Raw genomic sequence first — 72,089 nt, forward strand, 5'->3', positions numbered from 1 at the left:
ACTGTCACATGACATTGAAAAAAGTATTGGTAATTGGTATCGGTGAGTACTTAAAAAAAAGTATCAGTAATCTTACTTGGTCTTAAAAAAAAAAGGGTATCGGGACATCCCTAGACCAAAGCGACAAACTCTATTTAAAATAAAGTTTTGTTTTCCTTAATTGAAAAGCATAATAATAAATCAAAACTCCAAAATAGGAAATGTTATATGTTCAAAAAAGCACAGTACACCGTCTGCTACCCAGCTCCGCAATCTGTGTCAGATCTGATAAGGACGTTCTAAAAAAAGTCCGCCGCCATGTAGAAGCGTCATCTCCACATACTGTATACGAACGTGAAGTCACTCCGAAAACATTGTCCAAAATAGTACAATTTGGCTTTTCAACTGATCCCTATTAGAAATACACAGCAATTAGCCACAGCTGAAGGCAACCGCATAGCTTACATGCAAGCGGGTCCCAGAGGAAGCGCAATTATCTTCAACTGGAATATATTCTTGGCATGCGGCTCACTCCGTATACTGAGACGGCGACCCGAAAAATCCTTGAGGGTGTAGGTGAAGAAAGGCATACTCATATAGACATGTAACTTCATTCAAAGGACTGCTCGCTGAGGCCTTACACATGTCCATGAAGTCATTGTTTTGTACGGAAAAACTGGAATCCATTTGTCAAGTCCATTTTTTGTTTCACTTAATTTTTTCCCTTAGTTGATTATTTAACCCCTCGGAAGCGTGCCGTTCTGTTCCTATACGTGTCATTCCCATTTATCATCCTGTATCATATGATATACTGCCTTTTTCTAACACAGTGTTTCCCAACAAGTGTGTCTCCAGCTGTTGGAAAACTACAATTCCCAGCAGGCCCGAACAGCCGAAGGCTGTTCAAGCCTGCTGGGAGTTGTAGTTTTCCAACAAGTGGAGGCACACTTGCTGGGAATCACTGCTATAACACATTAGACCACATTAGACCACCTGTGGACCAATTGCACTAGTTGACCATGGTGCTTTACATATGAAAAGGGTTAAAATACATGACACAAATGTAGGTACAGTGAATGCGATCCACAGTCAATTGCAGACTGATATAGAGGGAGAGAGGGCCCTGCCTGTGGGTGCTTACAATTGACAAGGGGTGGGAAGAGAAGCTGGTGTTATTGAGAGCCCCCTCCATGGTGCACAGCTATCTACACTTCAGACGACAGGACCAGAGCTTGTCTGTTTGCCCAGAAGTGCACACACAGAGCTTCCCTACCCTTACTCCTCTGGCAAATACATAGCACATACTACTCTGTGCTAAAACATGTCATAGTGCGGGAGAATGTGGACTGAACAGGTTGGCACTGTGCTGGGCCTAATGTTTACAAGTCGCTATTTTTAGTGCAATGGCAGGAGGGTTATTGTAGGTCATATTTCTTTAAGAAATGGTTCTTCAGGATGCTTTTAAAAGTCTTCATGGAGGGTAAAAGTCAGATGTATCAGAATAGCAAGTTCCATTGTATGGGGACGTATGGGAGAAGCCTTGGAGAGGGTTATGTGAGGTGTGGACTTGAGTAGATCTTAAGATGATGAGGGCATGTATCAGTAGGTTAGTTGAGTTAAAGTTGAGGAATGAGTGGATTTGAGAAATGTTTTTTTTAGGTGGCAGAAGTTGGTAAGGGTCTGGATGTGTGCTTTAACCCCTTAAGGACTCAGGAGTTTTCAGTTTTTGCACTTTCGTTTTTTCCTCCTTACCTTTTAAAAATCATAACCCTTTCAATTTTCCACCTAAAAATCCATATTATGGCTTATTTTTTGCGTCGTCAATTCTACTTTGCAGTGACATTAGTCATTTTACCCAAAAATGCACGGCAAAACAGAAAAAAAATCATTGGGCGACAAAATCGAAGAAAAAACGCCATTTTGTAACTTTTGGGGGCTTCCGTTTCTACGCAGTGCATATTTCTGTAAAAATGACACCTTATCATTATTCTGTAGGTCCATACGATTAAAATGATACCCTACTTATATAGGTTTGATTTTGTCGCACTTCTGGAAAAAATCATAACTACATGCAGGAAAATTTATACGTGTAAAAATGTCATCTTCTGACCCCTATAACTTTTTTATTTTTCCACGTACAGGGCGGTATGAGGACTCATTTTTTTTTACTTTTTTTTTTGCAGTGTTATAGGTCTCATAGGGACCTATAACACTGCACACACTGATCTCTCATCCTGATCACAGGCGTGTATTAACACGCCTGTGATCAGTGTTATCGGCGCTTGACTGCTCCTGCCTGGATCTCAGGCACGGAGCAGTCATTCGCCGATCGGACACCGAGGAGGCAGGTAAGGGCCCTCCCGGTGTCCTGAAAGCTGTTCGGGATGCCGCGATTTCACCGCGGCGGTCCCGAACAGCCCGACTGAGCAGCCGGGTCACTTTCACTTTCACTTTAGAAGCGGCGGTAAGCTTTGACCGCCGCTTCTAAAGGGTTAATACCACACATCACCGCGATCGACGATGTGTGGTATTAGCCACGGGTCCCGGCCGTTGATGAGCGCCGGGACCGACGCGATATGATGCGTTAAGGGGTTAAAGAGGTACTCCGGTGGAAAAACATTTTTTTTTATTTTTTAAATCAACTGATGCTAGAAAGTTAAACATATTTGTAAATTAATTCTATTAAAAAATCTTAATCCTTCTAGTACTTATTAGCTGCTGAATGCTACAGAGGAAATTCCTTTCTTTTTGGAACACTGATGACAGCACGACCACAGTGCTCTCTGCTGACATCTGTGTCCATTTTAGCAATCGTGCATAGCAGATGTGTGCTAAGGGCAGCATGGTGGCTTAGTGGTTAGCACTGCTGCCTTGCAGTGCTGGGGCCTTGGGTTCAAATCCCACTAAGGACAACAAAAAATAAAGACTTATTATTATTATTATAATAACGTCAGCAGAGAGCAGTGTGTACGTGATGTCATCAGAGAGCATTCCCAAAAGAAAATAATTTCCTCTGTAGTATTCAGCAGCTAATAAATACAGGAAGGATTGAGATTTTTTTAATAGAAGTAATTTACAAATATGTTTAACTTTCTGGCACTAGTTGATTTAAAAAAAGAAAAAAATTGTTTTTCCACCGGAGTACTCCTTTAAAAAAAGATGAGTCAACGGTTACCCCAAGGCAATGGACTTGTGGGACTGGGGAGAGAGTGGAGCCATTGACTGAATGATGCATCTGGTGCGTTTGGTAAGGAAGTTGAGTGGAGCAAGTTGGGGGAAAGATAATGAATTCTGTTTTGTCCAAGATGAGTTCTGAAAGTGGAAGAAGAAGGAAGATATGTCTGACAGACACTCTGGGATCCTGGGTAGAGGGGAGGTGACATCTGGACCAGAGATTGTCATCGGCATAAAAGTGGTACTTGCAGCCATGGGATTCTATGATCACTTCCAGGCCGTATTGTATTCTCCACATCAATTATGACACAGCTCAGGAGACAATAGTAAGTCATGTTGAGCATATCCCAAGAAATAGCATTCGGGCTAGTAAACATGTACCTGGAACCTGACCAAAACTTCATTTCTGACCAATAACTTTTCCCATTGGACATGATGTTCTGTATCAAGTACGTGTTTGTGTGAAGCAGGGGAGCTCAGACAAGGCCTGATAACATTTTAGAAGAAGCGAAAAGAACCCGGGCTAGGGAAGTATGGATTACACAGGAGATGCCCCTCAAGCTGCCAAGTTTACAAGTGTATCGCCCTGACCTTATAAAACTGCACGCCCTGCTATAAAACGGTACAAAAAATATTCATAGCGTGCTTGATGGTCTTGGCACTCGGTTGGCATCACAGTGCAGCATTTGCTCTACGTGATGTTTATTATGACAGAAATAGCTAAGCTGATAGGCTTAAGCTAACTGACTAATAGCAAGAAGTCTTATGAAATCTGATGAAATATGATCAAGATCAAGATAAGACTCCTTTAAGTTTCTTTTTTAGTTTTTTTTTTCAGCATCCTATTTTCTTAGTTTATCTAGGAGTACAGAGGTAGTAGTCCAAATCACGCCCAAGTCCTGGTACTTGAAGGGGGCTCAAAGACCCTTCTGCCCCGTTAGACACCAGTATTATTAATGGCACACAGTAGGTGAGGGATTCTGTCATAGATTTTAAGTTGTGCACAGGAACATTTTGACCCTGAAGTAGGTGTGCCCCAGAGGGTACTTGCTATGTCTCTAATGGCTACTGCATATTGCAAAATATCCCTCCCATCCTGTGAATTGGACTTCACAAGGGTTGAGATTTATACAAACTTTCTGCAAAAGTAGGCACTTTGGGGGTGTTCCCAGGTGTTTTGGACCTTCCCAGTGTTCCTTGGGGGTGGAGCTTAAATGTTTTAAAATTTCCATTATTTTTACTATAATAACATCAGCAGAGAGCAGTGTGTTCGTGATGTCATCAGAGAGCATTCCAAAAAGAAAAGAATTTCCTCTGTAGTATTCAGCAGCTAATAAACACAGGAAGGATTAAGATAGAAGTAATTTACAAATATGTTTAACTTTCTGGCACTAGTTGATTTAAAAAAGAAAAAAAATTGTTTTTCCACCGGAGTACCCCTTTAAGGCCTTTTCCATACACATTAGAATAAAGTCAACCAAACCAGCCTGTTTCGGAGGGACTGGTTAACTGTCTGTGGTAGGCCTCAGGTGTAGGGGTAGTGTAGTCAGGGTATTGCTTCAGTATATCAGGGGTTAAGGTTAACCCTATTGTTCGTGACGGCAGGCTGAGGGCTAGTATGCTGAGGTAATTCTCCGGTCTATCGCCGCCCTTCCCAGTAACGATAGGTGCATGCATAAAATGACTGAAGGTCCACAAGGTAGTTGAACTTGAACTTGGATAAACTTTACTTAAAGACTTGCGATACATCCAATGAACAGTAACAGTCTCATTAATACAGTCTCCATACACTTCAGTGACTGACTTGTTGCGGACCTTGACTTTTGATATAAGTCTCAGAATTTAGGGTAATTTGCAAAGATCCGTCCGGATTTAGGGGTTAGATACGGTCCGGTGATCTTGCAGAGTGCTTAGGGATTGATTACACTCACAGTTTTGTAGGGATCAGCTGACGCCGCAAGGCTCGGGCCTAACTCACTGATGACAGCAGCGCAGATCCTTCCCTGTCAACAGCCCACGAGGAAAGAGAGAGAGTAATGGCCGCCACTCCCTTATATGGGCAGGGACGTTTTAGATTGGTCCAAGTCAGCTGTCACTCACCGTTACATAACCTGATGGGTAAACACCTGACTTCCTCCAAAGGTCCTCGAACTACAAACCATAGAGTCTTTGGAATGCATCACGTGACCCGCAGGTCCTGCGACGCTAACTAGGTAAGTACACTTACTATATAAATATATATACATTAAATCTAAATAATTTAAATTATAAAAGGGGTGACAAGGGGCTAATTAAGGATGAGGACCCCACCTAAACCTAGGGACTCTGACTTTGGGGACCCCACCACAAGGCAACGGAGGCAATCCGGTGCCGGGACACCTAATGTCTAATGTATATGGTTGCCTTCCTACTTTGAAGGATCTGTAATGTTGTTATTTGTTTTTTAACTGGTCGATCATTTTGTTCTCGGAAAGGTTAAGCAGCCACCAGCGAGGTCTATCTACTCCTTATTTCTCCACTCAACACACATGCTTGGTCAAGCCAAATGTTTCTCTTGAGGGGTCGGAAGACATGGCTGTCGGCAATGAATGAATGGTCTTTTACAATGCTATGGGGTTTGAATTGGAAGCAATGTGGACAAGACCCCACGCACATCTAGAACCTTTAAGCGTTGGATTGGCCTGGCCAAAGTCCTAATATGAACCCAACTGAGAAGTTATTTGACTTGAAGTGAGCAATCCATACAAAGAGCATACCTACCTACATTTAAATGGGAAGGACACTTGATCCACCCAGGAATGCCCCCCAGAAAATCCCATAATAGCCTTTTTAGGACATGTTTTCAGAAGCCCCATTCTCTTTGAAGTCCAGTTTTAAAGACAAACATAAGGGACATAGCTCAATATATCTGGGTTATATGGTTACTTTATGTTTTCTTAACTTATAAAGATAATTTAAGGAAAATGTAACAAACTCATGATTAACAGAGATTCGCAGCAGTTACAATTACAAATGCCATTTTGATTATCTCATAGGGACCTTAGGCATGTTGTGTAATAGTCCCTGTATATTCAGTGAATATAGGCTATTTCAGGAATATAAAAATGCATCCCTTTCCCACATTGATTGTGTAGGCCCAAGAGAATAATACGCTTTCTCATGTCATGGTGCTTCTGTGAACTGTTTCATCCCTTCAGATGTAAAGTTTGATGTTTAAAGAGAATTCAGCACTCAGTATTATTGAAATATAGTAAGAAGGATACTACCCAAAGCCATATGTATTATAGAGGCAGCCGCTTTTACTGCCAAGTAATGGGGCCTCACCGACTGGAGCAGTGGAATCTGTCCAATGCTTGGGGGTGTTCTTCTCCAACTGATGGCAAGGAAAGGGGGTCAAACAAGTGGTCGTACAAAAAATATGAGGGAACAAATCTTTCCGGAGCTTATCGAGGGTTCCAGTTAAAGAGCTTTTGTTTCTCAACATTTTTGACAGCCAGGACCCAGTTTGCCAAAGCTGCGGCGCTAGCATGCGCAGAGATACAGAGCCAGAAGCAGACGGCTCTGTAGATTGTGTAGCTGCCATGCTGTGCCGACACTTCCACTCTACCAAAGCGCTGATTGGTGGGAGTGCCAGATATTGATGACCTATCCTGAGGATTTAGTCCAAAAAGTCTTTAAAGGGGTCCTCTGTAACTGCTCAGCATGCTCTGATAAGCATAACAAAACGGTTTGTTTAAAGCAGAAATTGTCTTTGTAACATAGAGTATCACTGATGGACAAGTGACACATGAGAGCTAATATAGCTACAACAATGGTGTGTCAGACAGCTACTACCTGTTTCGGAAATTAAAATAAATATCTAGAGCTCAAACAGAAGAGCCAAAGGTGCTCTCCTCTTCTGGGTGCTATGACCTTATACTTGCTGCTCAACCAATCACTGGCCACAGGGGTGTACTGCCTCAGCCAGTGATTGGCTAAGCAGCAATGTGATGTATTGGACCCCAGCACCCGGAAGAGACTAGGGATGGGGTGTATACGTCAATTATTACTCAGCCAATCACTGGCTGAGGTGGAACACCTCTATGGCCAGTGATTGGTTGAGTGACAATTGACATTTTAAGTCCCAGCACCTAAAAGAGGAGAGCACCAGAGATCAGAAACAGTATTACCTAAGGCAGCGGGGGAGTGTGGAAGGTATGTACTGCTTTGTTTTTTTTATATTGTAGCCAGCCTGGGTATTTAATAAACAAACAAACAAAAAAAAAGTGAAAATAGATACATATAAATATTTGTCATACTCACCTACCCCTGCTGTTGCCATATCAATGTCTTCAGTCCCCTGCTTAATGCCAACTACTGGTTGATGAGTTGTGAGGACTTGTCACAGGAACAAGGAGATAGTGATGAGTGGGAACAGGGAGGCATTGGAAAGGAAGGGGATTAGGGTAGGTGAGTAGGATTTATTATCTCCCCCCCCCCCCCTTACTCACAGCCATGTTTTTTTTTTATCTTCCTTCACAACTCTTTTAAAGAAAATTATAGCCAGTTGAAGGGTTTGTCTTATAAGTACGTCCTCTTCTTCAGGGGCTCATTAGGGTATATGGATGTCACTATGGGGAGAGTTGGGAGTTGTCTATATATCTAAAAGGGAGAGTGAATTAGTGCTATTAAGAGTAGTTTTTGCCATGGAGGACTCAGTATGACCGTGTCTCATACCGCTGTCCATTAATGTTCACAGAGTAATACTAATCCATACTGTGGTTGCCCAATATTAGTGTTGAGTGCAAATATTCGAAATGCTAATTTTTACCGGAAATATCAGCACTTTGCGATTTTGCAAATATTTTGAATATCTCTATATATATACGGAAAGCGCGAATATTTTGTATGTACAAATATGCAAATATTTGCGAATATCGGCACTTCCAGAGGATACTGATCCCTCCCTTCTTTTTGGTGAAAGATATAAACACGCATGCGCACTATGCAAATGTCATTACAAATTTTCGCATTAAAAAAAGGGAACAGAAATAGCGAATATGCAAATTTTTTGAACATAGGACAAATATTCGTCCATATATTCGCAAAATATCGTGAATTCGAATAAGGCCCCTGCTCATCAATACCCAATATTAGCTGATCACTTTTTTAGCAGTCCTGCCCAAATCTATCATCAGATCACTGGGTGGAGACTGATATTTGGTAAATAAGGACGTCCCAGCTGGATCATCTTACAGCCCGCTGGACACACATTTTTTTTAATCCTGCCCGCTGGACACACATTTTTTTTAATCCTGCCCGCTGGACACACATTTTTTTATCCTGCCCGCTGGACACACATTTTTTTATCCTGCCCGCTGGACACACATTTTTTTATCCTGCCCGCTGGACACACATTTTCCCTGCACCAGCCACTACTGGACATATGTAGTACTACATGGCTCTAATTCAAATCATTGGGCAACAATGCGTTGTTACAGCCAGTCATCCAGAATGAGAGACACTTTTTTTTTACAGCAGCTAAAATATGTGGGTCCAAAGAGGGGCGATGGCCCTCTATGTCAAGCTTAGTAGTACAATATAATGGGGCCCTCGAGAAACCCTTTTATTGATTAATGGGTGATTCAAAGAGAATTGTGTAAAGCGGGGCAGTGAAGACTTAAAGGGGTACGCCACTGGAAATTTTTTTTTTTTAAAGCCAGCGGTGCCAGAAAGTTAAACAGATTTGTAAATTACTTCTATTTAAAAATCTTAACCCTTCCAGTACTTGTCAGCTGCTGTATGTGCCAGAGAAAGTTCTTTTCTTTTTGAATTTCCTTTCTGTCTGACCACAGTGCTCTCTGCTGACACCTCTGTCCATGTCAGGAACTGTCCAGAGTAGGAACAAATCCCCATAGGAAATCTACCCTGCTCTGGACAGTTCCTAAAATGGACAGAGGTGTCAGCAGAGAGCACTATGGTCAGACAGAAAGGAAATTCAAAGGAAAGAACTTCCTCTAGAACATGCAGCAGCTGATAAGTACTGGAAGGGTTAAGATTTTTAAATAGAAGTAATTTGTTTAACTTTCTGGCACCAGTTGATTTAAAAAAAAAAAAATTTTAGGGGAGTACCCCTTTAAGAATATCTGAAGAATGAGGCCGGGCTGATGATCAAGCATCCTCTGTGGTTTCACTGTAGATAAGAAAATGGACAGGCCAGACAGCACACATATCAGTGTCTACATTTCTCTGCGAGATGAGCCGATACCACCGTGTTACAGTCTTCTCTAACCAGCTGTTATTTATAAGTGATCCCCCCAGAGACTTCAATCGTCTTGGCTTCTTATGAAACTCAAAACCTTCATAGAGTTATTGGAAAGATACAAGCAATTATGATAACATAAAATGGATTACAGGCTTTGATGTGACGGGTCAATGTGAAAGGATGCAGAGAGCGGAGTTTGTCATTTGGCACAACTCATCGTGATATCAATCTGTGGGCGTAAATGGTGCCAGACAAAGAGGTAATCACACGGGTACCCCTACAACCTCCACCCGCCATTGCCAGAAGAAAATCTCCATTTCCTTTGGAGTAATGATGAAATCCTTAAGATGCATTACTTAGAAATCTATGGTTAGTCTGAGAAATGCATAAACGATATGGTCTACATGGTGCATCATGAAAAACACCAATACAGCAGAATCTCCCAATAGTGGACACTTCTGTGGAAAAAAAACAAGTGCCCACAATTGGGAGGTGTCCATTATTGGGGGGAAAAAACCCTCAAAATACCTTTCTAATTGACCGAATACTGTCCTGTACTCCAGAGTGTAATTACATATAAAACATGATAAAAAGCTATATTACAAAGAAATAATTTTGCAGTGTAATAAGGCAAAAAACTAAAAAACAACAAACTACCATGTCATGCTTACTGCATTCCCTCTCCTCACTCTAACGCGGTGGCCGGCTGCCCAACACCCATTTAGCAGTCTAGTTCATTTTTACGTGCAGGTAAGTCCATTTAAAAGTAATATGGTGCAAGCTAGGGTCTGATAGAGCCAGAAAATAAGCCTGGTCGTCCACTATTGGTAAGGTAACGCGTCTGCACGGGTGTGTCCACTATTGGGAATGTCCACTATTTGGAGGGTGCAAATACAATAAAGGGGTACTTCTGTGGAAAACAATTTTCTTTTCAAATCAACTGGTTAACAAGATTTGTAAATTACTTCTATTTAAAAATCTTAATCCTTCCAGTACTTATCAGCTGCTGTATATTACAGAGGAGGTTCTTTTCTTTTTGAATTTCTTTCCAGTCTGACCACAGTGCTCTCTGCTGACACCTCTGTCCATGTCAGGAACTGTCCAGAGCAGGATAGGTTTGCTATGGGGATTTGCTCCTACTCTGGACAGTTCCTAAAATGGACAGATGTGTCAGCAGAGAGCACTGTGGTCAAACAGAAAGGAAGTTAAAAAAGAAAAGGACTTCCTCTCTTTAAAAAAAATGTTTCCCACCAGAGTACCCCTTTAAGTCTTATGGGACTATGCTGAGGAATAAACAACTATCAGCTATTGGGAGGTGCTAAGGGAGATTTTACTGTAATATATGACAACATCATTTAACAAATTAATTTGTTTTGCACTGACCAGCTCTGTTCTATTGCATCAAATGAAGCATAAAACATAGTAAATAAACTTGTCATACAATATTTTATTGTATAATAAGATTAGCATATTTATTTCCATAACACATAGAGCTGGCTGCTCCCCCCGGGGTCTTGTAGCCTCGCAGGCTGAGCAGTAGATCAGTCATAAAATCCTCAGTTGTTATTAAATCATTCTGACAATGAGTTCTTCACATCAGCAGCGGATGACTGAAGTGTCCTCTATGGGGAAACACTACAAGCCGCCATATAGCAGCTTCCTAAGAGGTGCAACACAATTTATATCAGCAATATATGTGTCTGTCAATAAACTAAAGAAATTAACTTTTCTCGAAGGTAGTTAAATTGTTGTGCACCCCTCCCCCCCCCCCCAAAAAAAAAAAACTGATTTGCTGTATTACAATGTAATCCCATATGAATACATAGCTACAGACTATAGTATACCTATTTTAGGATTTAAAGGGGTCATCCAGGAATAGAAAAACAAAGCAAATTTCTTTTTTTTTTTTTTAATTCTCCCTGACTGTCTCCAGGTTGGTTGTGGTTCTACAGCTCAGTTCCATTGAAGTGAATGGATCCAAGTTTTAATACCTCACCCAACCTGGGGACAGACAGGGAGTGGTTTTGAAAGAAATTAGCTAGGTTTTTCGATTCCTGGATAACCCGTTTAAAGGATTAGTGTAGTGAAAAAAAACTCCAAAGGATAGGGGATAAGTTATAGATCAGGGGGAGTCTGACCGCTTGGATCCCCCCGTAATCTCCTGAACGGGTCTGCATGAAACGGCCGCTTTGACCCCCGCAGGAAGCCACTGCCGACAAGCCCCATCCATGTATCTCTACGGGATACATTAAGGGGACATGTCTGCTGTCGCCCCCTTCCAGCAGACTGCTGGGGCCCCATTCAGGAGATCACAGGGGGGTCCAACCGCTTTGGATAGGGGATAAGTTATCTTTTACAACACTACTCCTTTAAGTTGTACCTTAGTGAGTGCCGTATTTACAGCTGGTGCTGCCCTAGGGACTTGAACTAAATACATCCTGTTAGGGTGATTCCACAAGCATCAGAATTTCATTCAGATCTGTCACAAATGCAGATTTTGTTGCAGTTCCACCTTGGATCTCGCCCCAATAAACAGAATGTGATGAATCAAATATCTACAACACAAAGAGCGGCTGCAAATCTGCAGGGAAAGCATGGTGGCACATGCATGGTGGCAGCAGCTTCATCATAAGTATTTCTCATATTTTTTTTACTCACTGAAATGCTGCCCCCTTCAATACTGCCACTCTAGGCACAGGCCACGGGTCCCTAATGGAACACACAGCCCAGGCTTTAATGTCCCATTCCACAAGACATTTTTTCCACCTACAGTATATCAGTCTCTTATAATACACCAAGTGGGACATTTATAAAAAAAACTGAGACCCTTGAGAAATGCTTGAGAATGGAGGTGTTCCCCAGAGTCAATAGTACCAACGCACTGTCCTCCCAGACAATAGAACCACACTGTATTGCTGCAGGTAAAAGTGCTGTATAAAGAGCCAGATAAACCCAATTTGTATTATTCCCCCTATGTCTTACCTAAATGGCGGTTTATGACATTCTAAGCTGTCAGCCAATAGAAGGCTAACAAGGCTTTGCCAGTAGAATGGAGCATTATTGTGAGTGGCCACAGAAGGCTAGAGGAGACAGCCATTTTAATGCTGTCTCCACCTCAATGGGCGGGATGGCAGACAAGGCAATAAGTCAGTGCATCATGGTGTCTTGTTGCTAGTACGCCACATGGGCTGGGTATTTTGCCCTGTGTCTTGAGTCTTAAAGGGGTACTCCTCCCCTAGGCACCTTTGGATAGGGGATAAGATGTCTGATCACTGGGGTTCTGCCGTTGGGGACCCCCGTGATCTCAGCTGCGGCACCCCAGACGTCAGGTGCACGGATGACTGGTGATGCAGGGCAGAGGCTCGTAACGTCACGGTCACGCCTGCTTGTGACGTCAGTGTTTCTTGTTTTAACATTTGTTGGATATCCTTTGTTTTTTAACGCACATGAAATTAAAGTGAAGTTTTATCATTTTTTTGCTTTGGAGCAGTTGGAGGCCCCTGCATTTTTGCCCTCTTCATTATTCAAGTCCGGGATATGGCCCGCTATTTGCTTGCTGTCACGATTCGGCTTCCAGGTAGTGGATCCTCTGTGTCAGCGAGGGATTGGCGTGGACCGTGCTAGTGGACCGGTTCTAAGAGGCTACTGGTTTTCACCAGAGCCCGCCGCAAAGCGGGATGGTCTTGCTGCGGCAGTAGCAACCAGGTCGTATCCACTAGCAACGGCTCTACCTCGCTGACTGCTGAGAAGGCGTGGGACAGAAGGACTAGGCAGAGGCAAGGTCAGACGTAGCAGAAGGTCGGGGGCAGGCGGCAAGGTTCGTAGTCAGGATGGGTAGCAGAAGTTCAGGTACACAGGCTTTGGACACACTAAACGCTTTCACTGGCACAAGGCAACAAGATCCGGCAAGGGAGTGCATGGGAGGAGGTCAGATAAAGGCAGGGAGCAGGTGGAAGCCAATTAGGCTAATTGGGCCAGGCACCAATCATTGGTGCACTGGCCCTTTAAGTCTCAGAGAGCTGGCGCGCACGCGCCCTAGAGAGCGGAGCCGCGCGCGCCAGCACATGACAGCAGGGGACCGGGACGGGTAAGTGACCTGGGATGCGATTCGCGAGCGGGCGCGTCCCGCTGTGCGAATCGCATCCCCAACGGCCAAGACAGTGCAGCGCTCCCGGTCAGCGGGACCGACCGGGGCGCTGCGGGGAGAGAGACGCCGTGAGCGCTCCGGGGAGGAGCGGGGACCCGGAGCGCTAGGCGTAACAGTACCCCCCCCCTTAGGTCTCCCCTTCTCTTTGTCCGGTAACTGCCTCCCCTGGGATGAGGACACCGGGAAAGAATGGAGGGTTTCCTCAACGGCAGGCAGTACAGCAGGAGTGGGAATGGGGAGGGAGGGCAGAGGGCGAGGCCTGGCACGGGGCAGTGTGACACCAGGACGGGGGCCATGGGGAGGCACAGAGGCTTGCCTGACAGGACTGGGAGGGGGGGAGAGGCACTTCCTGTGGCAGGCAGAGTCCCAGTTCCTGATCTCCCCGGTGGTCCAATCAATGGTGGGGGAATGAAGCCGGAGCCAAGGCAGACCGAGGAGGACCTCAGAGGTACAGTTGGGGAGAATGAAGAACTCAATCCTCTCGAGGTGGGGTCCAATAGACATGAGGAGGGGTTCTGTGCGGTAACGCACGGTGCAGTCCAATCTGGCTCCGTTGACCGCGGAAATGTAGAGCGGCTTGACGAGACGGGTCACCGGGATGCTGAATTTATTAACAAACGCCTCCAAAATAAAATTTCCAGAGGCACCGGAGTCCAAGCAGGCCACGGCTGAGAGGGAGGAGTTGGCTGAAGAAGAAATCCGCACGGGCACCGTGAGACGTGGAGGAGCAGACTTGGAACCAAGAGACGCCACACCCACGTGAGCTGGGTGCGTGCGTGCGTTTCCCAGGCGTGGAGGACGGATAGGGCAATCCACCAAGAAATGCTCGGTACTGGCACAGTAAAGACAGAGATTTTCTTCTCTACGGCGATTCCTCTCTTCCTGGGTCAGGCGAGACTTATCCACTTGCATGGCCTCCTCGGCGGGAGGCCCAGGCGTAGATTGCAACGGATACTGTGGGAGAGGTGCCCAGAGATCTAAGTCTTTTTCCTGGCGGAGCTCTTGGTGTCGCTCAGAAAAACGCATGTCAATGCGGGTAGCTAGATGGATGAGTTCTTGCAGGTTGGCAGGAATCTCTCGTGCGGCCAGCACATCCTTGATGCGACTGGATAGGCCTTTTTTAAAGGTCGCGCAGAGAGCCTCATTATTCCAGGATAGTTCAGAAGCAAAAGTACGGAATTGTATGGCGTACTCGCCAACGGAAGAATTACCCTGGACCAGGTTCAACAGGGCAGTCTCGGCAGAAGAAGCTCGGGCTGGCTCCTCGAAGACACTCCGGAGTTCAGCGAAGAAGGCCTGGACTGTGGCTGTGGCAGGATCATTGCGGTCCCAGAGCGGTGTGGCCCAAGACAAGGCCTTTCCTGAAAGAAGGCTTACTACGAACGCCACCTTAGACCGTTCTGAAGGAAACAAGTCCGACAACATCTCCATATGCAGGGAACACTGAGACAAAAATCCACGGCAGAGTTTAGAGTCCCCATCAAATTTGTCCGGCAGGGACAAGCGGAGGTTAGGAGCGGCCACTCGCTGCGGAGGAGGTGCAGGAGCTGGCGGAGGAGATGGTTGCTGCTGTAGCAGAGGCAGAAGTTGCTGTAACATGGCGGTCAACTGCGACAGCTGCTGTCCTTGTTGGGCAATCTGCTGCGATTGCTGAGCGACCACCGTGGGAAGATCAGCGAGACTTGGCAGCGGCACCTCAGCGGGATCCATGGCCGGATCTACTGTCACGATTCGGCTTCCAGGTAGTGGATCCTCTGTGTCAGCGAGGGATTGGCGTGGACCGTGCTAGTGGACCGGTTCTAAGAGGCTACTGGTTTTCACCAGAGCCCGCCGCAAAGCGGGATGGTCTTGCTGCGGCAGTAGCAACCAGGTCGTATCCACTAGCAACGGCTCTACCTCGCTGACTGCTGAGAAGGCGTGGGACAGAAGGACTAGGCAGAGGCAAGGTCAGACGTAGCAGAAGGTCGGGGGCAGGCGGCAAGGTTCGTAGTCAGGATGGGTAGCAGAAGTTCAGGTACACAGGCTTTGGACACACTAAACGCTTTCACTGGCACAAGGCAACAAGATCCGGCAAGGGAGTGCATGGGAGGAGGTCAGATAAAGGCAGGGAGCAGGTGGAAGCCAATTAGGCTAATTGGGCCAGGCACCAATCATTGGTGCACTGGCCCTTTAAGTCTCAGAGAGCTGGCGCGCGCGCGCCCTAGAGAGCGGAGCCGCGCGCGCCAGCACATGACAGCAGGGGACCGGGACGGGTAAGTGACCTGGGATGCGATTCGCGAGCGGGCGCGTCCCGCTGTGCGAATCGCATCCCCAACGGCCAAGACAGTGCAGCGCTCCCGGTCAGCGGGACCGACCGGGGCGCTGCGGGGAGAGAGACGCCGTGAGCGCTCCGGGGAGGAGCGGGGACCCGGAGCGCTAGGCGTAACACTTGCCCTGCTCTCCGAACATAGATTCATTTTTCTGTCATGGGACGTATTGCGGTGGTGAGCTGAACTTACTCCCTTTTTCTTTATTTTTTGTAGGTGTTGAAAGGGAGCATGCCTGTGATCCAATGGGTGGGAAGGAGATCATTCCCACAGGGCTGCAGGGAATTGTAGTTTCAAATACAGCACACATGGAAGGGAGCCTAGCTGTGCTGCAATGGGTGGGTTGGCTGATGTGTGGGAGGGAGAAAAGTGACCTCACACTTACAAACAAAGTACCCTGGGACTTGAAGTTGGTGGGAGGGAACTCCAAAAGTAAATTTCCCAAAAAGCAGCGTTATGATGGACAACACAGCCATTTAGCCCTAAGAGAAGCATGGATGCATCCTAAACATGTCCATTACTGTCTGGCAGATAAGTATAAAAAATCACTTTATGGTGGATAACCATTTAACATAAATTGAATGCGTCACTAAGTGCACAGGAGCAGGGAATCCTGCTGTTGACAGGAGTCCTTGCTCATGTACTAATTTTCCTAGTGTGGGATACCAGTCTGCCAGAAACAAATCTGAAAAATCTTTTATGCTAAGGTTGGGTTTTCCTGTATAGTATAGCTATTATGCTATAATAATATTACAGTTTCTAGTCTTTAGTAATAATTTTTTCACTTGAACAATGGTCAAAAATTGTGATGTTTTAGAAAAAAAAATAATAATAATTTTGATAATAAAAATAATATTGGAATTATCTGCAGTACAGGGTTTACTAGAAAATGCTTCTATTTTCTGTCCATCTGCATTAGACTAGAATTTCTTTGTTACTCTTCCTTAGTGCAGTTGACTGTATATAGTATATAGTCATGATCGACTTCAATTGGAATTTCAGCCCTTTTGTTTTGCTTTGCATTACTATTATCTGATAATCTGATCTGAATTAAGTAAATGATGATAAATGTGTTTTTCCTAACAATTTTAAACAAAAATAACTTAATAGGAGCTACATCACCCCCAATAGTCTCCCAGCTGTGGCGCATATGTGTAGCCTTACCTCCATGTACAATTTACTGCCTGTTTTGCTATTTTTGGAAACTCTGTTTCTGGCGGAACATTGAGCATTGCTCAGGGTGCGCAAAACAGCATTCCGTGTAATTGCAAAAAAACTTTTGTGTCTGATCTTCAGTATGTACATATGCTGATCTGGCACAAGCCATATGTGGACCATCAGATAAACCTGACTCAGATTTAACAAGGTGCATTAACAATGGGGCACAAAGGAGTTAAAGGTGTATTCCAGGAAAAAACTTTTCTTTATGTATCAACTGGTTCCAGAAAGTTAAACAGATTTGTAAATTACTTCCATTAAAAAATCTTAATCCTTTCAGTACTTATGAGCTTCTGAAGTTAAGGTTGTTCTTTTCTGTCTAAGTAATCTCTGATGACACGTGTCTCGGGAATCGCCCAGTTTTGAAGCAAATTCCCATAGCAAACCTCTTCTGAACTGGGCGGTTCCCGAGACACGTGTCATCAGAGATTACTTAGACAGAAAAGAACAACCTTAACTTCAGAAGCTCATAAGTACTGAAAGGATTAAGATTTTTTAATAGAAGTAATTCAAAAATCTGTTTAACTTTCTGGAGCCAGTTGAGATATATATATATATATATATATATATATATATATATATATATATATATAAAAGTTTTTTCCTGGATTACCCCTTTAAATGTCTAGTTCTTCTCTTCTAAGTCTGCACACAAGTTCTGTAGATCTGAACTATAGAGGCGTGATTGAGGAGCAGATATTCACACGAATGGCGTCACTATGCTAAAAATGAACCTTCGGGATGCCAATGCAACTGGAGCTTTTCCTTGTTAGTTGAGTACATGCTGTGCTGGGCAAATATAAACATAAAGTGACGTGGTTAAACTGGGACTTCCGCATGTACTGCAGAGTGAATGGGCAAAATGCTGGAGCCCTGGACAAAGTGATAGGTTCCAGGTTCATGTCAACATAAAAGAGCTGACTAAAGAGAATCCAACAGAGAATATAGATTTTCCTCTTATACAACATTAGGTCAATGAAGAGAGATACCAAAAATCCAGAGATGGTGTTTGGCACTGCTTTACCTTTAAATAGCGGTCACACCTGGTTAGCTAAACAACAGCGATGTAGTCTGCAGACTCCAATGAGGGTGCCCACCCAGTGCAAATGTGTAATTCACAACAGTTCATAGGAAAGAAATACTCCCACTCACCCATATGTAGGAATCTTCATTTTTTATTTCAAATCGGGCTAAAACATACATGCAGCAGTAGGACAAACATATGGACAATGGAAACAATATTAAGTGGCTACAGCTGTTTCATGCGTTAGCACACACTTCTTCAGGCCAACTGTATGAATGTAGAGAGGGGTGAACAAAGAGTGTCTATACACCTATAGCTGTTAAGGATTATGGTTCCAAGGGTTGTGTCTGATAGGTTCCTGACATGGACAGAGGTGTCAGCAGAGAGCACTGTGTTCAGACTGGAAAGAACTATACAACTTCCTCTGTAGTATACAGCAGCTGATATGTACTGGAAGGTTTAAAGAGTACCTGGCATGAGCTTGATAAATTTTATAATCCTCCCAGTCCACTGCCCCCATCATGATAAACCATCCCCTGCCTTTATTTATTTTTTTATAATTTTTTATTTTTCTACCTTGATATTGCTCTGTATTTTCTGCACAGACTGGGAAGGAGCATTCCCCAGCAGGCATGAAGCCATACATACAGGGGATAACTTCCTCCCTCACTCTGCTACATACAGCCCAGAGCAGTTCAGTGTGCGATGAGCTATGATTGGCTAAGGCTGTACAAGCCCCCCCTAGAACTTCAGGCTTCATTTCCCAATTTTTGGACTTCTGCCAGCAGGAGTCCAACATCTTTGCAAGAGATGGGAGAAAATATGCTCTGGACAAGTTGGGAGACACCTAGTGGCAGCTTTTTTAAACACAATTAAAACAGAAAACTTCATTTTTTTAAACAAAGTACATTAGAAAGATTTGTATTTGTAAGGAGTGCAATAGTAAAAAAATTTTAATGACAGTGCCTATTTAAGATTTTTAGATAGAAGTAATTTACAAATCTGTATAACTTTCTGCCACCAGTTGATTTGAATACATTTTTTTCCTCTGGAGTACCCCTTTACTGTTGGTATGTACTTCCAGTTCCACATCATATTTAACACAACATAGAGGATTTATCATTCATAACGTTATTCTACAGCACTGAGTTGTAGGTTTAATTTGTAGCCTAAAACATTTTTTGGGAGGCATACGTCATATCAATGTTCCGGATCTCCATTCCAAAATTATAGTTGCTCTAACCTGCAGCATGGGAAATATCTGCATGGGGTAACTCTCACTCTGCAATATCTGACGATCAGTCTTTTGGCAAGATACCAGAGCTATAAAAAGTGACCAGTCACCATTTTACCATTATAGTGATGAGAAACCAAAATATTTATAAAGTAGCATGCAAAATATTAATATTATATTATTGTTTGTTAGTTCTCAATCTATTTTTACATATTTATTTTTTAATTTAAAGTTCTGAAGAATAAGTTGTATTAAAAATACATGTAATAGAAAGGTTGATGGGGAAGATTATTTTTTTATAGAAGCTATGTTATCATTTTAAGATTTTTAATATTATATATTTTAAAATTAATTATTATTACTATAATTTACCTATTATTACCTTTTTTCATCTTTTCCTTTTTTTTTCCTTTTCACTTTCTTAGGGCCATAACTCTTTTATTTTCCCTTTGACAGACCTGTTTGAGGGCTTGTTTTTTTGCAGGAACAATTGTACTTTTTAACAGCACCTTTAGGATAAGGGGATGTGGTAGCCCTTGGGGGTGTATGGTAGGGATGGTATGGTGTTGGTATATGAGGGGTTAATATTAACCCTGTCACTCGTGATGCCAGGGTGAGGGCTGGTATGCTGAATCTATGTTCCAGCCTATCGCCGCCCTTCCCAGAAGCGATAGGTGCAATGAAATGAAGGTCCACAAGCAGATTTAACTTGAACTTGAATAACTTTACTGCAGTGCTTGCAATATCCAATGCGTAGTAACAGTCTCATATAACAGTTCTTAGGTTGCTTAGCGACTGGCAGAAATTGCGGACCTTGCATGAAACTTATAGTCTCTGAATTTAGGGAGTGATGTGCAGATCCGTCCGGATTTAGGGGAAATATTGGGTCCGGTGATACTGCAGAGTGCTTAGGGGATGACACACTCTATAAATTTGATCATTCAGCCGTTGCCGCAAGGCTCAGGCCTAACTCACTGCGATTACTGCGATATAGGTCTTCTCTCATCAAGAGCCAGGAGAAAGAGAGAGAGAGAAGATGGCCGCCGCTCCCTTATATGGGCAGGGGGCGTGGCGATTCTGATTGGTCCGAAAGTCTGCCATTCACTTTACATGGTATTATGGGATTGCTTACATCACAGGATCTATATACATTGTAAAACTCGAATGAGGCTAGAGATACCAAAGTGAGGCCTGGAACGCATCCAGAATGAGGCTTGGAACGCATCACATGACCCGAAGGCCCTGCGACGCCATGGAAACCAGCAATTAACCATTTATATACAGAAATAATACTATATACATTATTCTATGGACAAATTAGAAATCTATACACTATAATAGAGGCGACTAGGGGTGGACTGACTAACAGATATTACTAAGTTCTAGGGACTCTGGCTACGGAGACCCATAGATAAATAAGTACCGTGTGAAATGCGGTACTGGGACACCACAGGGACAAGAGTCTGATCCTGGGAGGTCTGACTGCTGGGATCTCCTTCCCGACACCCCAGCTCTTCTCATGAATGACACTGTGTTGATCACGGCACAAACTGGTGGCCTACACCCCCCCCCCCCTCCATGCATCTCTATGGGAGAGCCAGATACAGCATTCATGTATCTCCTGCTCTCCCATAGATATACATGGAGGGGGTGTGTGGAGATTTCTGTGGAGAAGAAGCCAGGAATTGATCAGATCCATGGGGGAGAAAAACAGTACAGGGATGTAGGGCATTTTATCTTTAAAAAAAACAGCACCTGTATCTTTTACATACATGTATGTGCTACATATCTGATTCTACCAACGTTGATTCATGTGAAAACTCTTTTAAAGTTAATTATTATTACTATAAAAGACCTTTAACCCTTTTAGGATGTGACCTATTTTCATCTTTTACATTATTGTTTTTTCCTTTTCACTTATTTTTTTTGAGGTCTTGTTTTTAACAGGACCTTTAGGATTAGGGGATAATAATCTGATCCTGGGAGGTCTGACTGCTGAGATGTCCTGCATGGAACTCCGGTTCTTCTCATGAATGAAGCTGTGTCGACTGCGGCACAAAGCGGTGGCCAACACGCCCCCTCCATGCATCTCTATGGGAGAGCTGGAGAAACAGCATTTGTGTATCTCTGGCTCTACCATAGATATACATGGAGTGGGTATGTGGAGCTTTCTGTGGAGAAGACACTCTCCTTGCATGGAGCCATTGGACCCCCGCAATCACCCGTCGGACCCCCTGCAGTTTAGCACCACAGTACTCCATTATTACATTAAACTACTGTACAGTATGTGGGCAAAAAAAATCATAAACCTTGATATTATTGAGCTGGCTCACTGTCTGCTTAACGTGTATATGAAGAGACATTCATCCAGGCCATGCACCTTCGACGTCATAGATGAGATTACATGTGACAGCTTGTAGGATTCTTCATTCATTCTTCATTCGACACATCGGCTCCAGGTCCATTCACTGCTCTACCGAAGGCAAATATTTTCTGTGCTTTCTGAACACAGGCTGGAGATATTTTTCCCAGAAAGAAAAGGGACACAAGCGTCTTAGTCAAGTGATGAGAGCGACGATTGTATCTAAAACACATAATAAACAGTAACTCAAGGCCGGGGATTCTTTATAGGGTCTACGGCAGCCTCAGAGCGCTTGGGTTCATATCGCTTAGTCCCCAGCTTACAGTAAAGCTGTCAGAGATAACACTACAACTGGTAGAAGATGACTTTATACATGAAGACATTTCACTGGAATTCTGGCTTCTGTTTAGTAAAAAAAAGTTCCAGCCAAAAACTGAAAAAAAAAAAAACGACTCAGAAGAGAATATACAGTTTAGGGCCTGGGAGAAGGTGTTTTAGTGCCCTAGACCAGTGTTTCCCTACCAGGGTGTCTCCAGCTGTTGTCCCAACATTTGTACGAATCACAAATTTTTGGATTCGAATGGGACACGTCGCTTCTCCATCACCCATAAGATCACTTGCCAAACTACAGGTGTCATTTACCATGCCACTTGTCCATGTGGCTTGATTTATGTGGGTATGACCTCTCGCGAATTCCGTCGTAGGATCCGGGAACACATTCTAGGGATCGTGGCTGCAAAGGACGAAATTGACCCACATAAACTCACTACCATTCCACGTCACTTCAAGCAATTCCATGCATGTGATCCCAGCGGACTCATGGTAAGAAGGATCAATATGGTATATGTGGGCTCTAGGGGAGGTAATTGGAGATTACGCTTGGCACAGTTAGAGACCCGCTGGATTTATCGCCTAAAAACATTGGCACCTTTGGGACTTAATGACCACGCTAGTTTTGTGCCCTTTATCTAATTTCGGTTCTCCTAAATCTATCCATTGTGCTATTACATGTATTATACTCTAGATCGCGATCCTATCCTTCTATTGAGGTATTGCGTTATGTTTTTATTATGGTTTTAATTGGTTTTATTTTCTTTTTCCTTTCTCTTTTCTCTCCGTTAGGTCATGCTGATGTACTCGTTCCTCTAGTCATATACCCACAAGCCGACACCATCAAGCACTGCCATTGTTATTCTTATTTTGAGTATTATTGGGGCATATTTGGATTATTATTGGGTTTTGATACAAATTTATACATTTATCTATATAGTGGTAAGGGGTGTTTTTCATAAATAATTATTACTATTATTAGTATTATCATTATTAATAATAATATTAATGTTAATATTCCTATTTTCATTTTTATATGGGGTTATTATCCTTATTTATTCGTTTTGTATATTTGCACTTGTCACTTTTTGGAGGGATGTTGCACATGTCACTTTTCATCCCAACATGGGCTATAATTGCCCATATATATATATTTTTTTTGTCACTTTTATCACCATCACCATTTAGAGTTTCATTTAGATTACTATATGGGGTTAATATCCCCTTTGATTTGGTTTATATTACTATACTTGTCACTTTTTTGTTTGTTGCACATGTCACGTTTTACCCTATTTTGGGCTATAATTGCCCATATATATATACAACTTTTCTCACTTTTATTATTTATGCACTTTTATTTATCATATATATATTTTATATATAATTTTTACATATATTTTTTATGTATAATTTATTTAGTATCTCATTTTTTACTTCTCACTTGGTGTATGTCCCTTTGCTTGTTTGCAAAAATGTATTACTATTTTGAGTATCACTTTCTTTATCCAATTATTTATGTTTGCACTTTATCGTATCATTGTCTCTGTATACCTTTCTGGCGTCATCTTTGTGGAGTCCATTCCTATCGCGCGTGCGCCGAATTCTGACACGTGCGCAATGGTGTGGATTTCCCTTGATACGCTGTGCGCATGCGCCTCTCTCGGACGCATGCGCACGGTTAATGAGACGGCCATCTTTGCTGGGCCATGTTTATACACCTGCGGGCGCCATTTTAGTGTAGCCCGTTTAGATAGGATGGCATTTCAAGGCGTCGGAAATGCCAGTGCCGTCATTTTCAAGCACCGGACTTCTGGCACACGAGGAGGGAGGTTCCGATTTACAGGTAGACTAGTATTTTTTCATTGCCCTATCCGTATTGATCCATGTGGAACGGTGGGGTCTTATTGGCTCTGATGTTTGTCCATCACCATGATCTGCGGGCTCTGATTGGGCACATTAGCCCTTATATACTCGCCTCTTTAGGGGATCAGGACACGCTCCCTGACGAAGCCCATACGCAAAACATGCGTTGGGGTGTTGGTGCTTGGTGTTCCTGGCTTGTGGGTATATGACAGGTAGATTTTCTAGGTTTTTTCTTGTTTCCAATTTTTGGGTTTCCATTTTGTCTATAATACTGTATTGCTGCTCCCTATCTTATACTTATGTATGTTAGATGTTATATCTACATTGTACTATACTAGGAATCTGCAGTTTTGTCAGTTATATATTGTACATGCTCTTTACTGAATACCTACATTACCCATACCAGATTCACCGGCACTTGTTGTCTCCTGCCTAAGGTTATCCTCTGCCTTTTTAATCATTTTAATTGTTTGTCTTATTTTGTTTAATAAAGATTGTCATACCTTTTTGAAATATTATTAGTATCGTGGGTCTCTTTGTTTTTTGGTTATATAAAACTACAACTCCCAGCATACCCAGACAGCCTTTGGCTTTTGGTTAATAATACTAACCAAAATACTGTGTGTGAACTTTACTTTATGTTATCTCCATTTCTGCGCACATGAATGTAATCCTGTTCCATTATCGGGCCTGTCACGCCGCAGTCTTCCTCAGTTGATCACTGACAGGAAAAAGTCTGCCCCAGAACCTTATCACACATGTCTTAAAGGGGTATCCCATAGACATGAATGGAGGGGGTGTGGTGTGATGTCATTAGGGGGCGTGGCCATGATGTCACGTCCCCGTCTCGGAGGCAGTGCCCGGCACAGAATGCCGGGGGCTGCACCGAGATTGCGGGGGACACCAGTGGCGGGACCCCTGCGATCATAAATCTTATCCGCTATCCTTTGGATAGGGGATAAGATGTATAAAGCCGAAAAACCCCTTTAAGTCCTGATAACCTCCAGACAAAGGTACCCACACAGTAAACTATATGTGTGACTGATATTCACTGCTCTTTCTGTATTTTATAAGCTGGTGACTCGGGGGCCCTGTAATCACATGCTAGGAAGGTTGTGTAAAGTAGTAGAGATAAGCTGGTGGTGACAGTGAAGACTTAGCTCTCATTGTGATACAATTTGCTCCGTACATTGTTCGGATTTCATTCCATGGGAAACAAGGGAATATAGCGCTAATGACTTTCGTGCCGCGATAAAATCTCCATCATCTGTGACAGCGATGGAAAACACATTCTCGCCGCTACTCATCACAGTACCGAGAAATGTCATCACCTAACATGAAAGCCGTTCTATTCTAGTTCACAGGGCGACCCAACTGGCTCACTATTCATAGGATTCCTGCCAGTGCAATAACTTCTCTATTATGCACATATGGTGGCAAGGTGACTGCAGGAATGGGCCACTTGTCCCTGGTCAATGGGAATATGGCTACAAAGTAAGATCAATTATAATTTTATACATATACACCGATCAGCCATAATGTGAAAACCATTGATGGATGATGGAAATAACAATAATTATCTCAATACAATAATACCTGTCAGGGGGTAGGATTTGTTCTTTAAGGGTAGGGTCACATGCAGTGTATCTGCAGCGTATTTCACACTGTGGGAAATCCGCAGCAAATTTCTCGTTACCAGAAATACATTGTGGATTCTGTTAGGAGCAGACACACAGGGCTACCCCGCCGCAACCCTGTGTGTGCAGTAAGGTTTGGAGGTGGGCCTACTATAAACCTTACTGCACACACAGGGCTCACAGTTTTGTTTTCTGCAGTGTATTTCCCACAGCGTGAAATGCGCTGTGGATGCACTATGTGTGACCCACCGTAAGGGTCTAGTCACACATACAGTATCTGCAGCTACAGTATTTGAAGATTTTATGCTGCATATTTTAACAAACACAGCTTTAAATCTGCTGCATCATATATGTGCAGAACACTGTATGTGTGAATAGACCCTTAAAGGGGTACTCCGGTGGAAAACATTTTTTATTTTATTTTTTTAAATCAACTGGTACCAGAAAGTTACAACAACATGTTTTGCAATTGCTTTCCTCTGAACATTTTCAGTATTTCATACTGAAAAAGCCAGTCGAAAAACTGGCCACTAGGGGTCCCTCTGCCTCCTGGGACACATATCAGTCCTGCAGTGTCCATTGGTCATCGACATGTCATGGACACTATGAGTGATTGACAGGGCTGTGGGCTGGTCCAGAGCTGCTGTGCTTGCTCCCAGCCCTCTGTGAGTCACAACATAGTGAGGAAAGGGGAGGAGGAGGGGGAGGAGTTATCACAGTGAGGATAAGAGAGGGACACGCCCCATGCCCCTGCATGGACAGAAACCTCACTGAGCAATGATGGCAAGTAAATAAAGGTAATTTTCAGAGAAATATAGGTCATATAGATATAAAAGTTAGATGTACATGATCAGGATGAGGTACTGAGCAACTTACAGTATAAAATTTTTTTTTTTCATCGGAGTACCCCTTTAACCCCTTAAGGACGCAGGACGTAAATGTACGTCCTGGTGTGGTGGTACTTAACGCACCAGGACGTACATTTACGTCCTGTGCATAACCGCGGGCATCGGAGCGATGCCCGTGTCATGCGCGGCTGATCCTGGCTGTTGATCGCAGCCAGGGACCCGCCGGCAATGGCCGACGCCCGCGATCTCGCGGGCGTCCACCATTAACCCGTCGGGTGCCGGGATCAATACAGATCCCGGCATCTGCGGCAGTGCGCGATTTGAATGAATGATCGGATCGCCCGCAGCGCTGCTGCGGGGATCCGATCATTCAGAACACCATACGGAGGTCCCCTCACCTTCCTCCTTCCGGCTCCCGGCAACTCCTGCTCTGGTCTGTGATCGAGCAGACCAGAGCAGAAGATAGCCGATAACACTGATCTGTTCTATGTCCTTTACATAGAACAGATCAGTATTAGCAATCATGGTATTGCTATGAATAGTCCCCTATGGGGACTATTCAAGTGTAAAAAAAATTGTAAAAAAATGTAAAAGTAAAAGTAAAAAAAAAGTGAAAAATCCCCTCCCCCAATAAAAAAGTAAAATGTCCGTTTTTTCCTATTTTACCCCCAAAAAGCGTAAAAAATAAATTTTATAGACATATTTGGTATCACCGCGTGCGTAAATCTCCGAAATATTAAAATAAAATGTTAATGATCCCGTACGGTGAACGGCGTGAACGAAAAAAAAAATCCCAAATTGCTACTTTTTTAATACATTTTATTTTTAAAAAATTATAAAAAATGTATTAAAAGTTTTTTATATGCAAAGGTGGTATCAAAAAAAAGTACAGATCATGGCGCAAAAAATGAGCCCCCATACCGCCGCTTATACGGAAAAATTAAAAAGTTAGAGGTCATCAAAATAAAGGGATTATGAACGTACTAATTTGGTTAAAAAGTTTGTGATTTTTTTAAAACACAACAATAATATAAAAGTATGTAATAATGGGTATCATTTTAATCGTATTGACCCTCAGAATAAAGAACACACGTCATTTTTACCATAAATTGTACGGCGTGAAAACGAAACCTTCCAAAATTAGCAAAATTGCGTTTTTCTTTTTAATTTCCCCACAAAAATAGTGTTTTTTGGTTGCGCCATACATTTTATGATATGAGTTATGTCATTACAAAGGACAACTGGTCGCGCAAAAAACAAGCCCTCATACTCGTCTGTGGATGAAAAATGGGCTGAGTCCTTAAGGGGTTAAGGGATTTAACCACAAAGATAAATAGGTCTACACTGGTGCAATAATTGCAATTAAACATATTTCTAATGTACAACTGTTTGTGAAAATATCCTGTTCAAGATGGTGGTGGTAGTCTGCAGCTGGTGGCTGTGTTTGAAAGCCTACAGGCGTGTCTTTCAGTGCACAGGGCATCGAAGAGAGCTCTGACCATGATGGTGGTGGTATTTTATACTTCACAACAAGTACCCTGTACACGTTGACAAGAAAAAAATTTAGACATATATTTGTGGACTGGGAATATATACATTTTGCTACAGTCCTAATCTAGACATTACATATGATTCGACTGAATTTGTTATATATAGACTGACTATAGTGGACTATATGTGGTACAATGTTATACAATGTACTATGACTTACTCTTTGTACCTAGCTGGCATTTGTCCTGGCGGTGAGGCAGTTACGCTTCTCCTGACCTGGTCAGGATACTTCATACATAAATCGCCACAGACACAAAGAACCATCTTAGACATTTCTGTATATACATGTTATATACACTTTATTACACCATGTGCATTGACTTGTGCAATAAACAAACTCTTTACTCTTCCACTATGGCAGCCACTTCAGACTCACGTTTGGCTTTTTTGGCCTGGGCTGCTGGGATGGAAGGATGGGACTTCCCTGGCAGGGGTAGGAGATGGTCCCTCATGAACTGGATCAGTGTTGGCTCATTGCCAAACAGCCACCGTGGTAGCAATGGTGATCAGGGACGTGCTGGGGCTGCTAGACCTGGGTCGCTGGCTCTGAACTGGGGGTAGATGGAGGGGTAGAGAAAGTGGCTTCGGCCGGGGTACTCACTTCCGACTCCTCCATTTGGATCTCCACCCAGGATCCGGTGGTGAGGAGACAGCCTCACCGGCAACGATCCTTACGAAGATGCAGGGTTCCACCTGCCGGAGTTGCAGGCGAATCCCCATCGTCTTCAGGCAAAGAAACTTTCAGGTGGCTGTCTTCGGCCCCGATGGAGAATCTCTGTAGACGATCCGCTAACTCCTCAAACATCTGCGGCACGGCCGCAGCAACTTGACGGGCCTCTGGCGCCATCTTGGGACTCTCTGCTCTCGTGCTTTGCTGCGCATCTGCCATCTTCTTGCTCTCACCAAGACTGAAGAGGTCCGGCTCCGCTCCGCTTCTTATACCTGCCTCTAACAAAATGGCTGCAGGCCGGAACTTCATCATAAGAAGGGCTTGGAACCAGAAGTGACACAGCGGTGTGTCCTCCTCCTCCGCTCCTCCGGCAACAAGGGGTGGACCTTTCAAGTTCCACTTAGGACTAGGAACTGCGAGTCGGCTTCCACGCCCAGGGATCCTTTTGCGTGCTTTTCTTCCAACAGATTAACCCCTTCAGGTATAGCGGCAGACGTCTTGGTATATAACAATGCTTCAGTATGGATTTTGCACATAGTGTTCACGATTTCAGGGCTATTCTCAACGGCAGATAACAGTCTTTTCTTCACCTCCCCCTCTTTTACCCAAGGCGCTTGTGAAAAACACTTTCCACTGACAAAGTCATGTACACTTTCTGGCACAAATGTTATTCACATTGGCATGCAATTTTCGGATAATACTGGACAAAGTTCAGACTGGGGGAGGACTTTAAGCTTAAAGTGCACACCCGTATCCTGTTCGTGATGCCAAAAGTTTTGGTATGGGGTGGGATGCAGGGCAGATGGAATTACCCTAGGGGCAGATAACATTAACCCCTTGTATTTGTGATGCACTGACCATGATGGTGGTGGTATTGCATGCTAAGGACAGTTTTCGGCATGGATCTGAAGCCACCCAAAGAGGCTTATTGGGTGCGGGCAGCGGGATGATTGTAGGGCAGCCTGCATAGCGGTTTACTGGATGAGGGTGATTGTAGATGCCGTCTCAGACTGCCTGGCAGCCCCCAGAAAACAGACTGGACTTCTCTGGCAGATTCCTCAAGAAGCTTGAGCATGTTCAGTGTTCTGCTTGAATCCAATTCCTTGTCAAAAGTTCCATTGCAGAACTTCCAAAATGTGAACAGAGCAGAATGTGAATTGGGCTGCCGGAGGCTCTCTACCCAATGCATTAGCTGCTGGGGCCCATCGGCCCTAACCACTTCTCCCCAGAAATCAATTTTATACTACACAATGAAGTTACCTTTTCATACCTCACTCTGTCCCTACACTTGCTTATTCATCTTTCAGGGGAACCCTCTGGCCAGTGGAGTACCCTGGGTACCTCTTGGGTAACAATCACATGACATCTCACATGTTAAATAGTCTTAAAAGTGACAATGCTTTCTTCACACATTACACAGTATAATACATGGTAAACAAATGTACATGGGGGACAAGTGCAAGGGGGGCCCAGGGGACACTGAAGGGAGGTTGCCTGACAGGGCAGCAAGGGTATGGGGTAACAACTGGGCAACCACATTTGTATCTTTTAAATACATGTATGTGCTACACATCTGATTCTACCAATGTAGATTCATGGGAAAACTCTGTAAAGTCATCCCAAACATTAACAAAATGTCTGACATGTCAGAAGCTGTGATCTGTTGGGAATCGCATGCTGACACCCCCACCAATTGCTAGAATAAAAGAATACAAGTGTATAACTGACTTATGTGTCTCTTTGATTCTGCTCGGCTTTCCTCAGAGTACAGAAGCAGTAAAAGTCTTGTTATCTTTCCTTTCCTCCAGCATTGCTAGATATAAGATATGTTTTTGCCCACAATAACATTTCCTCTTTATGTCCCCAAAGAGTATAACTGGACGATGCACATAGTGATTACTGGAAAAATGTGCATAGTGACATCACAGCACATTATGTCACAATAGGAATGGTGATGTCACAGTATGTGAATACAATGCACAGGGATGTCACAGTGCACGGATCATCTACTAAGTGTTGTTACACAACAAGAATGAAATCAGCAGGGATTTCATATGACAGAAATAATGATATCACAGCACAGAAAGTGTATGTGTGACCTCACAGCTTTGGTAAAAACATTAATGATGTCACAGGCTGGTGGAATGCACACATGATGTCACAAAACTGCGATATAACACGTGTGTGAAACTTGTTTTATAATATATTATCTAATATATGTATATATATATATATATATATATATATATATATATATATATATTTGTGGTGTCCCGGCACCGTATTTCATACTGTGCCTTAGTTATTGGTCCCCAAAGTCAGAGTCCCTAGGACTGTCGGGGTTCGCTTCCCTAATTAACCCCTAGTCACCCCTTAGTAATGTTTACTAGGCCAAAGCCTTGCGGCCTCGGCCTACAGCATAGCGGTTATAGATATCTAATTCCCCGCTACTCTCCACAAGATCACTGGACCTAAACGCACCCCTAAATCCAGCAGATCTATGCAACAGAATCTCCCTAAAGCTGAATTGAGCTTATCTGATCTCAACCAACTGTCAATCACTGCTCAAATACAAATAGACTTTGTTCATGGATTGTTATTGCTATTGTCTGCTTCAGAAAATCTTCATTAAAAGTTCCTGCAAGTTTCAGTTGACAGTGGTTGTGGACAATCCATTTATTATGCATTCACCTATTGTTCTTGGGAAGGGTGGCGATAGGCCCAGCACCATTACAGTATTTAACCCCCACCCTGGCATCACGAGGGACAAGGGTTAACAGCGCCCTTTATAATTCAAGAAAAGCAGCACCCCAACTACCCTATTTCCCCTACAAGGCACCACACACACACACACATATATATATATATATATATATATATATATATATGTATATATATATTAGATATACGTAGATATACTATCTAATGTCCTAGAATCAGTTACATTTTGATGAATATTAGCCATGAGTAACTCAGGTAATAGTTTGTAAGTTGATTTTACCTCCTAACGACACATTTGCTCCAAAATGGATTTTTATGACCATGGATAAAACCCAATGTGTTTATGGGACTATTACCTTCAGGTCGGTTCCCTAAAAAAATTACTTCTTCCTAGCATATGCAATGTAATGTGACATTGTGATAAAACTACCTTTTCCAGGTATCAAATCTTATGGAATCTAGGATAACACCAAATGTATCAGATTATAACCTTCCTATGCAAAGTCATGTAAAAGAGTCTGAACCTGAGAAATGGTGCTCCAGTCTTCGACATCAAACAGTTTTAAAGGGGCATTAAAAGACATCTTTGGACAGAGGATACGATGTCTGATCGCGTCTGCGGCCGGACCCCTCGCGATCAGACATCTTATACCCTATACTTTGTATAGGGCATAAGATGTCTAGTAAGCCATCCAGAAATGTGAACATAGGAGTAGATGTTGATAGAGGTTTAATCTACCAGGACGAATTGTAGACCAATGAGACTGTGGTGACTTAGGGATGAGGGGTGAACAGAGGTGTTGCAGGATAGTGTTGCTGGGTATAGGATTAACCCTTGATTGTCGTGATGCCAGGGTGTGGGTTTCCTCAATGTATATATATATATATATATATATATATATATATATATGTCCTACCACCACCCAGGAACGATAGGGAGAAATAAAGGATTGTCCACAGACGGAATTGTATTGAACTTGAAATAACTTTACTGCAGATTTTATGCAGGATGCAATTGACAACAGTCTTTACAAGAGGACAGGAATTTAGGCTCCTCACAGGTTGGCTGGGACCTTGTAGAGAATAAGCTTTGAATCCTTGCTTTACGCTGTTCCACTGAATTTAGGGGTATATTTTAGGTTCAGTAGTCACGTAGGATTTTAGGATGGAGTTGGATAAACTCACAGTTCAGTCTGTTGCTGAAATTGGTAGGCTTCAGGCCTAATTTGCTTGTAGAATTGAACAGAGCTCCACTCGCTGTCATATCCTGGAGGAAAGAGAGCGATCATTGGATACAGCGCCCTTATATCTGAAGGGGCAGGCTCAAAGCTTATTGGTTCCCCAAACCTGTCAGTCCTAGTACACAGAATTCTGGTTATAACACATGACCTAGTCACATGACCCGAAGGTCCTTAACCTCCAATACAACACAAATATCATTGATCACGTGACCTAAGGTCCTGTACATTACTTACACTATATTATAATATATTAAATATATACAATTTTAAGAACACTAGGAGGCGACTAGGGGCTATCCCACCAGGAGAGCCCTATCAGCATGAGGAACTCTGACTATGGGGACTTACAACCAAAGGTACGGGACCGAGTCCAGTACCGGGATACCACAAGACCTTGTGTAGTCTGGACATTTTTAAATGGGCACTGTCACCAACTTTATTTTTTGATATGTTGTAGTACTTATGTACTACAACATATCTCTAATATACTTTTATTTTATTTATTTTTTCATTAAAAAGGTTTAATTTACATTTAAAAACCGGCCACTGAAAAAGTACTGATTTTGGAGTGGCAATCAGTCCTTTTTCAGTTAGTCTGCACTCGCTCCCTGCCTGTCAATCAGACAGGTGGGAGCGAGCGCATTGGCTCCCCGGCCACTGGCTGGGAGGCCACTCCTCCCGCACATCGCCGCCGCCGCCTCGTTGCCGCCGCTGTCCCTGCACGCCCGCTGCCGGACTCTGCAGTAACTGCAAGTGTAATGAGAGAACGGGGTATGCGGGGCGGGGGAGGAGTGAACGGGCTAGTGCCATAGCGGGCGGGGGGGGGGGGGGGAACGGGCTAGCAAAAAAAAAAAATAGCATATGAAGGGGGTATCCTTGCCAAGTGTTACCAAACCTCTGAATGGCAGGATGACTACAAGGAAAAGCAATACGATCAATGGCTGATCGTCATTATCTCTGCATCACTCTCAAACTAATAAATGTATCCTTGTATAATACCTAATATATGAGTAGAACAAGGCATCTTCATCATTGTCCACTGTATTTTTACAGACAGCTGGAATTGAAAATGTTGTATAACAAAGGAATATTTACCTAATTGTTTTTCTCTTTTGACGCCCTACAGACTTGGCACCCTAGATCTCATTGGAAATACAGTGAAGCACATCTGGATGCACTTACATAGAGAAGTGTATTTGTCATTTTGCAGGGTGCTCCAAAAAGCTATTTTGACCAAAGTCACGCATTCAATATGTGGTTGACAAACCTGCTATAAAAATGTTCCCGTCTTCTAAAGCTGCAGTATCCAAAATAATATGTACTGTGTGAAGGAATGCACAATCCTTTCTCCTAATATATCAGATGTGAAACGATGGTGAGTGTGAAATCTAAAGACCAGACACAGTAGAACTGGATGCAGGGACATAGCGTCCATAAGTATCAGCCAAATATATTTGAAAACAATATGTTAATTTGAATATAAAAATCATATAAGACAAAAGACTTTGTAAGGATCCCACAAGAAGACACCATCAAAAATCTGAGATGATGTAAGTAAAAAACAATAGTTCCAGTTGTTGAGACTTCAATACATTGTGACTTTGGGACAATGTAGAAGCTACATAAAGGGGTATTCCCAATATTTATGGCGCACCAGTCTTTCCAAAACTCTCATTCACCTTTACAGGAATTAGGCAAATAGCATAGAACAACCTGTTAGGCTGGTTTCATAATCCTGGCCACCACAACCAAGCAGGACCGGGTCAGAGGTTTGAGATGGGCGTGCTAATGTGCGTGGATATTCCAGAAATGGTTGAGATGGCAATACTCATTTATTCTGGATTTTTCACTAATATATAAGGGGAAATATGGAAAATAACTACTGTGCCCATGTCAACCTACTTTATTAAGGTAGAAGCTAACACACAAAATGTTTGCATCTTGGACACCTCAGCTAAGGCTAGCAACAAGTGGTATCAAGTGTGAGGAGTTTAAAGGTAACCCAGAATGTTGTATCTCAGAGATGTATGTTGAAGGTAGTTAAAAAGTAACTAATCCAAGGAATGAAAAAGAAAAAGAGAGAATTTCTTTCAAAGACCACTCCCTGTCTGTCTCCAGGTTGGGTGTGGTTCTGCAGCTCAGTTCCATTGAAGTGAATGGAGCCAAGTTGTAATACCACACCCAAAGTGGAGACAGACAGGGAGCTGTCTTTGAAAGAAAACAGGTCTGTTTTTCAATTCCTGGACAACCCCTTAAAGCATGCATGGGATAGGCATAAGGCTATTGTACATATAAGATAGGGATAGGTATAAGGCTATCTTTCATATAAGATAGAGATAGGTATAAAGCTATCCTTCATATAAGATAGGGATAGGTATAAGGCTATCCTTCATATAAGACAGAGATAGGCATAAGGCTATGCTTCATATAAGATAGAGATAGGTATAAGGTTATCCTTCATATAAGATAGGGATAAGCATAAGGCTATCCTTAATATAAGATAGGGATAGGTATAAGGCTCTCCTTCATATAAGGTAGAGATAGGTATAAGGCTATCCTTCATATAAGATAGAGATAGGCATAAGTCTATCCTTCATATAAGATAGAGACCGGTATAAGGCTATCCTTCATATAAGATAGGGATAGGTATAAGGCTATCCTTCATATAAGAAAGAGATAGGTATAACGCTATCCTTCATATAAGATAGGGACAGGTATAAGGCTAATATCACAAAGAAGATAGAAAAGACGGCAACTCACTGGAAAATCGTGCGGCTTTATTCTCAAGACACAGGGTACAGCAGGTACACAAAGAGCAACGTTTCACCGATTGGCTTCTTCCGGCTCACTGGTATGACGTGGTGCCGACGCCCTAGATATACGTCCGCAGCAGTCGGCACCATGACAACCAAGATACACAAACCTACGGCGCATGCGCCAGCAGGCGCTGACACCGTAGTGTCTAATTGGCGCGTGCGTATTAACGCTACTGCGTCCAAGATAAAAAATAAGTGATATCAGTAATAATATAAATATAGTAAGGTGAAATGAAACAGAATACAAAACATTAAAATCATGTTGTCTATAGCAATTACAGAAAGACACTCATGTCGTTCTTATCATTAAGTCCCGCCGGACCGATGGCGTCAGTTCTCAGGATCCAGGTGGATTCTCTCTGGAGCAAGCGTTTGTGTCGATCGCCACCATCTTTAGTTGCTTTAATCACCTCCAGTCCTGAGAAAGACAATACATCAGTATTACCTGCGTGCATTGTTCTCACATGCTCAATTAATCTGGTACACTCTTTACCTGTGCGAACGGAGCGAAAATGCTCCTGATTCCTGGTGTACATACATCGGATGGTTTTACCGATGTAAAACCTCCCACAGGTACATTCGAGCAAATACACTACAAAATTAGTTTTACAGGTAATGAATTGTGTGACATTCTACTCAATACCTCCTACTCTACAAAATTTACTCTCCTTATTGTATTGGCACATAGAACAGTGTTTGCATCTAAAATTACCTCTGGGTAAAGTCCTTTCTAGCCAATTCTTATCATCTTCTACCAATCGGGTGCAGCTAAGCTGGTTACCCAGCGTGCACGTCGGACGGTAGGAGAAAAGAGGCTGTCTCTTTGCTATTAAACCCAAGTCGGTATCGTTTTCAATTAAGTGCCAATGCCTCCTGATAGCAGTTTGGATTGTGTCATTCATCGAGGAATGCTGAAATGAAAAAATAAACTTCTTATTGCGCTTTTTTAATCTCTTCTTAGAGGATAGAAGTTGGTTTTGACTGAGGGCCCTAGCTTTGTTTAGTGCCTTATCTATCTCTTTAGGGGGATAACCTCTCTGAACTAGGCATATAGATAATTTACGTGCCTGTAATTCAAAACCCTGGTCTTCACTATTAAGTCGTCTAAGACGAACAAATTGCTCATATGGTAGGGCTTTCTTGACGTGAGGGGGTTGGTGACTCTCGTAATGGAGCAACGAATTAGTTGCGGTTATTTTCCTAAAACCTGTAGTGGTAAGTCAATTCGGTGTCACCATCACCCTCACGTCAAGGAAGTCCAGGGACTGATCTCCAAATACAGAAGTAAATCTCATATTCATTTTTAAATCACTGTTCAAGTATTCCACAAATTCTGTAAATTGCAATGGGGATCCCGACCATACAATGAACATATCGTCTATATAGCGGAGAAGAGTCACTATCTGACCAGAAAAAGGATTACGGCCAGAAAAAATATATCTCCTCTCAAACGCTGCCAAAAAAAGATTAGCGAAAGAAACTGCGGCCGGAGTCCCCATTGCAACACCAGAATCCTGGCGGTACCACAAATCCTGGAATCTAAATGCATTATGTGATAGAATATACTGCATTCCCTCACAGATAAAGTCCACTAGCGCCTGAGGCTTGCTCAATTCTTGTAGAAATTGACCAAACACCCGGACCCCTCTTCTTGGGGGATCCGGTTGTAGAGACTCTCCACATCTATAGATGCTAGATGGAAACCATCCTGCCAATTGATATTCTGTACTGCTCTAAGAAATTCACCTGAGTCTTTTAAATATGTAGGCATTTGTTTAAGCATTGGGGAGATAAGCCAGTCTATATACCTGGACAGGTTCTCGGTCACTGAGCCAACCCCCGAGACGATCGGACGGCCCGGGGGGTGGCTCAGCGACTTGGGAACCTTAGGGAGGTAATACCAATATGGCTTGCGTGGATACCTAGGCAAAAGCTTATCAGCTGTATTAAAAGAAATAACTCCCTTTTCCACAAATTTACGCAGGAAAGACTGAAGTAGACCTTGATATTTCACTGTCGGATCTGACTTAAGAGGTGTATAGACCTCTTGATCGTGGAGCTGGCGAAGGGCCTTAGTAATATACTGATCCCTCGCCAGCACCACGATATTACCTCCTTTGTCCGCTCTACGAAAAACCAATTGTCTTTGGTTTTTAAGCCATTTCAAGGCTTGTTGCTCACTCGTTGATATATTCTTGGCAGTAGCAGGATACATAAGGGAGCGCACTTCATTAGTGACTAATTTAGAAAATATTTATGTAACACCACCCATAACCTGGGGGGACAGAAAGTAGATGGATTACCCCCTACAAATGGCTCTACCCCTGTAATATCATCTGGATTTTCGTCAAACAGGTATGGATCATTCAGGCTACACAATAACATGGCATTATCCTCTATATCTTGTGTTAAATTGGTAAAGATACTAAAGCCCAGTGGGCCAATAGTGATGGGAACCTCACCAAGTCTTTTAGAAGGAGCATTTGTCTCTTTTTTTTTGCAAAATGTTTGAACAGGTCTATTTTACGTATTGACTTAAATAAGTCCACTTGGAAATCAGAAAAATCAAAGTCTTCAGGCAGGCAAAAATTAATTCCCCGAGATAATAGGCATAGTCAGTCAGTGGATAACTCAGTCCCGGATAGATTAATTACATTTTCAATATTAGGCTTACCCGGCAGCGTCATTGCCTCCAGGTCACTTGCTTCCTCTTGAAACCTCCCTGTCCTTGATGTTGGTTTCTTGCGGTGCCCCCGCCTTGTCCTCCGCCTAAAGGGGGGGTACCTGATGCTTGGGGTCTCACGGAAGCACTGTGATCATCGGAGACGCTGGAATCTGAATCTGTAGTCCAGAAGTCCTGTGGCTTTCTACGGGGCTGGCGGGTGCGTCTCCTCTGTTGTCTACGACTGCCCCAATCGAAAATCCGTCTGCATTCATAATCTGACTTGTCCCTGATAAATTTATCGCGTTTGCGATCTTTGATTTCCACCTGTGCTACCAGGAGTTTTTTATCCAAATTTTTAGAAAAGTTAGAGTATTGTTCATCATTAAACCGAGTACGTAACTCGTTTTTCACTTTGTTTAGTAGAGTGGTAGTAGTATCGTGTTCCACAATATTACGTTTTAAAATCAGCCGGACTAGGTTCAGAGAATGTTGCTGATGGGCTTCCTTCCATTCCAGGAGAAAGGCCTCGTCCTCCAAGAACTGTGAGGGCTCTTTATAAACGCGCAGGCCTCTTGGAACTCTCTGGCAGACAGTATAGGATTTCAAGGAGTTAACTGACCAAAAGAGGCGGACCTCCTTTTCAGCCAGCAAGATGACCCGGGCTTCCAGTGCCTTTGTACTCAGCAATTGTAATTCATCCTTACTGTCCACTGACATAAAAAATGCACCTGCATCAGTACGTCCTAATTGTAGTGCTGTATCAGTGTCCTGTGGATCAGTCCCTTCCATCTTTGTGGGACTAGATTGCATAACACACAGTATGCGCTCCGCGGCGTGCTCAAGCTACAGCAAACAAGCAGAATCAGGCAATAGAGAATACAGCTGGCACTAATACCGCTAATGAGCGGAACAACTGTCATACAGATGCTGATCCACGTCTTAGGGACGATAAATGCACTGTCTTGAATCCCGCCTCCAGCGGTGCTCCGTCCAACAGACCAACAGGCAGTAATATCACAAAGAAGATAGAAAAGACGGCAACTCACTGGAAAATCGTGCGGCTTTATTCTCAAGACACAGGGTACAGCAGGTACACAAAGAGCAACGTTTCACCGATTGGCTTCTTCCGGCTCACTGGTATGACGTGGTGCCGACGCGCTAGACATACGTCCGCAGCAGTCGGCACCATGACAACCAAGATACACAAACCTACGGCGCATGCGCCAGCAGGCACTGACACCGTAGTGTCTAATTGGCGCGTGCGTATTAACGCTACTGCGTCCAAGATAACTTATAAGGCTATCCTTCATATAAGATAGGGATAGGTATAAGGCTATCCTTCATATAAGATAGGACCAGGGACTATTCATATTTTTACGGCTTTTTAACGCCTTAAGGACCCAGGGTTTTTCCACTTTCGTTTTTTCCTCATTACCTTTAAAAAATCCTAACTCTTTCAATTTTGCACTTAAAAATTCATGTGCTGGCTTATTTTTTACTACTTTTCTATTCTACTTTTTAATGACATCAGTCATTTTACCCCAAAAATTACACCTTATCTTTATTCTGTAGGTCCATATGATTAAAATGATGCTCTACTTATGTAGGTTTGATTTTGTTGTACTTCTGAAAAAAAATCATAACTTCATGCAGGAAAATGTATATGTTTAAAATTGTCATCTTCTGACCCCTATAACTTTTTTATTTTTCCGCGTATGGGACAGTATGAGGGCTCATTTTTTGTGCCGTGATTTTTTTTGGTACCATTGTTGTATTGATCGGACTTATTGATCGCTTTTTATTCATTTTTTCATGATATAAAAAGTGACCAAAAATACGCTATTTTGGACTTTGTAATTTTTTTGCATGTACACCATTGATCGTGTGGTTAAATTAATGATATATTTTTATCATTTGGACATTTCCACATGCGGCGATACCACATATTGTTACGCCGAGCGCTCCGGGTCCCCGCTCCTCCCCGGAGCGCTCGCAACATCCTCGCTACTGCAGCGCCCCGGTCAGATCTACTGACCGGGTGCGCTGCGATACCGCCCCCAGCCGGGATGCGATTCGCGATGCGGGTGGCGCCCGCTCGCGATGCGCACCCCGGCTCCCGTACCTGACTCGCTCTCCGTCGGTCCTGTCCCGGCGCGCGCGGCCCCGCTCCCTAGGGCGCGCGCGCGCCGGGTCTCTGCGATTTAAAGGGCCACTGCGCCGCTGATTGGCGCAGTTGGTCTAATTAGTGTGTTCACCTGTGCACTCCCTATGTATACCTCACTTCCTCTGCACTCCCTCGCCGGATCTTGTTGCCATTGTGCCAGTGAAAGCGTTCCCTTGTGTGTTCCTAGCCTGTGTTCCAGACCTCCTGCCGTTGCCCCTGACTACGATCCTTGCTGCCTGCCCCGACCTTCTGCTACGTCCGACCTTGCTCTTGTCTACTCCCTTGTACCGCGCCTATCTTCAGCAGTCAGAGAGGTTGAGCCGTTGCTAGTGGATACGACCTGGTTACTACCGCCGCTGCAAGACCATCCCGCTTTGCGGCGGGCTCTGGTGAAAACCAGTAGTAACTTAGAACCGGTCCACAAGCACGGTCCACGCCAATCCCTCTCTGGCACAGAGGATCCACCTCCTGCCAGCCGAATCGTGACAGTAGATCCGGCCATGGATCCCGCTGAAGTTCCACTGCCAGTTATCGCCGACCTCACCACGGTGGTCGCCCAGCAGTCGCAACACATAGCGCAACAAGGCCACCAGCTGTCTCAACTGACCATGATGCTACAGCAGCTACTACCACAGCTTCAGCAATCATCTCCTCCGCCAGCTCCTGCACCTCCTCCGCAGCGAGTGGCCGCTTCCGGCCTACGACTATCCTTGCAGGATAAATTTGATGGGGACTCTAAGTTTTGCCGTGGCTTTCTTTCACAATGTTCCCTGCACTTGGAGATGATGTCGGACCAGTTTCCTACTGAAAGGTCTAAGGTGGCTTTCGTACTCAGCCTTCTGTCTGGAAAAGCTCTGTCATGGGCCACACCGCTCTGGGACCGCAATGACCCCGTCACTGCCTCTGTACACTCCTTCTTCTCGGAAATTCGAAGTGTCTTTGAGGAACCTGCCCGAGCCTCTTCTGCTGAGACTGCCCTGCTGAACCTGGTCCAGGGTAATTCTTCCGTTGGCGAGTACGCCATCCAATTCCGTACTCTTGCTTCAGAATTATCCTGGAATAATGAGGCCCTCTGCGCGACCTTTAAAAAAGGCCTATCCAGCAACATTAAAGATGTTCTGGCCGCACAAGAAATTCCTGCTAACCTGCATGAACTCATTCATCTAGCCACTCGCATTGACATGCGTTTTTCCGAAAGGCGTCAGGAGCTCCGCCAGGATATGGACTTTGTTCGCACGAGGCGTTTTTTCTCCCCGGCTCCTCTCTCCTCTGGTCCTCTGCAATCCGTTCCTGTGCCTCCCGCTGTGGAGGCTATGCAAGTTGACCGGTCTCGCTTGACACCTCAAGAGAGGACACGACGCCGCATGGAGAATCTTTGCCTGTACTGTGCCGGTACCGAACACTTCCTGAAGGATTGTCCTATCCGTCCTCCCCGCCTGGAAAGACGTACGCTGACTCCGCACAAAAGTGAGACAGTTCTTGATGTCAACTCTGCTTCTCCACGCCTTACTGTGCCTGTGCGGATATCTGCCTCTACCTTCTCCTTCTCTACTATGGCCTTCTTGGATTCTGGATCTGCAGGAAATTTTATTTTGGCCTCTCTCATCAACAGGTTCAACATCCCGGTGACCAGTCTCGCCAGACCCCTCTACATCAATTGTGTTAACAATGAAAGATTGGACTGTACCGTGCGTTACCGCACGGAGCCCCTCCTAATGTGCATCGGACCTCATCACGAAAAAATTGAGTTTTTGGTCCTCCCCAATTGCACTTCCGAAATTCTCCTTGGACTACCGTGGCTTCAACGCCATTCCCCAACCCTTGATTGGTCCACAGGAGAGATCAAGAGCTGGGGTACTTCTTGTTTCAAGGACTGTCTTAAACCGGTTCCCAGTACTCTCTGCCGTGACCCTGTGGTTCCCCCTGTAACCGGTCTCCCTAAGGCTTATATGGACTATGCTGACGTATTTTGCAAAAAGCAAGCTGAGACTTTACCTCCTCACAGGCCTTATGACTGTCCTATTGACCTCCTCCCGGGCACTACTCCACCCCGGGGCAGAATTTATCCTCTGTCCGCCCCAGAGACTCTTGCTATGTCTGAATACATCCAGGAAAATTTAAAAAAGGGGTTTATCCGCAAATCCTCCTCTCCTGCCGGAGCTGGATTTTTCTTTGTGTCCAAAAAAGATGGCTCCCTACGTCCTTGCATTGATTACCGCGGACTTAATAAAATCACGGTAAAGAACCGCTACCCCCTACCTCTTATCTCAGAACTCTTTGATCGCCTTCAAGGTGCCCACATCTTTACCAAACTGGACTTAAGAGGTGCTTATAATCTCATCCGCATCAGGGAGGGGGACGAATGGAAAACTGCATTTAACACCAGAGATGGACACTTTGAGTATCTGGTCATGCCCTTTGGCCTGTGCAACGCCCCTGCCGTCTTCCAAGACTTTGTTAATGAAATTTTTCGTGATCTCTTATATTCCTGTGTTGTTGTGTATCTGGACGATATTCTGATTTTTTCTGCCAACTTAGAAGAACATCGCCAGCATGTCCGCATGGTTCTTCAGAGACTTCGAGACAATCAACTTTATGCCAAAATGGAGAAATGTCTGTTTGAATGTCAATCTCTTCCTTTCCTAGGATACTTGGTCTCTGGCCAGGGACTACAAATGGACCCAGATAAACTCTCTGCCGTCTTAGATTGGCCACGCCCCTCCGGACTCCGTGCTATCCAACGTTTTTTGGGGTTCGCCAATTATTACAGACAATTTATTCCACATTTTTCCACTATTGTGGCTCCTATCGTGGCTTTAACCAAGAAGAATGCCAATCCTAAGTCCTGGTCTCCCCAAGCGGAAGACGCATTTAAACATCTCAAGTCTGCCTTTTCTTCTGCTCCCGTGCTCTCCAGACCTGACCCATCTAAACCCTTCCTATTGGAGGTTGATGCCTCCTCAGTGGGAGCTGGAGCGGTCCTTCTACAAAAAAATTCTTCCGGGCATGCTGTTACTTGTGTTTTTTTTTCTAGGACCTTCTCTCCGGCGGAGAGGAACTACTCCATCGGGGATCGAGAACTACTGGCCATTAAATTGGCACTTGAGGAATGGAGGCATCTGCTGGAGGGATCAAAATTTCCAGTTATCATTTACACCGATCACAAGAATCTCTCCTATCTCCAGTCTGCCCAACGGCTGAATCCTCGCCAGGCCAGGTGGTCATTGTTCTTTGCCCGTTTTAACTTTGAAATTCATTTTCGCCCTGCCGACAAGAACATTAGGGCCGATGCTCTCTCTCGTTCCTCGGATGCCTCGGAAGTAGAGGTCTCTCCGCAACACATCATTCCTCCTGACTGTCTGATCTCCACTTCTCCTGCCTCCATCAGGCAAACTCCTCCAGGGAAGACCTTCGTTTCTCCACGCCAACGTCTCGGGATTCTTAAATGGGGTCACTCCTCCCACCTCGCAGGCCATGCGGGCATCAAAAAGTCCTTGCAACTCATCTCTCGTTTCTATTGGTGGCTGACTCTGGAGACGGATGTTGTTGATTTTGTGCGGGCCTGTACTGTCTGTGCCCGGGATAAGACTCCTCGCCAGAAGCCTGCTGGTCTCCTTCATCCTCTGCCTGTCCCCGAACAGCCTTGGTCTCTGATTGGTATGGACTTTATTACAGACCTACCCCCATCCCGTGGCAACACTGTTGTTTGGGTGGTCGTTGATCGATTTTCCAAGATGGCACATTTTATTCCTCTTCCTGGTCTTCCTTCAGCGCCTCAGTTGGCAAAACAATTTTTTGTACACATTTTTCGTCTTCACGGTTTGCCCACGCAGATCGTCTCGGATAGAGGCGTCCAATTCGTGTCAAAATTCTGGAGGTCTCTCTGTAAACAACTCAAGATTAAATTAAACTTCTCTTCTGCTTATCATCCTCAATCCAATGGGCAAGTAGAAAGAATTAACCAGGTCCTGGGTGACTATTTACGGCATTTTGTTTCCTCCCGCCAGGATGACTGGGCAGATCTTCTACCATGGGCCGAATTCTCGTACAACTTCAGAGTCTCTGAATCTTCTGCTAAATCCCCATTTTTCGTGGTGTACGGCCGTCACCCTCTTCCCCCCCTCCCTATTCCCTTGCCCTCTGGTTTGCCCGCTGTGGATGAAGTGACTCGTGATCTTTCCACCATATGGAAAGAGACCCAAAATTCTCTTTTACAGGCTTCATCTCGCATGAAAAAGTTTGCCGATAAGAAAAGAAGAGCTCCCCCCATTTTTGCTCCCGGAGACAAGGTATGGCTCTCCGCTAAATATGTCCGCTTTCGTGTCCCCAGTTACAAACTGGGACCACGCTATCTTGGTCCTTTCAAAGTCTTGTGCCAAATTAATCCTGTCTCTTACAAACATCTTCTTCCTCCTTCTCTTCGTATTCCCAATGCCTTTCATGTCTCTCTCCTTAAACCACTCATCATCAACCGTTTCTCTCCCAAACTTGTTTCTCCCACTCCTGTTTCCGGTTCTTCTGACATCTTCTCCGTGAAGGAGATACTGGCCTCCAAGACGGTCAGAGGGAAAAAATTCTTTTTGGTTGATTGGGAGGGCTGTGGTCCTGAAGAGAGATCCTGGGAACCTGAGGACAACATCCTAGACAAAAGTCTGGTCCTCAGGTTCTCAGGCTCCAAGAAGAGGGGGAGACCCAAGGGGGGGGGTACTGTTACGCCGAGCGCTCCGGGTCCCCGCTCCTCCCCGGAGCGCTCGCAACATCCTCGCTACTGCAGCGCCCCGGTCAGATCTACTGACCGGGTGCGCTGCGATACCGCCCCCAGCCGGGATGCGATTCGCGATGCGGGTGGCGCCCGCTCGCGATGCGCACCCCGGCTCCCGTACCTGACTCGCTCTCCGTCGGTCCTGTCCCGGCGCGCGCGGCCCCGCTCCCTAGGGCGCGCGCGCGCCGGGTCTCTGCGATTTAAAGGGCCACTGCGCCGCTGATTGGCGCAGTTGGTCTAATTAGTGTGTTCACCTGTGCACTCCCTATGTATACCTCACTTCCCCTGCACTCCCTCGCCGGCTCTTGTTGCCATCGTGCCAGTGAAAGCGTTCCCTTGTGTGTTCCTAGCCTGTGTTCCAGACCTCCTGCCGTTGCCCCTGACTACGATCCTTGCTGCCTGCCCCGACCTTCTGCTACGTCCGACCTTGCTCTTGTCTACTCCCTTGTACCGCGCCTATCTTCAGCAGTCAGAGAGGTTGAGCCGTTGCTAGTGGATACGACCTGGTTACTACCGCTGCTGCAAGACCATCCCGCTTTGCGGCGGGCTCTGGTGAAAACCAGTAGTAACTTAGAACCGGTCCACTAGCACGGTCCACGCCAATCCCTCTCTGGCACAGAGGAGCCACCTCCTGCCAGCCGAATCGTGACACATATGTTTATTTTTATTTACACAGTTTTTTTTTTAAATGGGAAAAGGGGAGTATTTCAAACTTTTATTTGGGAAGGGGTTAAATGATCTTTATTAACTTTTTTTTTCACTTTTTTTTGCAATGTTATAGCTCCCATAGATCTTTTACATTGATCAATGGTTTCTCATAGGAAACCATTGATCGATGATTCTGCCGCTTGACTGCTCATGGCTGGATCTCAGGCAATGAGCAGTCATTCGGCGATCGGACACCAGGAGGCAGGTAAGGGGACCCTCCTCGGGTCCTATAGCTGTTTGGGATGCAGAGATTTCACCACGGCGATCCCGAACAGCCCCCTGAGCTAACCGGCATTAGTGTAGTTTCACTTTAGACGCGGCGACCAACTTTGAACGGCGTGTCTAAAGGGTTAATAGCCACGGGTCCTGGCCGTTGCGAGGTGCCGAGCCCGACCCGCTATGACCCGGCTGTGGCCCCACATTATAGAAGGAGAGCGGACTCATGACGCACCGCTACGTCATGGCCTTAAGAGGTTAAGCATAATGGTGGCTCACTGGTTAGCATTGGAGCTCTGGGGTCCAGGGTTTGAATCTAACCATCTGTATGGATTTTGTATGTTCTCTCCCGTTTTCTGTACATGTCCTCCAGTCACAGAGCTGTAGAATATATTGGCACAGAAATAAATAAACATGAATAAAATCTTGGAGGTCAGGACGATGGAATGACTGTAGGATGTGTTGTATTGTGTTTAACATATGCTTTCCTCTCATCGCACCCTATAAACTATGAGGAATGTATCATAAACACTACTTTTGCTGTCAGAAAACACATGTTCAAGATATACATCTAGAATTATACATTTTATGAACTGAGCTTTTCTGTAAGTGTGTCCAGCCTAGTTCATAAGTAATACAATAAGCCAGTCTTTAAAGGGGTACTCCGGTGCTTAGACATCTTATCCCCTATCCAAAGGATAGGGGATAAGATGCCTGATTGCATTCTGTGTCAGGTGCTGCTTCTGAGACAGGGATGTGACATCACGGTCCCGCCCCCTTGTGATGTCATGCCATGCCCCCTCCATTCATGTCTATGGGATGGGGCGTGGCATCAAAAGGGGGCGGGACCGTGATGTCACATCCCCGTCTCGGAAGCAGCGCCCGACACAGAATGCCACGCCCCTTCCATTCATGTCTACGGGAGGGGGCGTGACAACATCACACCCCTCCCATAGACATACATGGAGGGGGCATTGTATGACATCACAAGGGGGCGGGACCGTGATGTCACATCCCCGTCTCGGAAGCAGCGCCCGACACAGAATGCCACGCCCCTTCCATTCATGTCTACGGGAGGGGGCGTGACAACATCACACCCCTCCCATAGACATACATGGAGGGGGCATTGTATGACATCACAAGGGGGCGGGACCGTGATGTCACATCCCCGTCTCGGAAGCAGCACCCGGCACTAAATGCTGGGGGCTGCGCCGAGATCGCTGGGGTCCCCAGCGGTTGGACCCCTGCGATCATACATCTTATCCCCTATCATTTGAATAAAGGATAAGATGTATGAACCCAGAATACCCCTTAAATGCATTCTTAACATTATTCCATTGTTAACTTCTGGCTATTTTTACACTTCAAGTCTTGATTCAGGTTGGTGACTATGCTAGGATTCATGACCAGGGAATCCGGCTAAATGAGACCACACTTGGTTGTGAGGTTTAAGAGTCAAACCATGAAGCTTTTATTAGATCATAAAAGAAATCATAAAATACAGCATGATATAAAGGGAATCAAATAAACAGCGGCCAACAAGGCCAAAACAACAAGCAGGTATTTAATACAGACTTAAATGATACATAAGGCTAGTTCGGTATAATGGTCAGATCAAAAAATGAATCACTACATACAGCAGCGAGTCACATCTAAGACGGTCAGTCCCATGAGCAAAGAATAAAGCATTACAGAAAACAGTCATGATCCCTCTTCAGGGAGAGGCAGTGGCGGTTCACCAGACAATGCGAAGAGGAGATCCACGGATCCCACACTGCCTCAAACAATTTGACAGTGTCATCCCTGATGGCTGACACCTTTTTGGTTGTGAGGCTTAAAGGGCTGTTCTGGGACTTTTGGCTTTTTGAATGTAAGATAGGGGCACCAAAGATAGTCTAGTTACAAATATACTTCACTTATTTATGTTTGGTGGCGAAAGTTCATTTTCTGCAGCCTACAAAATGAGTGTCTCAGAACTTTCCCAGCTTGCTGTGTGTCCTGAGACAAGTCAAGTGTTAAAAGGGAGCTTGGCTGCTTTGTTGGCTTTCTGTGAAGCCCCCTGATGACATTACTGGTGCACATTCTTCATGACACAGATCTACAGCTTGTGTGTCAGGTTGTGCTGTGCTGCAATGGGTGAGGTGACCAATGTGTGGAAGGGAAATAAGTCACCTCTCACCTTGAAACCAAGGATCCTGTGGATTGAAGTCTGAGGGAGGCCACAGAAACAGGAAGTAGCCAGTTCCCAAAAACAAGCCAGCAGCATGATGGGGGACACAGGACAAAGCCATTTACCACCAACACAAGCAAAGATCCTTGGTAAGCATGTCCATTATTGTATGACACTTAATTGCCAAGGTCATCTTATGATGGATAACCACTTTAAGATAAATGAAAGGAGAAACTCTTTAAAGGGTACTCCGGTGGGAAATATTTTTTTTTCAAATCAACTGGTGCCAGAAAGTTAAAAAGATTTGTAAATTACTTCTATTTAAAAATCTTAATTCTTCCACTACTTATCAGCTGCTGTATGCTCCACAGGAAGTTATTTTATTTTTAAAGGGGTACTCCACTGGAAACATTTTTTGTAATCAACTGGTCCCAGAAATGTAAACAGATTTGTAAATTACTTCTATTTACAAATCTTAATCCTTTTAGTACTTAGCTGCTGTATTTTACAGAGGAAGTTATTTTCTTTTTCATTTCCTTTCTGTCTGACCACAGTGCTCTCTGCTGACACCGCTGTCCATTCCAGGAATTGTCCAGAGTAGGAACAAATCCTCATAGCAAACCTATCCTGCTCTGCACAGTTCCTGACATGGACAGAGGTGTCAGCAGAGAGCACTGTGGTAAGACAGAAAGGAAATTCAAAAAGAAAATAACTTCCTTTGGAGCATACAGCAGCTGATAAGTACTGGAAGGATTAAGATTTTTTTAATAGAAGTAATTTATAAATCTAGAGAAACAAAAAAGGGGTAGATCAGCTCACCAAATCCATATGTGTCAAGCATCAGGCAATAGTCCCGGAGCACGGACGCAGGGAGCCGCCACTCCCCGTGAGACTGAGAGGAGGAAAATGGAAGGGGTCCAGCTCCTGGGTAGGTAATCCAATAAAACTTAACCTTTAATGGCAACCAATAAAAACATGGAAAGTCGCCACAGAGGTGACGAGTGACATGTCACTTAAAAACAAGGGGGGGGTGAAACGCCGACGCGTTTCGAGCAGTTGCTCTTAGTCATGGCGTTGGTACCTGTTACGCCGAGCGCTCCGGGTTCCCGCTCCTCCCCGGAGCGCTCGCTTCACCTCCTCCGCTGCAGCACCCCGGTCACGTCCTCTGACCCGGGGCGCTGCGATCCTGCTGCTAGCCGGGATGCGATTCGCGATGCGGGTAGCGCCCGCTCGCGATGCGCACCCCGGCTCTCCTACCTGACTCGCTCCCCGTCTGTTCTGTCCCGGCGCGCGCGGCCCCGCTCCCTAGGGCGCGCGCGCGCCGGGTCTCTGCGATTTAAAGGGCCACTGCGCCGCTGATTGGCGCAGTGGTTCCAATTAGAGTTATCACCTGTGCACTCCCTATATTACCTCACTTCCCTTGCACTCCCTTGCCGGATCTTGTTGCCTTAGTGCCTAGTGAAAGCGTTCCCTTGTCTGTTCCTAGCCCGTGTTTCCAGACCTTCTGCCGTTGCCCCTGACTACGATCCTTGCTGCCTGCCCCGACCTTCTGCTACGTCCGACCTTGCTTCTGCCTACTCCCTTGTACCGCGCCTATCTTCAGCAGCCAGAGAGGTGAGCCGTTGCTAGTGGATACGACCTGGTCACTACCGCCGCAGCAAGACCATCCCGCTTTGCGGCGGGCTCTGGTGAAAACCAGTAGTGGCTTAGAACCGGTCCACTAGCACGGTCCTCGCTATCCCTCTCTGGCACAGAGGATCCACTACCTGCCAGCCGGCATCGTGACAGTAGATCCGGCCATGGATCCCGCTGAAGTTCCTCTGCCAGTTGTCGCTGACCTCCCTACGCTGGTCGCCCAGCAGTCGCAACAGATAGCGCAACGAGATCAACAGCTGGCATACTTGACCTCCGAGGCACTGCGTATTCAGTCACAGATACAGCAGCTGCAGCCGCAGATACAGCAACAGCTACAGCTGCAACTACCTTCTCCGCCGCCGGCTCCTGCAACTCCTCCGCAGCAACCGGCCGTTCCTAACCCCTGCTTGTCCCTGCCGGACAAATTTGGCGGAAAGATCGCCCAACGAGATCAACAGCTGGCATACTTGATCTCCGAGACACAGCGTCTTCACTCACAGTTACAGCAGCTGCTGCCGCAGATACAGCAACTTCAGTCACAGCAGCTGCTGCCGCAGATACAGCAACTTCAGTCACAGCTACAGCTGCAACAACCATCTCCTCCGCCGGCTCCTGCAACTCCTCCGCAGCAACCAGCCGTTCCTAACCCTTGCTTGTCCCTGCCGGACAAGTTTGATGGGGACCGCAATGATTCTGCCACAGCCACAGTCCAGTCCTTCTTCGCTGAGGTCCGTGGTGTCTTCGAGGAGCCTGCCCGAGCTTCTTCTGCCGAGATTGCCCTGCTGAACCTGGAACAGGGTGTTTCTTCCATTGGCGAGTACGCCATTCAGTTCCGTGCTCTTGCTTACGAGTTGTCCTGGAATAGTGAGGTTCTCTGCGCGACCTTTAAAAAAGGCCTATCCAGCAACATTAAAGATGTTCTGGCCGCACGAGAGACTCCTGCTGACCTACATGAACTCATTCATCTTGCCACTCGCATTGACATGCGTTCTTCCGGATGGCGTCTGGAGCTCCGCCTGGATATGGACTTTGTTCGCACGAGGCGTTTTTTCTCCCCGGCTCCTCTCTCCTCTGGTCCTCTGCAATCCGTTCCTGTGCTTCCCGCCGCGGAGGCTATGCAAGTTGACCGGTCTCGCTTGACACCTCTAGAGAGGACACGACGCCGCATGGAGAATCTTTGCCTGTACTATGCCGGTACCGAACACTTCCTGAAGGATTGTCCTATCCGTCCTCCCTGCCTGGAAAGACGTACGCTGACTCCGCACAAAGGTGACACAGTTCTTGATGTCAACTCTGCTTCTCCACGCCTTACTGTGCCTGTGCGGATATCTGCCTCTACCTTCTCCTTCTCTACTATGCTCTTCTTGGACTCCGGATCTGCAGGAAAATTTTTTTTGGCCTCTCTCATCAACAGGTTCTACGTTCCTGTGACCAGTTTCCACACAGAACCCCTCCTAATTTGCATCGGACCTCATCACGGAAAAATTGAGTTTGTTTTCCTCAGGTTCTTTGGCCCCAAGAAGAGGGGGAGACCCAAGGGGGGGGGTACTGTTACGCCGAGCGCTCCGGGTTCCCGCTCCTCCCCGGAGCGCTCGCTTCACCTCCTCCGCTGCAGCACCCCGGTCACGTCCTCTGACCCGGGGCGCTGCGATCCTGCTGCTAGCCGGGATGCGATTCGCGATGCGGGTAGCGCCCGCTCGCGATGCGCACCCCGGCTCTCCTACCTGACTCGCTCCCCGTCTGTTCTGTCCCGGCGCGCGCGGCCCCGCTCCCTAGGGCGCGCGCGCGCCGGGTCTCTGCGATTTAAAGGGCCACTGCGCCGCTGATTGGCGCAGTGGTTCCAATTAGAGTTATCACCTGTGCACTCCCTATATTACCTCACTTCCCTTGCACTCCCTTGCCGGATCTTGTTGCCTTAGTGCCTAGTGAAAGCGTTCCCTTGTCTGTTCCTAGCCCGTGTTTCCAGACCTTCTGCCGTTGCCCCTGACTACGATCCTTGCTGCCTGCCCCGACCTTCTGCTACGTCCGACCTTGCTTCTGCCTACTCCCTTGTACCGCGCCTATCTTCAGCAGCCAGAGAGGTGAGCCGTTGCTAGTGGATACGACCTGGTCACTACCGCCGCAGCAAGACCATCCCGCTTTGCGGCGGGCTCTGGTGAAAACCAGTAGTGGCTTAGAACCGGTCCACTAGCACGGTCCTCGCTATCCCTCTCTGGCACAGAGGATCCACTACCTGCCAGCCGGCATCGTGACAGTACCTAGTCGCACGGGGGTTTAAATACCCTCTGGCATATGGTCGGGTCCCACCGTGGAAAAAACTCCCCGCCTCCGTCCAGCAGGATGTGACGTGGCATAGGGAAGGTAGTCAAGAAAAAAGAAAAAAGAAAGAAGGTGCGGCCAGGTAAGAACTGACTAGGTGAAAAAAGATGGCCGATTAACCCATGCATAGCCCGCATGTCAACACATACTAAGTGTAAAGGCATGCGGTACATGCGAACAATGCAGTGTAATAGTGCAGCGGCCGCTAGTGGGATATTAACCTGTCGGGTAATTGGCCTATCATATGACAAAAGGCGCATGTTGTGAATTAGCCTGTCACATAGAAACGCGTCGGCGTTTCACCCCCCCCCTTGTTTTTAAGTGACATGTCACTCGTCACCTCTGTGGCGACTTTCCATGTTTTTATTGGTTGCCATTAAAGGTTAAGTTTTATTGGATTACCTACCCAGGAGCTGGACCCCTTCCATTTTCCTCCTCTCAATTTATAAATCTGTTCAACTTTCTGACACCATTTTTTCCCCCATCCAAGTACCCCTTGAAAGGGCTTATACAATGATCATGGCTCCATCACTGAGTAGCGATGCTGCAAATACGGTGCATGACTACTACATACTGTGTCCTTATCTTTTCCTCTTACTACATCATGAAATGGAAATATTTTTCTTTGAGTCTTTGACCTAGGTCCCTCCTGCTGGTGGATCATTTTCCCAATGCTGATGTTAGCTTGTGATCCATCACTCATTCGGACACTATCTGTTAAGCAGTAGCCATTAAAGTGTAAGCTGAGCCTGGTAACCATGTATACAGTATATCCATATTCTAATCTGTCGCTTGGCTTGTGGTGCAGTTTTGTGGCTTTTGAGGAGTCCTCATGGTCCAGGACAAGGCATGATGAACACTTCAGTTATTTCTGAAACATCTTGTTAAACCTCCAGCTAAAACAAAAGCTATGAATTAATAGGGAAATATCCTAGACTTGTCTGTGTTATGACAAATTATTTTCCAGATATAGTCCTTTAATACAATACATGTAAACACTGCCTTCTGACTGATGATTTTCCATTATGTTGCCCCTTTAATTTTCCATGTTCCCCCATTATGTAGATTGCGGACCAAGGCAAATCTGGCCAACTAGTATCCAATAAGTATCCAATGCTTTGGTTATCGGTATTGAACCATGGGCCCTTTAGGGGAAATTATTCTGAGGATCCACCCTACATCTATAAAGAACATTTGCATGCCCAATTTTAATTCAATTATAATGCCAATGTCACTGTATAATGTCAATTTCACTGTATTTCCAATATGGCCTAATACTTTATTTGCTAATAAACCCTTGTGGTAAGTTAACAGCTCCAAAATCCGATTGGTGTTGTCTTTTACTGGATCTTTGGGGTTCATCTTTGGGAGACCAGTCTCCTTCCATGAATTTGGTGATGTATGCCCCTGTATACAGTAATCATTCTACTATATATCCATTCTTTCTTTATACTGTTCCTGACACTCTTTGTGCCGTATCATATCACCAAACTTTGCATTAATCAATATTTAAAGTAACTGTAAGAAGCTTTATAATATATCCTATCAGAGTAAAATGCTTGTTATGTGCTGCACATACAAATATTTGGAATCGGGGGGAGTGATGAGGCCGTGAGTTCATAGAGCAGAGGCAGACAGAGAACTAAGGGTAAATATTATATCTCACCTGACGGCTTGATTCACAGCTTAGACTATTCAGCTGCTCTGAAATGTCCTCCATGATGCTGCTTCTTAGGGTATCCTTATCTATTTGTGTAGTGGATCGACATCAAAGCAGCTAGTCTATACCCACTAGCTCAGGGAAAAATTTGAGATGAAGTCTGCCAAGGGGAAAACTGATGAGAACTGATATAATAGCCAAAAATTGTTCTGCCCTCCATGTACACACACAACAGCTTATTCCAAAATGAAGCCCGATATGCTTAAAAGAATCGCATAGAAGTTCACTCTGCTTATTGTGGTCAGAAAAGGAGGGTTTTACCTTTCAGCTATTTTATTGTGTTATCCTCAGAAGAACTTTGGTGTCTTCTTATAAGATAGAGATCTATTTGCACTCCCTTTGGCACAGAGTCTTGGATGTAAATGCTATCTATGCACCCCCTTACCTCAGTGGACAGGTCACTGGCTACCAAACAATCAACACCCTTCTCCTCTTCTGCTGTCATCATTGACCTGAAATGACTGGTTTTGGAGTGGTCTCTTCCTGTCTACTTCAAAAGATGATATCCATGGCCAGAATCAAGCAAGTGGCTCAATGAAGTAGACCGACACCAAAGTCTACTGTCTATGGAGAGGTATAGGTCTAAAAGTTATAACAAAGGAAGGAAGAAGATTTTTTTCCATACAATACTTTACTATGAACTATGTCTATAAAATATTTGTGGAATTTTTCTCAACAGTCTGACACAGGTACCGGGTGCCAAATCCTCACATATGGGACTAGTTTAGAGTCTGATTGATACAACCTGGTTTGGTGTCCATAAATACAAACATACTTCTTCATTAGTTCAAACGACTGAAAGGTAAGAACCTTAGACAAGAAGTAAGGGCCATGTAATTGGATATACATATAAGGCTCAGTACATATGACCTTGCTATTATTAGATGCATATTTTTTATGAAGAGGATTTCCATACCTTATGAGTGATTTTACATTTCTGTAGGTCCCATGGGGTCGTCTGAAAGCCCAGGCCCAGCTGCCGTCTTGAATTACCCAAATCTGAATTGACACTGAGCAGGTGAGAAGCGTGGAAGCTTTGGAATACTCAAACATCTCATTCATTTCCTACTTTAAACGGTGGAGGACTTCTTTAAAGGGTTGTTTGGTTTTGGATTAACTTTATGGTCTCCACTGCAGGTATATGTAGGAAAATCATCAAAAACGCATGGAAATCACACTGGATGCGTGTGGCTTTAAGCATATGGCTAGATAGGGCTAGTGATGAGGATTCTGGGCACATCTTTTTTCATTTGAATAGTCCTCTCTATCAGCTAGATGGAAGCCTTTTTGTTCATGCAGATAAAGCTAAAGTGTCCAGATTAGTTATACCCATATGATTTTATTCACTGCCCCTCACGGCTCGCTTGCATCCACCTACCCTGTTTGACTGACAGCCAGTAGACAAGGAGGACATTGGCTATACTTACCTGGGCTCTTGCTATGCAGGAGCCCAGGTAAGTATAGCCCATGTCCTCCTTGTTTTAATATAGAAATGAGGCTCAAGAAGGCTTACAGTATATCATCTGGAAAGATAATGGACATATATAAAGGTACTATGACTACGATTGAGGACTACCCCTATCTAGTCACACTGTTATTTAGACCCATGTTTTCCTGCTGACAGGTTTGGTTTAAGATAACAATTTATCATCCATCCACACCATAGAGGAGGATTGTCTGATTGGTGGGGGTCTGACTGCTGATCACAAGAACGAGGGGGGTTTCTCTTTGAATAAAGTGGCTGTCCAGAATTTGTACTACTACTCTTTTCAAAGTCTTTAAAACTGCTGAACACAGCGGTCCCCCATTTGTTGAACCCCCACCGATCAGCCACTGTGGATAGGTGATAAGTTCTAATCTTTTATTACATAACAGTCACTGTCTGTAATATTCATATTGTCTGTTCCTACTACTTTTTTTTGCATATATATCCTGCATTGCGTTCTAGTTATTGCCTAAATGTACTATACATGTTTTATATATACATAAATAATCTCTTGGCATCCTATTAATCCTCACTGACAAGCTCCATACCTGGTTGTTCAAGATTAAAAAATTTTTTTATACTTAATGCAAATACATGGACTATTTTTTCCACTTTATTTTATTTTATATACTATGTTACCATATATATATATATATATATATATATATATATACACACACACATTCCCATCCATGTGTGTTTTTTAGTACTGCCAAATTAGACCTGAGGAAGGCACCCTTGAGTGCTGAAACGCTTATCTCCCATAGGAACGAAGGATTAAAGGGGTACTCCTCTGGAAAACATTTTTTTTTTAAATCAACTGGTGCCAGAAAGATAAACAGATTTGTAAATTACTTCTATTTAGCAGCATAGTAAAATAGTTCATAAGGTTGAAAAAAGACGAGAGTCCATCAAGTTCAACCTATATCCCTAATAAGTCCCTACTAGGTTTATCCAGAGGAAGGTAAAAAACTCTCATACTAGAGGTAAAATTTCCTTCCCGACTCCAAATATGTCATCAGAATAAATCCCTGGATCAATGTTCTGTCCCTATAAATCTAGTATACATAACCAGCAATGTTATTATTCTCCAAAAATGCATCCAGACCCCTTTTAAATTATTTTACAGAGTTCACCATGACCACCTCCTGCGGGAGAGAATTCCACAGTCTCACTGCTCTTACAGTAAAGAACCCCCATCTGTGCTGGTGTAGAAACCTTCTTTCCTCTAGATGTAGAGGATGCCCCCTTGTTATAGATACAGTCCTGGGTATAAATAGGTCATGGGAGAGATCTCTGTACGATCCCCTGATATATTTATACATAGTTATTAGGTCGCCCCTAAGCCTTCTATTTTTTCTAAACTAAATAACCCTAATTCTGACAATCTTTCTGGGTACTGTAGTCCTCCCATTCCCCGTATTACTCTGGTTGCCCGTCTTTGCACCCTCTCCAGCTCCACTATATCTTTCTTGTACACTGGTGCCCAGTACTGTACACAGTATTCTATGTGTGGTCTGACGAGTGATTTGTACAGCGGTAGAATTATTTCCTTGTTGTGGGCATCTATGCCCCTGTTGATGCCCCCCATGATTTTATTAGCCTTGGCAGCAGCTGCCTGACACTGGTCACTACAGCTACATTTACTGTTAACTAGGACTCCCAAGTCCTTTTCCACTTCGCTCGTCCCAAGTGTTCTCCCATTTAATACATAATCCCAGCACGGATTTTTCCTCCCCATGTGCATTGCCTTATATTTAAAAATCTTAATCCTTCCAGTACTTATCGTCTGATTATTGCCCCACAGTAAGTTCTTTTCTTTTTGGATTTCCTTTCTGTCTGACCACAGTGCTCTCTACTGACACCTCTGTCCATGTCAGGAACTGTCCAGAGCAGGATAGGTTTGCTATGGGGATTTGCTCCTACACTGGAAAGTTCCTAAAATGGACAGATGTATCAGCAGAAAGCACTGTGGTCAGACAGAAAGGAAATCCAAAAAGAGAAGAACTTCTTGTAGTGCATACAGCAGCTGATAAGTACTGGAAGGGTTAAGATTATTAAATGGAAGTAATTTACAAATCTGTTTAACTTTCTGGCACAAGTTGATTAAAATGTTTTCCAGAGGAGTACCCCTTTAAGCATGTTCAAATGATTCCCTGTTGAGGAAATCTTGGGACACACTTATATGCATTAAATAGGTGGCAGTTCCAGTCATTCATTCAGTGCAGTGGCCCTCCATATGTTGCAAAACTTCAACTCCCAGCATGCCCGGACAGCCAACGGCTGTCCGGGCATGCTGGGAGTTACAGTTTTGCAACATCTTAAAGGGGTATTCCAGGAAAAAAACTTTTTTTTATATATCAACTGGCTCCAGAAAGTTAAACAGATTTGTAAATTACTGCTAATAAAAAAAATCTTAATCCTTCCAATAGTTATCAGCTACTGAAGTTGAGTTGTTCTTTTCTGTCTAACTGCTCTCTGAGCAGTCCAGAGTAGGAGCGAATCCCCATAGTAAACCTCTTATGCTCCTGAGAGTTCCTGAGACAGACAGTTCCTGTCAGCAGAGAGCACTATTGTCAGACAGAAAAGAAGACCACAACTTCAGCAGCTGATGACTATTGGAAGGATTAAGATTTTTTTTTAACAGAAGTAATTTACAAATCTGAATTCGAGTAGAATACAGACATAGCGCACATCTACAATCTTGTATAATGATCTGATTGCTTCTCAGCATAATATCAAAAACTAACAGGTTGTTAGTATACATTTTTGATCAAAAAGTACAAGCCCACTCGCCACGTCAAGGCCACCTATTCAGAGTGGGTCCCTAACGTCCCTAGCATAAAATGGCGTAGCACCGGGCGGCGACCACCACCGCCGCGACACAGATGCCCACGGGGGGGGAGCGACCCACTGGCAGAGCGGCCCCAATGCCACTCCAACCAGTCTATGGGCCGCAACCGCCCGCAGACACAGCGCCACGGCAGCAACGGACACCGCACAGCACCACACCACTGTGAACAAGGTGTAAAGGCTCACTTACCTTGCTCTCCCAGTCAGACTGGGAGGCTGCTTCCCCCCCCCCCCCTCCCGTGGGCACCTGTGTCGCGGCGGTGGTGGTCGCCGCCTGGTGCTACGCCATTTTATGCTAGGGACGTTAGGGACCCACTCTGGATAGGTGGCCTTGACGTGGTGAGTGGGCTTGTACTTTTTGATCAAAAATGTATACTAACAACCTGTTAGTTTTTGATATTATGCTGAGAAGCAATCAGATCATTATACAAGATTGTAGATGTGCACCATGTCTGTATTCTACCCGAATTCATAATTTACAAATCTGTTTAACTTTCTGGAGCCAGTTGATCTAAGACATCCACGATCCCCCTGAAGCGATAGGAGTGAGGTGGCAAACAGCTGTCTGGGCATGCTGGGAGTTGTAGTTGTGTACCTCCAGCTGTTGCATAACTACATCTCCCAGCATGCCCTTCTGTGATCAGTACATGCTGGGAATTGTAGTTTTGCAACAGCTGGAGGCACACTGGTTGGAAAACCTTCAGTTTGGTTGGAAAACCTTCAGTTAGAACCTGTGTGCCTCCAGCTGTTGCAAAACTACAACTCCCAGCATGCACGGTCTGTCAGTACATGCTGGGAGTTGTAGTTTTGCAACAGCTGGAGGCACACTGGTTGGAAAATACTGAGTTAGGTAACAGAACCTAACTGAAGGTTTTCCAACCAGTGTGCCTCCAGCTGTTGCAAAACTACAACTCCCAGCATGCACGGTCTGTCAGTACATGCTGGGAGTTGTAGTTTTGAAACAGCTGGAGGTTTGCCCCCCCATGTGAAAGTACAGGATACATTCACATAGGCGGGTTTACAGTAAGTTTCCTGCTTCAAGTATGAGCTGCGGCAAATTTTTCGCCGCAGCGCAAATTCCTAGCGGGAAACTCACCGTAACCCGCCAGTGTGAATGTACTCTAAAAACACTACACTACACTAACACCTAATAAAGAGTAAAACACAACATAAACACCCCCTTACACTGTCCTTACAAAATGAAAAACGTATTGTAAGGCAGTGTTTCCAAAACGGAGCCTCCAGCTGTTGCAAAACAACAACTGCACACATTTCTGGACAGCCACTGACTGTCCAGGCATGCTGGGAGTTTAGCAACAGCTGGAGGCACCCTGTTTGGGAATCACTGGCGTAGAATACCCCTATGTCCACCCCTATGCAATCCCTAATTTAGTCCTCAAATGCGCATGGTGCTCTCTCACTTCAGAGCCCTGTCGTATTTCAAGGAAACTGTTTAGGGCCACATATGGGGTATCTCCGTACTCGGGAGAAATTGCACTACAAATTTTGGGGGGCTTTTTCTCCTTTTACACCTTATGAAAAGGAAAAGTTGGGTTCTACACCAGCCTGTTAGTGTAAAAAAAAATTTGTTTACACTAACATGCTGGTGTTGCCCTTTACTTTTTATTTTCACAAGAGGTAAAAGGAAAAAAAGACCCCCAAAATTTGTAATGCAATTTCTCCTGAGTACGGAAATACCCCATATGTGGGCGTAAAATGTTCTGCGGACGCACAACAAGGCTCAGTGAGAGCGCACCAAGTACATTTGAGGCCTAAATTGGTGATTTGCACAGGGGTGGCTGATTTTACAGCAGTTCTGACATAAACCCAAAAAAATAAATACCCACATGTGACCCCATTTTGGAAACTATTCCCCTCACGGAATGTAACAAGGGGTATAGTGAGCATTTACGCCCCACAGGTGTCTGACAGATTTTTGGAACAGTGGTCAGTGAAAATGAAAAATGTAACAGCCCACTGTTCCAAAGATCTGTCAAACGCTAGTAGGGTGTAAATGCTCACTGTACCCCTTATTACATTCCGTGAGGGGTGTAGTTTCCAAAATGGGGTCACATGTGGGGGGGGGGTCCACTGTTCTGGCACCACGGGGGGCTTTGTAAATGCACATGGCCCCTGACTACCATTCCAAACAAATTATCTCTCTAAAAGCTCAATGGCGCTCCTTCTCTTCTGAGCATTGTAGTTCGCTCGCAGCGCACTTGATGTCCAAACATGGGGTATTTCCATACTCAGAAGAAATGGGGTTACAAATTTTGGGGGCATTTTCTCCTATTACCCCTTGTAAAAAAGTTAAATTTGGTGAAAAAACTGCATTTTAGTGAAAACATTTTTTTTTCATTTACACATCCGACTTTAACAAAAAGTTGTCAAACACCTGTGGGGTGTTAAGGCTCACCGTACCCCTTTTTACGTTCCTTGAGTGGTGTCGTTTCCATAATAGTGTGCGATGTGGGGGTGGGGGTTTGCTGTTCTGGCACCATAGGGGCTTCCTAAATGTGACATGCCCCCCAAAAACCATTTAAGAAAAACTCACTCTCCAAAATCCCATTGTCGCTCCTTCCCTTCTGAGCCCTCTACTGCGCCCGCCGAACACTTGACATACACATATGAGGTATTTTCTTACTCGAGAGAAATTGGGTTACAATTCAAAAACTGGGTCTACCAAGAACATGCGAGAGTAAAAAATGAAGATTTTGAATTTTCTCCTTCACTTTGTTGCTATTCCTGTGAAACACCTAAAGGGTTAACACACTTACTGAATGTCATTTTGAATACTTTTGGGGGTGCAGTTTTTATAATGGGATCATTTATGGGGTATTTCTAACCAGAAGACCCTTCAAATCCACTTCAAACCTTAACTGGTCCCTAAAAAATTCTGATTTTGAAAATTTTGCGAAAAATTGCAAAAATGCTCCCGTCCTTAGGGTCATAATGGGCTCCGTCCCCAAGGGGTTAAGGGCTACAGTTTGAGACCATTCATCTAGTGTTTATGAGCTCCTTTAGGTCCCTGTAGATGTTCTCTGATATCTTGAGATATGTGAAGAATAGATTGAGAATCCAGAGCACTAGCGTGTGGAAAATAACCAATGCTTCTGTTTTGCAGGCCTTCTCATTGCAAAACAGCACGCGATCCAAGGGATCTCTCCCAAACAAGTATTAAAAAACATAACTGTCCAAGATTCTTAAGATTCACGATCTGCTACTTGAAAAGAGTCATACAATAACCATAAATGAGCTATTTATTTTCCGTACATGCTCCATGTCTCAATTAGCCCATCCACATCTTCCTTTGATAATGCAGAACATAACAGCACTGTGCGTGCGAAGCTCTACTTGGGTACTTTGTGTGCCAGTAACCCAGGATGATTTAAAGGGGGTGTACACTATGGCAAAGTGTTCATGAGGGATGAATCTTCATAAATGACCCTGAATCTAGGGATCTGAAAGAACCATAGCACTAAGATTTAATACATTGGAGTAAAAACATTTAATGAGTATGTCCCTCCCCCCCCCCCCCCCCCTTTACTAAATTTACTAAGGGCTATTTTGAAGCGAAAAAAGTGGCACATTTTGGCACACAACTTTGTTTTCTTTATCTTTTTCTTTTCTTGCCAAAGGAAGGGACATGGCCCCCTATGGCCCAAATGATTTATCATAATTTCTGCCCAAAATCGGTATACATTACAGGAGAAATCTATTCAAGTTCAAAAATCTATGCCAATTCATTGCCAAGAAGACCACCTTGGGGGGCACTGGCCTTCCAAATCTGGTTCACCTTCAAAGGGATGGGGCTTTGTCCGGAGACTCCCACTCAATGGACATAAGGGGTGAAGTCTACTTTCAAGGCCCTAGGCTCCTCAAGAGGTGGAGACATGTTCATCTACTTCAGGTCCTTAAACCCGATAACCCTTTTTCTATGCAAGGTCTTATGGGCAGAGGTCAAGTCCTGGGAAAAAAAAGCGTGGGAGCTCAAGATTTCCACTCATTGGCTGGCCCTAAAGGACTCCTGATAATGGGAACAGTTGAAAAAGTGCAGGAACTCCGTTCTCATGTGTTCCTGTAGGACTTGAACCCTGCTTATGGACATCAGATAGTATATACTCTGAAGAAAACATATCCTGTCTGTCACGATGCCGGCTGGCAGGTAGTGGATCCTCTGTGCCAGAGAGGGATTGGCGTGGACCGTGCTAGTGGATCGGTTCTAAGTCACTACTGGTTTTCACCAGAGCCCGCCGCAAAGCGGGATGGTCTTGCTGCGGCGGTAGTGACCAGGTCGTATCCACTAGCAACGGCTCAACCTCTCTGACTGCTGAAGATAGGCGCGGTACAAGGGAGTAGACAGAAGCAAGGTCGGACGTAGCAGAAGGTCGGGGCAGGCAGCAAGGATCGTAGTCGGGGGCAACGGCAGGAGGTCTGGAACACAGGCTAGGAACACACAAGGAAACGCTTTCACTGGCACAATGGCAAAAAGATCCGGCGAGGGAGTGAAGGGGAAGTGAGGTATAAATAGGGAGTGCACAGGTGAACACACTAATTGGAACCACTGCGCCAATCAGCGGCGCAGTGGCCCTTTAAATCGCAGAGACCCGGCGCGCGCGCCCTAGGGAGCGGGGCCGCGCGCGCCGGGACAGGACCGACGGAGAGCGAGTCAGGTACGGGAGCCGGGATGCGCATCGCGAGCGGGCGCTACCCGCATCGCGAATCGCATCCCGGCTGGAGACGGTATCGCAGCGCACCGGGTCAGTGGAGCTGCCCGGAGCGCTGCGGTAGCGAGAGAGAAGCGAGCGCTCCGGGGAGGAGCGGGGACCCGGAGCGCTCGGCGTAACAGTACCCCCCCCCTTGGGTCTCCCCCTCTTCTTAGAGCCTGAGAACCTGAGGAGCAGACTTTTGTCTAGGATGTTGTCCTCAGGTTCCCAGGATCTCTCTTCAGGTCCACAGCCCTCCCAATCCACCAAAAAGAACTTTTTTCCTCTGACCGTCTTGGAGGCCAGTATCTCTTTCACTGAGAAGACGTCAGAAGAACCGGAGACAGGAGTGGGAGAAACTAATTTGGGAGAGAAACGGTTGATGATGAGTGGTTTAAGAAGAGAGACATGAAAGGCATTAGGAATACGGAGAGAAGGAGGAAGAAGAAGTTTGTAAGAGACAGGATTAATTTGGCACAAGACTTTGAAGGGACCAAGATAGCGTGGACCCAGTTTGTAACTGGGGACACGAAAGCGGACATATTTAGCGGAGAGCCATACCTTGTCTCCGGGAGCAAAAATGGGGGGAGCTCTTCTTTTCTTATCGGCAAACTTTTTCATGCGAGATGAAGCCTGTAAAAGAGAAACTTGGGTCTCTTTCCATATGGTGGAAAGATCACGAGTCACTTCATCTACAGCGGGCAAACCAGAGGGCAAGGGAGTAGGGAGGGGGGGAAGAGGGTGACGGCCGTACACCACGAAAAATGGGGATTTGGAGGAAGATTCAGAGACTCTAAAGTTATACGAGAATTCGGCCCATGGTAGAAGATCTGCCCAATCATCCTGGCGGGAGGAAACAAAATGTCGTAAATAATCACCCAAGACCTGGTTAATTCTTTCTACTTGTCCATTGGATTGAGGATGATATGCAGAAGAAAAGTTTAATTTAATCTTGAGTTGTTTACAGAGAGCCCTTCAGAATTTTGACACGAATTGGACGCCTCTATCCGAGACTATTTGTGTGGGCAACCCGTGAAGACGAAAAATGTGTACAAAAAATTGTTTAGCCAACTGAGGCGCTGAAGGAAGACCAGGAAGAGGGATGAAATGTGCCATCTTGGAGAATCGATCAACGACCACCCAAACAACAGTGTTGCCACGGGATGGGGGTAGGTCTGTAATAAAATCCATACCAATCAGAGACCAAGGCTGTTCGGGGACAGGCAGAGGATGAAGAAAACCAGCGGGCTTCTGGCGAGGAGTCTTATCCCGAGCACAGACAGTGCAGGCTCGCACAAAGTCCACGACATCCGTCTCCAGAGTCGGCCACCAATAGAAGCGAGAGATGAGTTGCACAGATTTCTTGATGCCTGTATGACCTGCGAGATGGGAGGAGTGACCCCATTTGAGGATTCCGAGGCGTTGGCGTGGAGAGACGAAGGTCTTTCCTGGAGGAGTTTGCCTGATGGAGGCTGGAGAAGTGGAGATCAGGCAGTCAGGAGGAATGATGTGTTGCGGAGAGAGTTCAACTTCCGAGGCATCCGAGGAACGAGAGAGAGCATCGGCCCTAATGTTCTTATCGGCAGGCCGAAAGTGAATTTCAAAATTAAATCGGGCAAAGAACAGAGACCACCTGGCCTGGCGAGGATTCAGCCGTTGGGCAGACTGGAGATAGGAGAGGTTCTTGTGATCGGTGTAAATAATAACAGGAAATCTTGATCCCTCCAGCAGATGCCTCCATTCCTCAAGTGCTAATTTAATGGCTAGAAGTTCTCGATCCCCGATGGAGTAGTTCCTCTCCGCCGGAGAGAAGGTCCTAGAAAAAAAACCACAAGTAACAGCATGCCCGGAAGAATTTTTTTGTAGAAGGACCGCTCCAGCTCCTACAGAGGAGGCATCAACCTCCAATAGGAAGGGTTTAGATGGGTCAGGTCTGGAGAGCACGGGAGCCGAAGAAAAGGCAGACTTGAGCCGTTTAAAGGCGTCTTCCGCTTGAGGAGGCCAAGACTTGGGATTGGCATTTTTTTTGGTTAAAGCCACGATAGGGGCCACAACGGTAGAAAAATGTGGAATAAATTGCCTGTAATAATTGGCGAACCCCAAAAAACGTTGGATAGCACGGAGTCCGGAGGGGCGTGGCCAATCTAAGACGGCAGAGAGTTTGTCTGGATCCATTTGTAGTCCCTGGCCAGAGACCAAGTATCCTAGGAAAGGAAGAGATTGGCATTCAAACAGACATTTCTCTATCTTGGCATAAAGTTGATTGTCACGAAGTCTCTGAAGAATCATACGGACATGCTGGCGGTGTTCTTCTAGATTGGCAGAAAAAATCAGGATATCGTCCAGATATACAACAACACAGGAGTATAAGAGATCACGAAAAATTTCATTAACAAAGTCTTGGAAGACGGCAGGGGCGTTGCACAGGCCAAAGGGCATGACCAGATACTCAAAGTGTCCATCTCTAGTGTTAAATGCCGTTTTCCATTCATCCCCCTCTCTGATGCGGATGAGATTATAAGCACCTCTTAAGTCCAGTTTGGTAAAGATGTGGGCACCTTGGAGGCGATCAAAGAGTTCAGAGATGAGGGGTAGGGGGTAGCGGTTCTTTATCGTGATTTTATTAAGACCGCGGTAGTCAATGCAAGGGCGTAGAGAGCCATCTTTTTTGGACACAAAGAAAAATCCGGCTCCGGCAGGAGAGGAGGATTTACGGATAAAGCCTTTTTTTAAATTTTCCTGGATGTACTCCGACATAGCAAGAGTCTCTGGGGCGGACAGAGGATAGATTCTGCCCCGGGGTGGAGTAGTGCCCGGGAGGAGGTCAATAGGACAATCATAAGGCCTGTGAGGAGGTAGAGTCTCAGCTTGTTTTTTGCAAAAAACATCCGCAAAGTCCATATAGGCCTTAGGGAGACCGGTTACAGGGGGAACCACAGAGTCACGGCAAGGGGTACTGGAAACCGGTTTTAGGCAGTCCTTGAAACAAGAGGGCCCCCAACTCTTGATCTCCCCAGTGGACCAATCCAGGGTTGGGGAATGGAGTTGAAGCCAGGGTAGTCCAAGGAGGATTTCGGAAGTGCAATTGGGGAGGACCAAAAATTCAATCTTCTCGTGATGAGGTCCGATGCACATTAGAAGGGGCTCCGTGCGGAAACGTATGGTACAATCCAATCTTTCATTGTTTACACAATTGATGTAGAGGGGTCTGGCGAGACTGGTCACTGGGATGTTGAACCTGTTGACGAGAGAGGCCAAAATAAAATTTCCTGCAGATCCGGAATCCAAGAAGGCCATAGTAGAGAAGGAGAAGGCAGAGGCAGATATCCGCACAGGCACAGTAAGACGTGGAGAAGCAGAGTAGACATCAAGGACTGTCTCACCTTTGTGCGGAGTCAGCGTACGTCTTTCCAGGCGGGGAGGACGGATAGGACAATCCTTCAGGAAGTGTTCGGTACTGGCACAGTACAGACAGAGATTCTCCATGCGGCGTCGTGTCCTCTCTTGAGGTGTCAGGCGAGACCGGTCGACCTGCATAGCCTCCACGGCGGGAGGCACAGGAACGGATTGCAGGGGACCAGAGGAGAGAGGAGCCGGGGAGAAAAAACGTCTTGTGCGAACAAAGTCCATATCCTGGCGGAGCTCCTGACGCCTTTCGGAAAAACGCATGTCAATGCGAGTGGCAAGATGGATGAGTTCATGTAGGTTAGCAGGGATTTCTCATGCGGCCAGAACATCTTTAATGTTGCTGGATAGGCCTTTTTTAAAGGTCGCGCAGAGGGCCTCATTATTCCAGGATAATTCTGAAGCAAGAGTACGGAATTGTACGGCGTACTCGCCAACGGAAGAATTACCCTGGACCAGGTTCAACAGGGCAGTCTCAGCAGAAGAGGCTCGGGCAGGTTCCTCAAAGACACTTCGAATTTCTGAGAAGAAGGAGTGTATAGAGGCAGTGACGGGGTCATTGCGGTCCCAGAGCGGTGTGGCCCATGACAGAGCTTTTCCAGACAGGAGGCTGACTACGAAAGCCACCTTAGACCTTTCAGTAGGGAACTGGTCCGACATCATCTCCAAGTGCAGGGAACATTGGGAAAGAAAGCCACGGCAGAATTTAGAGTCCCCATCAAATTTATCCGGCAAGGATAGTCGTAGACCAGAAGCGGCCACTCGCTGCGGAGGAGGTGCAGGAGCTGGCGGAGGAGATGATTGCTGAAGCTGTGGTAGTAGCTGCTGTAGCATCACGGTCAGTTGAGACAGCTGTTGGCCTTGTTGCGCTATCTGTTGTGACTGCTGGGCGACCACCGTGGTGAGGTCGGCGACAACTGGCAGAGGAACTTCAGCGGGATCCATGGCCGGATCTACTGTCACGATGCCGGCTGGCAGGTAGTGGATCCTCTGTGCCAGAGAGGGATTGGCGTGGACCGTGCTAGTGGATCGGTTCTAAGTCACTACTGGTTTTCACCAGAGCCCGCCGCAAAGCGGGATGGTCTTGCTGCGGCGGTAGTGACCAGGTCGTATCCACTAGCAACGGCTCAACCTCTCTGACTGCTGAAGATAGGCGCGGTACAAGGGAGTAGACAGAAGCAAGGTCGGACGTAGCAGAAGGTCGGGGCAGGCAGCAAGGATCGTAGTCGGGGGCAACGGCAGGAGGTCTGGAACACAGGCTAGGAACACACAAGGAAACGCTTTCACTGGCACAATGGCAACAAGATCCGGCGAGGGAGTGAAGGGGAAGTGAGGTATAAATAGGGAGTGCACAGGTGAACACACTAATTGGAACCACTGCGCCAATCAGCGGCGCAGTGGCCCTTTAAATCGCAGAGACCCGGCGCGCGCGCGCCCTAGGGAGCGGGGCCGCGCGCGCCGGGACAGGACAGACGGAGAGCGAGTCAGGTACGGGAGCCGGGATGCGCATCGCGAGCGGGCGCTACCCGCATCGCGAATCGCATCCCGGCTGGAGACGGTATCGCAGCGCACCGGGTCAGTGGAGCTGCCCGGAGCGCTGCGGTAGCGAGAGAGAAGCGAGCGCTCCGGGGAGGAGCGGGGACCCGGAGCGCTCGGCGTAACACTGTCAATTACTTGTAAGAAAAGAAGGTCTATGAGGAGCTAACACTTCAGAGAATAAGACTTAGAGAACGTTAAAGAGTACCTCTCATGATCTTGTTACATTTTATAATCCTCCCAGTTCACTGCCCCCATCATGATAAACCACCCCCTGCCTTTTTTTTATTTTTTATTATTTGTTAGTTTTCTACCTTGATATTGCTCTGTATTTTCTGCTCAGTCTCAGTCAGACTCACAGACTGGGAAGGGGCGTTCCCCAGCAGGCGTGACATCATCTGAAGCCATACAGGGGAGAACTTCCTCCCTCACTCTGCTACACACAGCCCACAGCAATTCAGTGTGTGAGCTGAGCTGTGATTTTTACCACAAGGAGTGCAATAGCAAACATTTTTTTAATGAGAGTTACCATTTAACTGGTCCTTTTTTTCTGCATGGTGGAATGTCACAATTCTTTTGAAAAAATTGACCCATATACCCACAACACTATGGCTGTCAGAAGGGTAAGTAGACCTGCAAACAGAGCAATTAAATTGCTTGCTTCTATCCATATAGTGCTGGAAAATCAGAACAGGATTTGACTCCAGCATTTTAAAGAAGTACTCCAGTGAAGGATAAGTGTCTGATCATGGGGGTCACATCGCAATCTTCTGCACCGCACCCCTGCAGTCCCCAGGAAGGGAGGGGTTTCAACTCCGGCACAAAGCAGAGGCCATAACGCCCTCTCCATGTATCTCTAAGGGAGAGCTGGACATAAAGCATTTGGGTATCTGTGGCTCTCCTATAGAGATACATGGAGGGGGAGTGTCGGCCGCCGCTTCATGCAGGGGTCAACACGCTCCTTTCCTGGGGACTACCAGGGTGCCATCTGGCTGTCGGGGCATGATCAGATTTCTAGTTTTGGAAGCACAAGAGCTGGAATCACACTTGTTTGAAAAACACTGGTCTACTCAATGGTACAAGTGAGGACAGTATTCAGAGGGAGCATAAAGTGTTACTAGATACAGTACATGACCTCAGGTAACCCATCTTAGTCTGTAATAAAAGAGTGTAAACAGGTTTGGAATGGAAAACAAATGTGTTGTGTTAAAATAGGATTTGTAATCTATGCATTTCTGTATTTATACATTCAATCAACAATTATGTATACAGTGAAGAAAGGGCCGGTCCGCATAGCACGCAATGGAATTGAACATTTATTATAGAAAACCTGGTCTAAATGAAGGGTTGGTCTTGTTAAAAAGTCTGGGGTTCTGTGTGTAGAACCCGAGATTTGGATCATGATGTTTAGGTTTTTTAACCCCATTTACTAGTTCTCTTTTGGGTCTTTTTAGTCTCATCCTGTATTAGTGGCTGGTATGGGTCTCATCTTCTCCATTAGCTAATATGCATCCTAACATCAGTAATAGTGCCCATTTTAGGCTTCACATAGTAATGGTTTGCCTCTTAATGCCCAAAGGATAAGGGATAAGATGTCTGATCGCGGGGAACCCCCGCGATGTCTGCTGCGGTACCCCAGACACTTGGTGCACGAAGCAAACTTCGCTCTGTGCGGGATGACTGGCGATGCAGGGCGGAGGCTCGTGACGTCATCGCATGCTCCGCTTGTCATGCCATGCCTCTTCAATGCAAGTCTATGGGAGGGGGTGTGACAGACACATGCCCCCTCCCATAGACTTGCATTGAGGGGCGTGTCCATGACATCACGAGCTTCCGGCGCTGCACCCGATGCTCTAAACGAACGCCGGGTGCTGCACGGAGATCGTGGAGGTCCCGCTCCTTTGGATAGGGGATATGATGTCTAGGAGTGGAGTATCCCTTTAAACTAGAAGAATGCCCCCTACAAAGTAATGCAAATCTTGGCAAATCACCCCTGCATTGCGTACATGGACTTTAAAAAGGAGGTTTTCACTCGTCTAGGGTCATGGATAGGTGGAATTTCCCCTATAGACAAGATAACATCTTAGAATGTTGGTCGCCATAGAAGTTGGCTACAAGAACCACCTAGAGAATCCACGATGTACAGTAACCCCTCGACCTACGATGGCCCCGACATACGATAATTTCAACATGCGATGGCCTCTCAGAGGCCATCGCATGTTGAAGGCAGCATCAACATACGATGCTTTTATATGTCGGGGCCATCGCATAAACAGCTATCCGGCAGCGCAGACTGCTTCAGCTGCCGCCGTATAGCCGTTTACGGTGCCCCATGAGCTCCGGTGATGTCTCTTACCTGTCCTCGGGGCTCCGGCGCGTCCTCTTCGGGATCCTCCGCATCGTCGGTGCTCTCCATCGACGTCATCACGTCGCTGCGCACGCCGTCCCGTCATCCAATAGGAGCGGCATGCGTAGCGACGTGATGGCGGTGACGGAGAGCGCAGTTGCCGGGGAAGCAGAGGCCTTGCCGGAGCGTCGGGTACGCGGCGACAGCGATGGACGGCGACATCCAGGGCAGCGGTGACGAGCGGTGACGGTCCGGAGCGGCGGGGACAGGTGAGTACAACTTTCTCTAACAGTGGTCTACAACCTGCGGACCTCCAGATGTTGCAAAACTACAACACCCAGCATGCCCGGACAGCCAACGGCTGTCCGGGCATGCTGGGTGTTGTAGTTTTGCAACATCTGGAGGTCCGCAGGTTGTAGACCACTGTCCTATACTTTACATTGCACGGATCCCTCAACATACGATGGTTTCAACAAACGATGGTCCGTTTGGAACGGATTACCATCGTATGTTGAGGGACCACTGTCGTTGTTTAGCTCTATGTTGTTGAGGTGCTCTGGGTACCAGGGGTAGGTGTGAGAGTTGTTGTGGTGCGTAGACAGTCATTTTCAGTACTTAATGACTTCTGATATCTTCTGCTGATCAATACATGTCCAGTTATATGACACAGTCTGATCACTGAGATTTGTCTCCAACCCGTCACTAGTCATTGTGTCTTGTGCTATCAAGAAAAACACTTATATTGAACATTCAAAAGATTTGACAAATCCTTAAAGTGACTATTCGGTAGCTGAAGATCAGTCACTAAAGTCCTATTATAGCTGGTAATCTGAAATGATTACAATGAACTTAGTGAACTGGAGATAAGGAGGAACAAGACAAGACTTCAAAACATATAAGTTGTGTGTAACATTTAAAAAAGAAAAAACACAACCTGTCATTGAATCCCAAAACAAGGGAAGTAAATCTTCTATCGCTCTATCTATGAAAGAAGATTTCTCTGAATAAATGACACAAACTCTGCCCCATTGTCATTTAGTCATTAACCCCTTAAGGACGGAGGGTTTTTCAGTTTTTGCACTTTTGTTTTTTCCTCCTTACCTTTTAAAAATCATAACCCTTTCAATTTTCCACCTAAAAATCCATATTATGGCTTATTTTTTGCCTCACCAATTCTACTTTGCAGTGACATTAGTCATTTTACCCAAAAATCCACGGCGAAACGGGAAAAAAAAATAATTGTGCGACAAAATCGAAGAAGAAACGCCATTTTGTAACTTTTGGGGGCTTACGTTTCTATGCAGTGCATATTTCGGTAAAAATTACACCTTATCATTATTCTGTAGGTCCATACGGTTAAAATGATACCCTACTTATATAGGTTGGATTTTGTCGTACTTCTGGAAAAAATCATAACTACATGCAGGAAAATGTATAATTTCCACGTACGGGGCGGTATGAGGACTCATTTTTTGCGCCGTGATCTGAAGTTTTTATCGGTATGATTTTTATTTTGATCTGACTTTTTGATCACTTTTTATTCATTTTTTAATGGTGTAAAAAGTGACCAAAAATGCCATTGACCGTGCGGTTTAATTAATGATATATTTTTATAGTTCAGACATTTACGCACGCGGCGATACCACATATGTTTATTTTGTTTTATTAGGGAAGGAGTTAAATGACCTTTATAAACACTTTTTTTTAAACTTTTTTTTGCAGTGTTATAGGTCCCATAGGGACCTATAACACTGCACACACTGATCTATTACACAGATGACTGGCATGTATTAACACGCCTGTGATCAGCATTATCGGCGCTTGACTGCTCCTGCCTGGATCTCAGGCACGGAGCAGTCATTCGCCGATCGGACACCGAGGAGGCAGGTAAGGGCCCTCCCGGTGTCCTGTAAGCCACTTTGACCGCCGCTTCTAAAGGGTTAATACCGCACATGGCCGCGATCGGCGATGTGTGGTATTAGCCGCGGGTCCCGGCCGTTGATGAGCTCCGGGACCAACGCGATATGATGCA

This window comes from Hyla sarda, chromosome 4 (assembly GCF_029499605.1).
Source record: "Hyla sarda isolate aHylSar1 chromosome 4, aHylSar1.hap1, whole genome shotgun sequence".
In the NCBI taxonomy this organism is placed as follows: domain Eukaryota; kingdom Metazoa; phylum Chordata; class Amphibia; order Anura; family Hylidae; genus Hyla; species Hyla sarda.